Source organism: Tenrec ecaudatus, chromosome 10, assembly GCF_050624435.1.
Source record: "Tenrec ecaudatus isolate mTenEca1 chromosome 10, mTenEca1.hap1, whole genome shotgun sequence".
In the NCBI taxonomy this organism is placed as follows: Eukaryota; Metazoa; Chordata; class Mammalia; order Afrosoricida; family Tenrecidae; genus Tenrec; species Tenrec ecaudatus.
The window spans coordinates 106,296,649-106,367,649 of record NC_134539.1 but is presented as its reverse complement, the minus strand read 5'-3'; the positions used below and the strand labels follow the sequence as shown (position 1 = coordinate 106,367,649).

General features: G+C 53.2%; 1 protein-coding gene across 1 annotated transcript; it reads right to left on the bottom strand.

Moving 5' to 3' along the window:
- Positions 1-29,705: 29,705 nt before the first annotated feature.
- WSCD1 (WSC domain containing 1) lies at positions 29,706-63,946 on the bottom strand. Its single transcript, XM_075559189.1, has 8 exons — positions 63,402-63,946; positions 58,053-58,167; positions 57,711-57,895; positions 52,146-52,267; positions 36,040-36,199; positions 35,076-35,240; positions 31,889-32,089; positions 29,706-30,230 (listed from the first exon to the last, which is right to left on the bottom strand). The coding sequence occupies exons 1-8, from the start codon at positions 63,826-63,828 to the stop codon at positions 29,878-29,880; spliced, it is 1,728 nt and encodes a 575-aa protein (XP_075415304.1). The 5' UTR covers positions 63,829-63,946; the 3' UTR covers positions 29,706-29,877.
- Between the last annotated feature and the right edge of the window lie 7,055 nt (positions 63,947-71,001).

Sequence of the window (71,001 nt, the reverse complement as noted above, 5' to 3'; positions counted from 1 at the left end):
GATTTTGTCTCAAGGACTTTGGAGAAGGACCTTGCGCTTGGTAAAGTGGAGAGGCCACGACTCTTTGGTCACAGTGTAGTTGGTGGTGGTAGTTACATAATCTGTTGTCAATTTGAGACTTATGGGGGAAAGGGTAGAGTTTACCTGTCAAGCAGGTTGCAGCCTGATGATCTTATTTGGAGGCGTTATGGAGATAAATAGCTTGCTGAAGACAGAACACAGTCTCAATCCCTGTGAGACATTTCTGACAAGAAGCCATATGAAGCTACCCTGATGCAGCCAGAGCCCTGGGAGCTGTAGAAGCCATGTGGAGATCTCTGTCAGTGCTGAGATGCTTATAACACCACTGGATCCACAAGACTTCCCACCCACTTGCCTGTGATCTTCCTGCATTCAGCGTCATTGCTTGTGTTTTGTGAGTCTGAAGAGGACTTTATAGATTGGTATCAGACTTATGAGCTAGTATGGGACTTATGGACTTGATCTGGACCGGGCTAGGGTGTTTTCTCAATATTCAATTGCTCTTGTATATGAATCTCTTTCCTGTACACAAGTGAGTGTCTATGAATTTGTTTCTCGAGTTGACCCGGACTAACACAGTGGGTATCTGACATAGCCAGACTCAGAGTTTCCTCAGAGAAGACTGGGTTCGGCTTCTTCATTTCACAAATGGGGAGACTAAGGCCTAGAACCACAAAACTGCTTAGAGAATAATGCCTGTGAACAAGGGTAAGTGCTGGCCTGCTAGCCGAAATGTGGTTTCATCAAACCCACCCAGAGACACCTCGGAAGATAGGCCTGGCGATGGCTTAGTAAAGGTCACAGCTTTGGCAACCGTATGGAGCATAGCTCTAACCACCTGCACGGGGTCTACATGCAGTGTGTGTGTGTGTGTGGGGGGTGTCTCCATGGTAACTGATGACAGCATCATTCTTAGGTATAGGGGTGTGTGGATGGACAAGGGGGTTACACAAGGTTCCATTATCTTTCAGTTCCGTGAAAATTTTGAAGTCACCTAGATTTTTATAAATACTCTCAATAAAACATATATACACTATAAAAGTGGTGTGTGTGTGTGTGTGTGTGTAAAACATGCAACAGGGGTCCTGTAAGGCAGATACCGCCTGCTCCTATTTCTCCACCACAGAAGCAGGGGGGTGAGAGAGAGGGGAATCTGAAGCCAGAGTATCCATCCTTTGTCACTGTGGCATCACTGATGAACTGTCAAGGGGCGGGAGCCCAGGGTCTCCGACTCCTAGCTCTCTGTTCTGCCACTATCTCTTGAAAAGAGATACCCAAGGGGGTGGCGGGGCCCTTGGCCACTCACCTTTCTGTCCGAGTGTCTGTCTGCCACAGCAGTGAGCCTGGAGGGAAAGGTTGGGCAGATGATGCAAATGCATAATTCAATAAAAGGTGAATAATTTCCATGGCAACCTGGTCAGCACGTGGCCTGCTTGGCTGCCTCCAAGGGCCGGGTTTACCCTAATAAAGAAACACATTCGTCAGACTACACAGGGAGCCGGGATAACGTTTTCATTGAAGGCAACCGAAGTGAAACTAGGTCGCTGATGGCAGCCTGGCTAGGGCTTGTAGGCGCCTTCTCAAACACACAGCTCGCAGGTCAAGCGCTTGCTAAGGGCTCCGTGTCTGTCCCTACGGGCTTGGGAAAAGGTCTGTCCTTTCTGGCAAGGGAGGGACATGAAGCTCAGTCCTCAAGCACCCTGGAATCCGGGACAAAGAGCAGGCAGACTCCTGAATTATCCCATCAGCCACAAAGGAGGTACATGCACTCGCTTACACCATTCCTTCAGAGGGTGAGAAAAGAGATGGGCCGATCCAGAAGTTCCAGGACTCTGTCTCTCCGAACTTTGCCAAAGTTGACCTAGCTAGGAAGGGACAAAGCCTGGACTCCGGGCCAAGTGAGGTGTGCCCTTGCCAACACGTGACCTGGGAGCCGAACTCCAGAAAGAAGACTCAAACTTCTCTTCTCCCCCATCCCCATTGCCTGGCAAGGGGAGTCAACTTCAAAAGACAGTTTTAAAAAAATAGTTTTATCGGCCTATATTTCACACCCATCACAGTTCAGTAGGTCAATCAAACGAATGAGTTGCACAATCATCTCCACAACCAACCTCAGAACATTTTCTTCCTTCTTAACTCCATTGTCGTGAGCCCCCCAACCCTCCCTGCCAGACCCCTCAAGAGACCATCCACACAGGCGCTGTCTCCATAGCGCCACCTGCCTTGGATTTCATTTCTGGAAATCAATAGGCGACAAAACAGAGAACAAACCAAACAAAAACCTCTGAGCTTGCACGGTGGCAAGAGTTACAGTGAGTCAGAATGGGTTTCCCGGCCGGGAGTGTGGTTTCCATGTGACTGGGCTCTTTAGCCCGCACACCTGCCCTATGCGGACGGCCCCCCTGCCCAAGCGGGCAGGAAGGGCCTGTGGGGGGACAGGTGTTTCCTCTGAGGTCCCACAGCTGGCGCGCTGTGGTTGCGGACTCAAGCACAGCCTTTCTTTCCTCTCCGTAGGTTCTCAGACATATTTGGCCTCGGCCCCCTTTCTCAGAAACAAACAAACAAAAGCCAACTCGGTGTCACCCAGCGCTGAAAACCTCTTTGCCATAGCCTACAATCCAGAATGAAGTATAGGCATCTGCTTTTGCCGGAACCCTGGTGGTGCCGTAGGTTCAAAACTAGCAGCTGCTCCTCGGGAGAAAGACGGGGCTTTCTACTCCCGTTCAAGAACTACAGTCTTGGAATCTCACTGGGGCAGCTTCACTCATGTCTACACATGGAGCGTGGCTCTGAGCTTTAGATGTTTTGATCTGCGCTTGCAGCACCTCCTGGATTTTTCCAGCATCCCTAGGGGATAGTCCAACCCACCCCCCACTTTGGGACTCAATGCCCTAGCCCTTCCTCTGGCAGCTGAGGAAATGAAGGGATCAGGGGTAGGAGGAGGGGAGTCTCCTCCCCTGAAAGGAGCTCACCCCAGCCTAACGGTCTCTTCCTCCAACTCAGCTCCGTCTGCCAACAGCAAATAGCATCATTTCAGGCCGCGGGAGAACGGCGGCTTTCGGGAACCTTTGTCACATCACTGTAAATCTCACCGTTCCCTTCTGCCCTGGCCAAGACGTCCCTTTAAATTGCATGACTCGGGCACCCCGCCCCCACCCGCAGCCTGGGCGTGCCTGCTTGACTTGGCCATCAAGCACAGCCTGGTCTGATTGGGGGCCTTCGGAGTCACTCAGAACAGCTGCGTCTCTCATCTTTCTTCGTGGGTCAGCTCACCAGCCTGGGGTAATAACCACAGGGAACGTAATCCCTACTGGCACCGACTGAATGCCGACTCCTTTGGGCCTGGCACTCAGCGCGTCTCCTGACGCCTGTGATTTTACTGAAAGATGAGGCTTCTGATGTTAGCATTCGTGCAGTATGGTGCAACACCGTGAGTTATTGCAGGTGGCTCTTATCACCGTGGCCCTGTTATCGTTCATTTTTCCGGGTGGGCCTGGGTAAGGAGGTGAGGGAAGATACTGTGAGTGATTCATAACGTGGTTAATTGTGCTGGCCATCCTGCTGGATAGAAAAATCAGCCATCTCAGATGCAGAAAGCGGGAGGGGAGGGCATGGGTGTGATGGTGGTGGGACTTCCCTACCAGCAAGAGTGGAGTGCCTCCTCTGTACCCTGGACATTGGACCTCTGATACCGGAGAAGTCAGTGACACCAGAGAAGTGGCACAGGAGCAGCAGCAGAATCAGGAGCCAGAGCAATGAACTTCCTAACCCAGAGAGCAAGTAAAGCTAATGTTCTTGGGCAGGAGACTGGCTTGTGGAGTGGGGTGCCCCTGGGAATATAACTGGGGGAGCTGGGCCTGCTGAACCTTGAAGCCAGAGCCAAGTGCCTTAATTCAGAGGCTTAGGGCGGAGTAGCATGCCCTGTGGGCACTTATTAGCAGCGCCAGAGGAGCTAGCCAAGCAGTGTTTCCTGAGCTGGGCAGAAGCCAGGCCAAGAGGCTGACTGACTAACTGGTCCTGAAAATGTCCTACCTGGATTGTCTCCTGTGAATGTCCCTAATACAAGTCATCCTTGTGAGCATGTCTGCACGTTCTGTGTGGCCATTGCAATGAATTAGCAAACCCAGCCATAGAAGTTGAGAGCCACAGGAAGGACAAGTGGCATCAGAATTGGGTCAGAAGGGGTAGAGGACGGAGGCATGTCTGACCTCTGCCTTTTGACAGGAAGTCTTGGGAACCAGGTGAGGTCAGATGTGACCCTGGTGTCATTTTTTTCCATATAGGCAGAGAGGCTATAGGTATAAAGGGGAGGAGTCAGAAAAGTTTAATGACAGATCTGGTAAGCTAACTTACCCATGATCAGAGAGTTCATAAGGACTGCCCGGTACAGTTGCTCTGGTCGTGTATTGCACATGAGAATCGCACCCAAGAGAACCACACTTTCATTGTAGACAAACACTAACTTACCTGAGAGCTTGTGTTAGTCCGGGTATGCTAGAGAAACACATTCATAGACACTCATATGTGTATGAAAAAGAGGTTTATCTACAAGAGCAATTGAACATTGAGAACACATCCCAGCCCAGTCCAGATCAAGTCCATAAGTCTAATATTAGCCCATATGTCCGATACCAATCTATAAAGTCCTCTTTTGACTCACAAAATACATGCAATGATGCTAAATGTAGGAAGATCACAGGCCAGTGGGTTGGAAGTCTTGCAGATCCATGTCAGTACTGGCAGGGGTCTCCACATGGTTCCTTCAGCTCCAAAACCCTGACCATCTCAGGGTAGCTTCATGTGGCTTCTCCTCAGAAATATCTCCCAGTGACTGAGCCTTGTCATTAGAGAGCTTACAAGGGAGTGAGCCGACAGATGAGTCTCTCACCTCCAAGGAGGAAATCCAGGAATCCCCAGAATCCTTAGGGGAAGACCATGCCCACACAGAGGCCTCATTGCCTATATCCTGACTGACAGCCTAGACACCACCCCTTCACTCTTAATCCCCTCAAGTCCCAAATTGACACCAGTTTATATAACTACCACACAGTTACAATGTGCTCTCTCCCATACCAATGTCCATTCTCTTCATGCCCACTGTCCCTGGGAGTCGTTTGCTAAAGAGTCACCTGTCTGATGGCACTTCAACTTCAGGTAGACCTACATCCCAAACCAGACCCGACCCTCTGTCTGGCTCAGGCAGCAGTTCTCCAGAGATGAGTTGGCTCTGAGGACACATTTGGCACGGTCTGCGAGCAGCTTGGAGAAACAGTTCAAGACTTGGCTGCGCATCAAAAGGCTGGTGGGTCCAATTCACTTAGCAATCCTCGGAAGAAAGGCCTGGGGATCTACTTCTGAATGACCACCACCAGTGAAAGTCGTTTGGAGCACATGTCTGGGCTCCCAGACTAAAAAGAAATGGGGGCAGGGATAAAAAGAACTGCTTTTGCTACATTAGGCTCTGCACTACATGCTTCACGTAAATATCTCCAAAATGGCTCTAGAAGCGAGATGGGCAATGTGAGCTGATGTGAGCTCAAGTGGCTGAACCGGGACTCGAACCTAAGGCATAAACTGGAATGGAAGCTCATGCTCCCGACACCCTGCTGCCTTCAGAGCCTGGAGGGTCCCAGCTCATAGATGCTTTGGTCGCTGATGTTAGCAGGTGGAATTTGGCATAAGATAGCATGTGACGTTTAAATGAAGATGGGTTCTCTGAGCTTGGGCAGAACTCACAGCCTTCCCAGAAGGCACCTGAGGACACAGAAGAGGAGGGAACGTCCCTCCCACGTCCGTGAAATGGGAGCAACCTGTCTGCCTCATTCAGCCGTTATGAGAATTAAACAGTCTACTCAAAGAAGGGCAGACTAGCTCATCCCACTGAATCCTACGGACGAGCAAGCTTGGGAGAAACGAAGGCAGCACAGCACTTTCACGTTAAATCACAAGGCACACGGGCATGGGCCAGGCTCAAGCTGGCTCAGCTCACCTGGTTTGGGTGTCTTATGGCCTGGGAGGAGGAGATGAAGCTTGACTTCAAGGCCAGTCAGTACAGAGAAGTCAGCCTCCCCCACCCCCCCTCTTTGATGGTGTTAACAATGAGAGCTTCATCTTCTAATCACATTACCTCACCCCAGGGGGTGTTTCCCGGGCCATTATCACATGGTGTGGTTGGCTGGATCTCCATTTGTCACGGCAAACATCAGGCATATGGTAATGGTCCTGTAAAACATGCCCTGTTGGGTCTTAATGTCTATTTAATGACACCTGCTATGAAGGATCCCATAACTGAACTCATAATGGGAGATGAGGGGATATTAGCTTTTGGAGAAGAAGAGTTCTCTGAATGACAGGCTGCCTCTCCCTGGGAGGCCAGCACCATGGGAAGCGGGGTGGGGGTGGCTGAGATGGAAGCTCAGGGTTTAATGGAGGCAGCACATTGAAGAGATGGGCTGGCTCAAAGTGCTCCCTATCCTCAAAGGAAGAGGGTGAGGGCCAGAGGGACAGAAATGGTGTCCCCGGGGAGCCATGGGCTCTCCAACTTGACTTGCATTTCATTTACTGGCCACTGATCTATGTTCAGAAATGAATCCCAGCCGTTGACTTGTCTCCTTGGGTTGGGGAAGAGGAACTGGAGCTTGCCAGGGAGTAGGACCTAACAAGGGAGATGGATGGGTGTCTCAGCTTCCCTCCCTCTCAGCGTCCCTTCCTCCATCGATCTTTTTGGATCACTTGACCCCCAACTTGGTGAGGGGATGGGCAGAGTGGCCCCGGGAGACAAGAAAATGTTGGAAAAGAAAATAGAGCTTCCAAGAAGTGGCTACAAAATCATAGAAACCTTACACAAACAAAAATGACAAAAATGTGAAGCTATTGTTTCTCCAAGAAGCCTCTATCTAGGTCTGTACACTTCGGAAGCGGTGTTTCCCTAGTCCTTCCTGGAAGGGTCTTAATTTAATTTACTCTGTAAATCACACTACGTCAAGATGCCAGTGGGAGTCTCCTGGCGAGACTCAAATCACGTTTCCTGGATTTGGGAAACAAACATCAGGCTGAAGGGTCAAGGTCAGGGCTGTATGGCGGCTGGAGTAAACCTCCCCAAACGCACTCTTTTAGGACACCCTTGCTACCCTTGAAGAGCGAGCAGATTCGTTGTCATGAGGGGGGAAATATCTTGGTGCAATTTTTCTAGCCTTTTTGTCACCGTTGTAGTTTCCAGTTTTCTTAAAGCTTCGGAATGAAGTCTCGTGATGGTTCCCTGTCTCTTGAGAAAATCTATCATAGTTATACCTGTGGAGTCCCCCCAACAGTTGCTGTACCCTTCAGAGCTGACCTCTCTGCCTTGAATTTCACGGGCCCAGCAGGTCCCTTTGGAAGCCATTGTTTTGATTGGATTTTTTTGGAAGGCGGTCTTACAAAAGGACTGACAGTGTATTACTGAGAGTTCTTGACTGCAGTTATCGGTTGATTGTAGAGCCATGTTGAAACATATTTTGTGCAGACTGACTGTGTGTATGTGAACTAGAACCCTAGTACCAATATGTTTGACTTACCCTCATAGTTCATTACTCACCTCATAAAGAATCTGAAAGTAAATGGAATTGAGTTCATTCAGGTGCCCACTTAGAAGTCAAGATCATCCCAGTTTCCTGCTACCTCAACACAAGCATGTGGTTTAATCCCTGTGTTCTCCCGATGGCCGGCTACTTCACGTCTGCTTTGGACACACACATGAAAAGCCTTAAGGAGCATCTTTTTATTCATGAATGGATACCTCCCCAGGATGTCTATATACTTCTCATTGTCCAGAACTGGACCAAAAGTCCTTCTTAGCTGCAAGGGAGTCTAAGACAGAGACGATTTTAGCAGGGTGCATTACTACTCCAGCAACATCCACATCATCTTAAGGCAAAAGAAATGGATCGTGGATATGAAGTAGGCAGCCAGCTATGCTTGCCCTCATATGTATTAACTTATTTAACTTTCATGGCAATCCTACAATGGTATTATTATCATTTTATGGATGAGCGCATTGAGGGACAGAGAAGTGAAGCGCTTTCTAAATGATGACATAGCAGATGGGGGAGCTTGTACTGGTGTGTCTGACACAGTTAACTCTGTGTCCCCTATGAGTCACCACCCAGAATGCATGGAATATTGTCACTGAACTCAACTGGCACAATGGCCACAATGACGAACTCGAACACATTGGCGAGCTGAAGATGAGGCGGGGGCTGGCAGGGTTTCACTCTGTTGTACATCAGGTTGTCATGGGCGGGCGCCAACTCACCAGCGCCTATGCTAAACACCTCTCCTATGAGGCCACACCCTGAGGGCAAGACCATGTGTTTACTGTTTAACTTATTTACTGTGTCCTATCGCCTTGGTGATAGCAGCCTTGGTGTCCTAGCGGGTTACGAGTTGGGCTGCTAACTGGAAGGGCAGCAGTTCAAAACCATCAGCCGCTCTGCAGGAGAATGATGAGGCTCTCTATTTCCGTCAAGAGTTACAGCCTCAGAAACCCACAGGGGCAGTTCTACAGGTCCTCTACGGACACTATGAGGCAGAATTGACTCGATGATGGTGTTTGGTTTGCTTCATCACCTGACATAGTATTATGAATGGATGGGCTGGTTGGATGCTGCCTTGACAACCTGTACTTGTTGCTTGTCTTGCAAACTCAACAAGAGTTGGACTAAGAGGTCAGAAAGAGTCTCTACCCTGGCACACGAGTCCTTGTGCTCAAAGCCAGGACTTGGTAGAATGTCCAAGTTGTAGAGACTGCCAGCCCAGCCAGGCTTGGCTGAGCACACCAGGACTTAACAAGATGTGAATTGTTTCAAGGAGTGTTTTTTAACAAGTTGCAAATGTATCTCACTGAGTCCCATTGCTGTATATAATTGATGTAGCTGATGAAAAGCAATCATGATCCCGTGAATCATTTCTGTCTGTTTACAAGTGCTTTCCACTCCCCATCTTCCAGAAGGATGCACAAAGCACCCTTTAAAACAAAGTGTAGTTGATAGTGACATATGGGAAGACTGCCTGGCATTCAACTCCCTCTCTGGCACACATGATGGGTGCCAAGCGGGGAGGGGGGAACAAACTGGCAATTACCATTTTTAAAAAAATTCAGATGATTACTTATAAGTATAAACAAGGGCATTTTCGAGAAAGATTATTTTTATCTCTACTTGGTTACTTTATGATAAGAAATATGACAGGCACCTTGGGATACAATTATCTGCTTACACGTCCATCTCTCTCACTCAAAGAGATAGAATCTGCCTCATTATGATGTATCTCATGGCCATTGAATAGTTCTGACTCACAAGGACCCTATAGGACAGAGTAGACCCACTCCATGGGGTTTCTAAGGCTGTGATCCCTACGGAAGCAGGCTGCTCCCATCTTTCCCCTCATGGCCACTCATTTACTAGCTCAATTGCCCTTGCTAAAGCTTTGCACAGCTCATCATTTCTTGAGTGTATGAATGAATGAACAAGATGAATCTACTTTGGGGAAGGAATCCTGGAAAACCCTGACATGGAAGTCATCTTTGTCTATAACGATAATTGAGCTTGTCTAATAATAGCCCACATGATATTTGAACTTGAGGGAGTGAGTAGAGAACCTGAACCGGTGAGGCTGTATTAGTCAGCTGCCTTGATGCTGCATAACAAATTCAGCGGCTTCGAACAGTAAGCTATTATTTTTGTAATCATGAGTCTGCATGCTGTTTGCTTACTGCTGAACTTGGCTGGTGGGTCTGTGTCTGGCAGAAGGTCAGCTAGAGTGGCCCCCGACTGCACTGTAGATTCAAGTCTATCCTGTATGAATTTTCTCTGGGTTTACCTTGATGCGGAAGCATCTAAGGAGCACATGATCTCCCGGCGGATCCATGGACCACTAGAGGGCAAGCTCAATTGTCCAAGAATGTTTCAAGCTTTTAACCAATTCAGACCCTAATACCTCATTGGCCCGAACAAACCACCCGTTACACCCCAAAGTCAAGGAGGTCATGGGAAGGATTAGTGTTGTTGTTTGGTGCTGTTGAGTCTGTTCCTACTTATTGCAGCCCTATGTACAATTGAACAAGACACCACTTGGTCCTGTGCCATCCTGTGCCCATTGCTGCAGCTACTGTGCCAATCCATCTTGCCGAGCGCCTTCCTCTTTTTGCTGCCCTTTCACTTCACCAAGCATGAGGTCCTTCTCCAGGGACTGGTCTCTCCTGACAACATGTCCAAAGTAGGTGAGACAATGTCAGACCATCCTTGCCTTTAAGGAGCATTCTGGCTGTACTTCTTCCAAGACAGAGCTATCTGTTTGTTCTTTTGGCAGTCCGTGGTATTCTCATTATTCTTCACCAATGCCATAGTTCAAATGCATCTATTTTTCTTTGGTTTATTCAATGTCCCACTTTCACATGCATATGAAGCAGTTGAAAAGACCATGGTTTGGATCAGGTGTACCTTTGCCCTCAAAGTAATATCCTTGCTTTTCAACACTTTAAAGAGATCTCGTGCAGCAGATTTGCCAATGCAATGCATCATTTGATCTCCTGACTTCCATGAGCATTGACTGTGGAGCCTTGCAAAATGCAATCCTTGCCAACTCCAATCATCTCTCCATTTATCATGATGTCACCTATCTATTGGTCCAGTTGCGAAGAAAGGGTCTGTAAGCAAATGTCTACTAGGAAACAGTGAAGAGGCGAAACTTAAATCTACAAAGGAAGCCACAGGAGGAAGAAGTGTTGCAACAGCTGAGTGAGACCATAAACAGGGAGAAGACACAGAATAAACCGAGATTGGGCTCCTCAGGCCACACCGATAGCTGAGGCTAACAAGGCAATACAGAGCGGGATACCGTCAATAACTCAGGACGGGGACCAGCCAGGGTGATATCAACTCAGTGGAGGGTGGAGAGTGGAGGTGAGGCTGGAGATGGAGTTCCATCACGTGGCCAATGATTTGATCAATTTATGACTATGTAATGAAGCCCTGATAAAAGTTCTGGACATTGAGGTTTGGTTTAGCTTCCCTGGGCAACACTATGCTGTAAGCTGTCAAGCACCCATGGGCCAGAGGAGTGATGTGTCCGTGAGGACAACAGATGGTTTGCCTTTGGGACCCTCCCAGATGCTGCCCTTGGCATCTCTCTTGCTTGCTTGTCCTGAGTTGTATCCTTTTACTGGGATGAAATCACAGTCATCTCATCTCGCACTTTCTTGAATTCTGTGAGTTGTTCTAGAGAATGATTGAAACAGAAGCATCACTGGGAACCCTGGATTTTGTAGTCAGTTGGCCAGAAGTGAGGGTGGCTCTGGAACCCCCAAACCTGTGGCTGGCATCTGAAGTGAGGGCAAAGGCTGATACCTTTAACTTGTGAGGTTTGGTACAACTCCAGTGTTAAGTGTCAGTAGTCGCTGCACCATGGATTCCACTTCCGGCATCATGGATTCTACTTCCTGCATCCCTTCTGGATCTCTGTTTCCCACTCCCTCTCCCTCTCCTTCTCTATTACTTCTTGGTACCTCTTATCTGGTCCCTGGTTTTTAAGGAGGGGACTGTAAAGACGTATTTGGCAGTAAATGGCCCGAATGTCTTCTGGAGTCTCATGCTAACATCGCCTGCAGTGAAGTAGACGGGAGTGGCCGGTGACCTCATCTGGGACCCGTGGCTTCATTTAAACAGCAACCCTCCTGCCCCAGAAATAAGTGCAGACACAAACTCAAGCCAATACTGGCCTCTTCCTCATTTCTACCTCCTTTCTGAGCTGTTGCTTGGTACCTACATCATATGAGGACTACAGAGTCCGCATGCAAAGTCTAGAAGGTAGGGAGTGTGCTCCATTCGTTGCACCAGATTAATATTTTGGGTCCGTGCAGAGGGGAGGGAACTAGCCTTGATGTAAAAGATGCAAAACATGCAACTCCCAAGTCACAAGCACTGCTCATTGGCCTTTCTGCTCCGTCTCTCAGCAGCAGGCCCAGGAGAGTAGTGGTTACGGATTGGGCTTTTTGCTCCTGTAAAGAGCCACAGTCTCAGAAACCTACGTAGGCAGTTCTGCCTTGCCAAGCAGGGTCGCCATGAGTCATAACGGACTCAATGGCAGTGGGAGAGAGCTCCATCTCTCAACACCTGCACACACTCCACAGAAGGCGCTCCCCTGGTGGAGCAGGAATGGACTTATTTCCACGCCATTGTTCCCTAGAGCAGCCATCGCCTCTGCTCCCAGTCCCGTCTCCTTCAAGGTTTAGCTCAAATGCCACTTCTTCCAGGAAATGTTCCCCCCTTTCTTGTCAAGACATGGACACTTCGCCTCTGAACTCTGTAGCCCTCTGTTTGTATATCTTCTGGAGAATTTCATATCATGTGTCTGGTATCTCTTTTGGAGCCCTGGTGGCATTATGCTTCCAATCCACGAGGTGGGTGGTTCAAACCCATCGGACGCTCCACGAGAGAAAGATGAAGGTATCTGGTTTGGTAACGCTCGACGGTCTCAGAAACACTCTTGTACAGAGTCACGATGAGTCAGCATAGACCCCATGGCAGTGGGTTCTGGTCTTTTAAATCTTGTATCCCAGTTGGTTCTGCCTGGTACTGATATACATCCTCGCCCAATAGCCAGTGTGTTGCCATGGAAAGGCTCTTTCAAGTTTTGCTTTACCATCCTAATATTTAGCTAACAATGTGGATATGGTAAAGCTCTGACAAGCAAACCCATTGCCATCAAGTTCATTGTGATTCATAAAAACCCTTAGAGGACAACGTAGAACACCCCCTGTGAGTTTCTGAGACTGTAACGCTTTACGGGACTAGAAAGCCTTGTCTTTCTCCCACAGAGTGGCCACTGGGTTCAGACGGCTGACTCTGCCATTAACAGCTTACCGTGTAACCCACTAAGTCACTAGGGCACCTTGAATATAGCAATTATAAACTCATTGCCATCGAGTCAGTTAGGACTCATGGCCCCCCTGAGTGTCAGAATAGAACTGTGTTCCTTAAAGTTCCCATGACCCCAATCCGTAGGAGATCACCAGGCCTTTCCTCCTAGGCACCCCTAGGGACATTCAAACCACCAGCCTTTCGGTTAGCAGCTGCGTGAAAGCCACTTTGTGCCATCCCAAGGACCTCCTCTAGGAATGGCGGAGGATTCCACCTATTGGGGTGAGGGAGGTGGCCTAGGAGGACATGCGCTATGTTCTTAAGAACTCCTAACCCAAGCTGGCAGTGTTGGAAAAGAGAAGAGTCAAATCGGTGTTTTTTGTTGTATTGAATTCATCTCCTTTTTGCAGAATTATTTTGCCGTCTCGCTCATTGGCCCGATTACATTTATGGAGATGAATTACACGCGAGAACCCACCTGTGTGGATTTCTGTGTGTTATCTCTGTAATTAGCGGCCATCGAGTTATCTCTGTAATTAGCGGCCATCGTCGAAGAGGGCGGCTTGTTGGATGTTTCCATCCAGAAACAAACCAAACCAAAAATGCATTATGAGCCATAAAAAACAACAAGCAATGATAACTTCATTTTTATTGGTCATTTAAAAACATTCCCTGATAATTCTTCCAATACTTAATAGGCATCGGCTTGATTCCTTCAAAATGTGCCCATAGACTTGTTGCAGAAACAGGTAGGTGTTTTGCCTCACTACCATCGTACAACTGACTGAACGGCTTCCAAAGGCTAGCGGGTGTGGAGTTTGTCCAGGGCATGCCACCATGCAGAGTGTGTCATTAGCAGGTCAGTCCTGAGAGCCCGGCAGGGTCGGGTCCAGTACTAGGAACTGCGTGGTCTTCGTGCCAAGGGAGGGATAGGAAGGGAGTAGTTTACATGACTGAGAGGGCCCATCCTCTGGTTTGCCTTTAGATTCAAAGAGAATGAGTCCTTGCGACCAGTACCTCCTGAGGAAATGGCCACAGCTGACTTCCTAGGGCTTCGCTCGGGGGAGGGAGAATCTAACTCCATACTAGCCCAAGACTGATTCCTATGAGGCAGAGGTCCGACCACCTCCACTTCTTTAGCCTATCCCGATACCAGCGGTCCCGCCCACATTGGTTGGCACAGCTAGACAGGACTCATGATCGTGAGCTTTATGATGACAGTTAACAGGTTACAAGTCAGGATCAGAAAACATTAAGGATACAGCTCTTTTGTTCGTGACTTCTCTTCTTTGGCAGGTGCACTTCCTTCTAGTCCTTGGTCTCTCAGCCATGAGGTCCTTTGGCCTCTGCCCTGCTTGGCGGGTCCACAAAGCTCCTCCTTCTGCAATCCAGCCCCTGCCTGAAGACGCTCACCTTTCCTTGTTTCTCTGTTTCTTGCTGCAGGCAATTCTGTGCATAGGGATCCCAGACGTACCTTGCTCTTGTGGCTCTTCTATAGAAGTACTCAGAGTCTGAGGGTTGTGTGTGTGTGTGTGTGTGTGCCACTGCACACCACTGACTGTGTGTGACTTGAGTATGTGTGACTATGTGAATATGTCATTGATTGTGCGTGACTGGGTGTGTGGGTCACTGAATGTCTATTGTGTAGGTGTTTGTGACTGTGTATGTCACTGGTTGTGTGTCATTAAGGATGTGTGTCATTGAATGCCTGTTGCGTGTGTGCCTATTGCCACAGAGTGTCTGCGTGTTCCCTGGTCTTCAGAATTCTCACTGTGTGAGTCAAGTGGGGAGAAGGCAGACAGACGGGGAGTGCTCCGAGGCTTGCCTTCTGCTTCTAGGACTTAGACAAGGCTGAGAGGCAGTCAACAGGCTGGACCCTGCTCTGAGTCTGGACTGGCCAAGCCCTGTGGTCCTTCCTGAGCTCTGCCTGCCTGCTTCTCCCCATCACAGGTGAATCCTCCCACACTGCACACCTACAGTTCCCACAGGGCAGCCCGCACAGCTGCCTCAGACCCGCTTCCCTTCTGCCCCGAGACTGACCATGGCCTTGTCCCCACCTGCCCTGTTTCTTGTTTCTCAAATTCCATCTTGGTTCCTTCTGCCCTCCAAATATTTCCTGCCAGCACTGCTTGTTGGTGTGAAGTCCCCGCTGTTGCCACCACCACCACTTGCCCGCTTGCTGTGGACTCATTTTGACTCATGGTGACCCCAGGTGTGGCAGTTACATAATCTGTTGTCAACTTGAAACTACTGAGAGTGAAGGGGTGGAGTCTAGCCTGTCAATCAGGTCGCAGCTTGATGATGTCATTTGGAGGCGCTAAGGAGCTAAATACCTTGCTGGAGGTCGGACACTCCCTCCCCGCGAGACATTCCTGTTGACAAGCCACGTGGAGCTATGCTGATGGCAGCCAGAGCCTGGGAGCTGGAAGAGCCACATGGAGACCCACGCCAATGAAAAGATGCTTCCACGGCCTCTGGATCCACAAGACTTTCCACCCACTGGCCTGTGATCTTCCTGAACTCAGCATCATTGCGTGTGTTGCGTGAGTCTGAAGAGGAGATTAAAGACTGGTATCAGACATATGAGCTATTATCGGGCTTATGGACTTGATCTGGACTGGGCTGGGATGTTTCCTTAATATACAATTACTCTGATAAATAAAGTTCTCTGGTACACACATATGAGTGTCTATGAATTTGTTTCTCTAGTCAACCCAGACGAATACACCAGGTGAAATTGCATAAGGAACACATTCGACCAATCTCATCACCCTCTGTGGCTGATTTCTCTGCAGCAGATCAGCAGGCCTTCCTTCGGAGACCCCTTGGATGGACTCAGAGGAAACAGAGGTTCAGAGAGGCCATGCATGTGGAAATGACAGCGACTGGGATTTGAACCATTTATTGCCAAAGATAGTAGATCGAGGTCCCCAAGGCGGTGTATACAGGGAAACTGAGGCACTGTGGGACCAATAGCACAGCAAGATGGAGGCAGATGGATCTGAAGTCTGAGTGCGCTTTCTAAGACTCAGCTAGCTTTGTGACCTTCTGGGGACAAATTCTACCACCATTCTGAGGTCTGATTTCAATGGTGGCAATCTCACAGGAAGGAGGCATGAGTGGTCAGCTTCCGTAAGGAGCTACCGCCACGGAACCCCATGAAGCAAGTCTAGTCTGCTCGGTGCCGAGAGGTCACCGGGAGTCGGAATTGGCTCCGCATCAGGGGTGTTTATGTCACTGGGAGAGTGGGAGGACTCCGTGGGAGATTTGTATTGGGGAGGGGGGGCGTTCTGGCATGCTGCTCACTAAACATTGTCCTGTGGAGCTCGCCGTCCCGGGGCTCTGACTGGTGTCGAACTGCCCGCCGGTGGATTTCATGAAGCAGCTCTCTTGGGCTTTCTCCCATGGTTTCCAACCACACGCCTTTTGATGAGTGGCAGCATGCCTAACCAGGCAGTGAGTATTCACCAGAGACTGGCGATGCCTTCAGAAGAATCCACATCTGGCGCTTCCTCATCTCTCCCCACCGCCCTTCCTCAATCCTTCGGGCCAGTTGTACTCTGACCAGGCTGGGTGGGTTTTTAAACATCCTCTCCTCACCCCACAAACCAAACTCACTGCCATTGAGTCGATACTGACTCACGGTGATCCTGTAGGGCAGGGAGAACTGCCCCTGTTGGTTTCTGAGATTGTAACTCTTAATGGGAGTAGTTTTCCTCCCTTGGAGTGGCTGGTGATTTTGAACTTCAGACTATGCAGTGAGCAGTCCAATACCCAGAGCTCCTTGGGAGGGTTTTATAGTCAGAGGAAAAACAAAGCATCTCCTCTATTCCCCTTCCCTCCCCCGCCCACTTCTCCTAAGAGAATAAAATAGGCATCATATATCTTTTTCTTCCAGGACCTTTGAAAGTTTAGCTATAAATGGTAAAACACATCAATGAATTTCTCCATGAATATTTATTGAAATAGCACTTTTAATACAGAGTCATTTGAAAAGCGAACCTCTGAGGAAAATGCGTTTGGGTGTAGCCATTGATCTTAAAATATTTACTACGAATATGCTCATCTTAGAAATATTCCATACTGCTTTTTTTATGATTATTATTTGTTCTGGATGAAATCGCAGGGATGCGGCTGAGACGGAATTTATAAGGTGCTCGGCATTGGCAAGAGATTCTTCGAGGCTTCGCTCTGAGTGCTTTCTTTCCAGTCCCGGAGTGTTGGTTTCTGGCCCCTTTTTAAGAGATGCCATCAGCGCAAGCTCCCAGCCCCTGGTGGGCAGGTAGGCGTTTGGGTCCACCCAGAGGTGCCTCTGAAAGAAGGGCTGGCAACCTGCCCCTGGAGAGTCATGGCCATGAAAACTCAGTTGCACACAGGGCCCCGTGAGTGGAGACTGGCCACACAGCAACCTCTTCCTTAAATGATATACCTGCGAACAGGGGAGCTCTGTAGACAGAGAACCCGAGACTCGTGGAGGGCTTGAGTTAGAAGAACCGTTGGTCGGGGGTGGGGTGGGGTGTCTGTGAAGTGGGTCCCCGGGTTGTGGGGGCTCTGCAGAATGGAACAGACTGCTGCGCCATCCCACGGTTGCTTGGGGATCCGACCGTGGGGATTCTCAGGGCTCCCATTGACTCTTAGACATAGGTTGCCTGCCCTTTCTCTCCCAGCCTCTTCTGAAAACGCACTTGAAAACATCCCAGCATCCCAGCACCACGCAACCCCGATTGGGCAGACAGGTAGCAAGGTTTGCACATGGCTTACCCTGGGCAGGCATCGAACCTGACACTGCCACCCGGAAGGTCAGAGAGCTAACCCCTGGACCACCAAGGATCCAGTGACCCTCCCTCATTGATGTGGAAGAAAGAGCTTTATATCACGAAGTGATCATATATCAGAAAAAACATCCCAGCCCAGTCCAACTCAAGTCCATAAGCCTGATACTAGCCCACAAGTCCCTCTTCACACCCAGGCAGCCACATGCCATGAGGCTGACTGCAGGAAGACCACCAGCTGCGGGGTGCAAAGTCTTGTATGGTGATGGACGCGTCTCCGAGGCTCGATCACGTCTCCACTTGGTATTAACAGGAAGGTGAAGGCAGCGACAGACGGGGAGGTTCCCGGGACCCTCTTTTTAAAAAAATCATTTTATTAGGGGCTCACACAACTCTTATCACAATCCACACATACATCAGTTGTGTAAAGCACATTTGTACATTCATTGCCCTCATCATTCCCAAAACATTTGCTCTCCACTTCCCAGGACCCTCATTATGAGGAAGTCACGCCCACAAGGAGACACCATCAAGCTGTGACCTGATTGACAGGCTAGACTCCACCTCTATACTTCAAGCTGACACAGAATTATGTAACTACCACACTCCCGAAGGGAGCTGAGTGGTGATTGGACTCAATGCTCTCGTTTATACATCCCTCTGACAGTGGATTGGTGAAAAGTGAAAAGAGCAGTAATTGTGGACATCTGTAAAGATGCAGGGATAGGGACATTTCATAGTTCTTGTGGGAATATGCGGAGCCTTGGTGGTATAGTGAGCTACTCGTGGCTCTGCAAGCTGCAAGGTCAGCAGTTTGAAACCACCAGCTACTTCTCAGGAGAAAGATGAGGCAAGCTGAGGCTTTCTACTCCTGTGAAGAGTTATGGCCTCGGAAACCCCCAGGGATACTTCTTTCCTGTCCTATAGGGGCAGTATGAGCCGGAATCAGCTCAATGGCAGTGAAATCTGGTGGGAATGTAAATTGCTGCAGACTTTTACAGAGCACGTAACCCACAGTGCTGAAGCCAGAGCTACCCAGGACCTTGGAGTCTGCGAGTTTGCTTTTGAGCATCTCTTTTGAGTAGATTCAGAGTCGTGGGTTCTGAGGCTGTGGATCCTCACAGGAGCAGAAAGGCTCCTCTTTCTCCATTGGATCTGCTGGTGGTTTAGAACTGTTGACCTTGAGATTAGTAGTCCAGTTCATAACCCACGACACTGCCACCAGGGTTCTCTGGGCATCGGCCCTAGAGAACTGAAATCAGTAGTGTAGAGTCCAGCTGTGCTTTGGGTGAAGCAGTTGTAGCTGCCCAACTAGACAGCCCGGAGAGTCTTCGCTAGGGAAGTGAGTGGGTGAATTGTTCCCTGATTCGGCAGCTGGGTGGTCTCTAAGCTGTTGGATTGCCATTTAATGATGACCTGCACCCCACCCCCCTCTCCGGTAGATGGACATTTATTTGCATGTATGAATATCTTCAGTGTATCATAAGCAAACACAAAATAGAAAGATGAAGATGATAGACTAAAAGTAGAAGTTTGTACTTTGTATTCTCTGGTATCATGAGGTATATATCACCCATTTTGGAGACCACGGCTAGACAATGCTATGCTACAATGTCTAAAGGAATGAATAATATTCAGTGTTGAATGGGGAGATAAAACAGGAAGGGAAGATGTGTGTGTGTTGTATATTGTATGCTCGTATTTTTGCAAAAATCAAGTGATGACCCTCCATATCTTTCTGTGCGTATGTTTTTATACGTTCTTTGTGTCTGGAGAACAGCTCCTGCTACCGGCTCCAGAGAAAGACAGGGGCTTTCTACTCCCTAGAGTCAGTTAGGAACTCCACAGGGGCAGTTCTACCCGGTCTTATAGGCTCGCGATGAGTCAGAGTGGACTGGGTGGCAGTGAGTGAGTGACTGCTATTGGTTAAGGGCCCTGGGGGCGCTGCAGGGGAGTGTTGGATTGCTAACCACAGCACTGGCCATTCAAACTCACCAGCTGCTTTGCAGGAGACCCAGGAAGCTGCCCTCTCCCAGAAGGTCACCGTGAGTTGGAATCGACTGCATGGCAGTGGGTGGGGCATCACTATTCACCCCGATGCCAGGGCCTATGAGGAAAGTATAGTAAATGGAGAATCGAGCAGTGTATTTTTAAAACAGGAAAAAAAACACTAAGGGAAAATATTCATGATATAATGTTAAATGAAGAAGAAAGCAGAATTCTAAGTATTACATTAGTACATTTGGGTAAGAAAGGAAATTAGCATATGAAAAAGGACTCGGAAGCAAGGCAGACAAATTAAAGCTTTGATTTGATTAGGTGCACAATTTCCCTCTTAATTTTGGCTGTCATTTTAATATTAATTTTAACAACGTGAGGGGGCTTCAAGAAGGTTGTGGGGAAGTGGAATGAAAATATAATGGGATTTTCTTCAGGCATTTTTTTGAAGCCCCCTTGTATTATTAACATTTACTAGTCACAGGGAAATAGGGTTCCTGTTCTTACACATAAGACACACATGTTTAACATGCCTTTACCCCAAGAGGAGCGCTGGTGGGATAGTGGTTATGTGTTGGGCTGCTAATCGAAAGGTCAGTGGTTTGAAACCACTGACCACCCTGAGGGAGAAAGACAGAGCTTTCTACTCTTGTAAAGAATTAGAGTCTCAGAAACTCACAGGGGTGGTTCTCACCTGTCCTGCTAGGAGTCAGCATCAACTGAGGTGGCAGAGAGTTTGCTTTGGTCTTCTTAAGTGCTCCCAGGAATACACTGGTCTTCTTTGCATTGAGGTGCCTGGCTTGGGGGGGTGGGGGTGGTTGGGTGGGGAAAGGTCCAATCAGAATAGTGCCTTCCAAGAGGACCTGTTGGGCCAGTTAAATCCTAGGAATGTGGATCCGCTGGCTGAGAAGGTTATGGTGACTGTTATTCGGGGCTACCACATGGTCATCTTGGCACAGGGTGACCATGGGAGCTTATTAGCACGTTTCCATGGCTGTGGCCTTTTGGAAGTCGTTGCCACGTTTTTCTTCCCAAGTGTCTCTGGATAGGCTCAAATCGCCAGCCTGTACATTAGTACCTGACTGCGTCACTGTTTGTACCATCCAGAGACTCCTTGAGTCAAGCAAGAGATGTCAAACGGGTTGTCTATGAGGCAACGTGGTAGAGTCACCCCCAGAACAGAACACAGCTGTCCCCAGGAGTAGAAAGCCTTGTCTTTCTCCCAAAGAGCAGCTGGCGGTTTCAAACTGCTGACCTTGTGGTTAGCAGCCCAACTGTCTAACCACTACACTGCCAGGGCTCCTCACTCAGAACGCGGCTCCTTAAAGGAGTAAAACAGATGAGTGTCTCTGGCTTCCTTGCACCCAGTCACCAGTCGAAAGCATTGTGCTTACAGCATCCACCAGCCAGTGCAGCTCTTGGGTCTGAAGGATTTCCATCATCTTGTTCATCAAACGTCCTCTTCCCGACCCTGTGTCTGGGCCTGACCCTGAGCAGCGACCACTAGCCAGAGAGCGACTGACGAGGATGGGAAGAGGGTCTTTCTCAGGACTGGGCAGCCACGCTTGGAATGAATTCTGCTCTGTATGAAGGGAGCAGGGGGCGAACCCCAGGCCTCCTTGATCAGAACGTGGTGGTGCCCAAGCTGGCCCCACTGCCCTTGGCTACTGGGCCGTTTGAGGGATAAATTGAATTATAATCCTAACATCCTTTGTACAACTGGAAATGTGTCATGGTAATTAAATGCTAATAAGGCAAGGGGAGATTAAATGGATAGTTTCCTTAAAGATTACACTCCACCACCCAAGGTCAGGTGGAAATTGTAAGTAATGTAGTGGTGTAGTCGGATCACTCCGGTTGAATAAATGTCAGGACGAAAGCGAGGAGTCGTTCCGTTTTCTATATTTGAACATCTCATTAGAGCCGGTGTCATTCAGAGACGTATTGGGTGGCAGAGAGGTGACATTTCAGGTCTTTCGTGGCAAGCCAAGCCCTTAATTATCTGATGGAGGTTAATGTGGCCATGGAGTGGGGGACGCCTGGGCAGAGCAGGGACTAATGGGTGATGTTGAGAGCAGGTTTCACGGGAGACAGGGAGGCCTCGTGGCTTGGGTGGGCCCATAAAGTGGGTCATCCCATTAGGAGGTCTGGCCAGAGTTGTCCCGTCTTGTCAGTGTCCTGCTGGGCTGAATTTGGAGCGCCAGGACCCTTAGTTAGTTGCTAACTGAAAGGTTGAAGTTTGAGTCACTTCAGGAGAAAATCCTGGAAATCCACGTGCAAGCTATCAGCTCTGAAAGCCCAGCTCTACTCTAACGCACATGGGATCGCCAAGGGTCGGGTAAGGGAGACCTGGTGGCTCAGTGGTTACAAGTTGGGCTGCGATCCACAAGGTCTGAAGTTCAAAACCACTAGCCTCTCCCAGGAAGAAATACGGGGCTTCCTACTCCCGTAAATAGTTAGAGTCTCAGAAACTCCCAGAACCCATTGCAGCCGGTCCTATAAGCTCAATAGAGGTCAGCACTGACTCGATGGCAGTGAGTGAGTGAAAAGTCCAGTGGTTCTGACAGAAACTGGTACTGATACTGGCACAGGGGTACTGATACTGGCACAGGGTGGGCAGGAAGGAAATGATCTGTGCCCAGGATGACTACTCTGCTTTCTTGGGCTTCCTCCCAACCACACCCTAAGTGCCTTCCAAAATGGGAGTAGATTCTCTCTCCCGCATGGGGTAGCTCTGACTCCGGGAGGGAGAAGTAGTCAAGTGAGTTGATGCCAGAGCTCACTGGTACTTTTCAGGAGGGTTGGCATGGGACTCGGAGCAAGATGCCTTTCAACAGCTCCTGCGCGCACCTGTGCTGGTGAACACAGACACACAGGTGGGCCCAGGGCCCCCAAAGACACTTGCCCATCAGGATCTTGGAGAACAAAGCCCTTCAGCTGCTTGGGCCAATGGTGGCTCGGGCCTGCTATCGAATGGTCCAGCTCCTTTGAAAGGGCTGCTTCTGTGGTGGCAGATTAGCAGTGGCCTTAATGAAGCTGCTTCTAAAGGAGCTGGATGTGCACACGGGCTTCGGCCACTTCTTGATGAGTCCCACAGAAGCAGGAGAGGGACAATCAAGCGACTGACGTGGAAAGAGCCCGCATTCTGAGCAACGTAGGTCCGCCCCTCATCCTCGCCACATGACCTCCTAGGAGACCCTTCCTCTCTGCCCATCCCTTTTCTTGCTGGTCAAATAAGGGGGTTGACATTTGGCCAACTCGAGAGCAGAAACCCACCTTTCCTCTCCCCAGATGGAAAGAATGCTGTGTGCGCATGTGTAATGACATCTTGGGAAGCCAGCGACTTGCGAGAACAAGATGGAGCATTGTTCCCTGTCGCTCGCCACAGCTTCGAGGCACGGAGCTGTCACTGCAGACGCCGGAGAGGGTTCATGCGCTCAACACATGCTGACACTTGCAGCGTCAACTAGAGCGGTATTTATTTGTAATGTCAAGAAGCGTCTCTCTTTTTTTAATTATCAGTAACTGTCGGTTTTCTAGGATGGATCGGCTCACAGTTCCCATGGCAGAGATTGGATTTTTGCAGTGTTTGTGTGGAAGTACTTTCTGGAAGTCCTGGACCCGCATCCATGTTCAGTCACTAAAGGGACTACTGTGGAAGGGTAGACTTACATAGATGCCCTGGGATCCCTGGCTTGCTCTACATCTTGTACAAAGCTCTGTCCTGACAGGTAAGAGAGGGACATTCCCTTGAAGATAAAGAACACATACCCTATCTCCTCCTGTGTCTCACATGTATGATGTACTTGCTGCTATTATACTTGCTAAGAACTTGTTGTTCTTAGGTGCTGTTGAGCCAGTTCTGACTCATAGCAATCCTATGTACATGAAAACATACAACGTGCAGAACACTTGACCAAACGCACCGCCATCCAGTTGAGTCCAATACATAGGACAGGGTAGAATTGCCTTGTGCATTTCTCGGGATGTAACTTTTTACAAAAGGAGAAAGCCCAGCGTGGTAGTTCCATCATCTGTTGTCAAGTTAAGACTTAAGAGTGAAGGGGTGGAGTTTAGCCTGTCAATCAGGTCACAGCTTGATGACCTCATTTGGAGGCTCTAAGGAGATCAATAGCTTGCTGGAGGGAGGTGGGACACAATCTCACTCCCTGTGAGACATTCCTGTGGACAAGACACATGGAGCTGTCCTGGAGCCTGGGAGCTGAAGAAGCCACATGGAGACCCCTGTCAGCGCTGAGATCCTTCCACTGTCACCGGATCCATAAGACTTTCCACCCACTGGTCTGTGATCTTCCTGCATTCAGCATCATTGTATGTTTCATGTGTCTGAAGAGGAATTTATAGATTGGTATTGGACATATGGGCTAATATTGGACTCAATGGACTTGATCTGGACTGGGCTGGAGTGTTTTCTTAATATACAATTATTCTTTGATATAAAGTTCTCTGTTACACACATATGAGTCTCTATAAATTTGTTTCTCTGTTCTACCCAGACTAACACACCTAGTCTTTCTCTCACGCAGGACTATAGAGGGAAGGATAGATGAGAACCTTGAGTACCACGGCTCCACCTCTCTTCTAATGGTAGCAATTCCACTCTGTCCCAAACCTGCATGAACCACTCAGCAAAACCAAAGCTGTGTGGTTAATCATACCTACCCTCTTTACTGTCTCTAGTGGGTTAAATTATGTCCACCTGGAACCTCAGAATGTGACATTATCTCAAATAAAAGTCTGCAGATATAATGAAGGAAGAAATTTGGGATGTTATCTTGGATTAGGTAGGGTCCTAAATCGAATCACTGATGTCCTTATAAAAGACATAAAAGGAGAGTGAGAGACACACAGAAGGGAACCAGTGAAGATGAGGGTAGAACTTGGAGCAATGTGTCTACAAGCAAAGGAATACTGGAAAGCACCAGGATCCAGGAGAGAGAAAGATGGAATGGATTCTCTCTCTAAACCTCCAGAAAGAACCAACCCGTGGTTCTGGGATGAAAAGGAATACGTTCCTGTTTTAAGGTTCAAAGTTCACGATGATTTCTTATGGTAGCCCTAGGAAATTTATATACTTACTCCTCACATCACCCAACATTTCACCATTATGACCTGAGTATGTTCCACACTAAAAGTATGCATCTGGAAGGAACCAACACTGAGGTATGAAAGGAGAGCAGCCCTGGCTATGATGGTTCAGGCTATGTGTCCACGTAGCTGGGTCATAGTTCTCAATGGCTGGGCCGTTCTGTCACGATATAATCACCCTCCATTTTCGTGTCAGTGTGGTTATCCTCCCCCTTTCGCATACGGCTCATTTTCCCAAAATGGCCTGGTCTTTGGAAACTAACCATACCATGTGGATACGTGAGGAATGGGTGGACACTGGTCACCAATTGCTACTCAGACATGCCCTGGAAGGGGATCTCACCTCTAATTGAAGTATCACACCAAAGTATTCTTTCATCGTCCCCACGAGAGTTCTGGGGAAGTCAAAGTGCATCATACTTTGCACTCGTTGTACGTGGCTGCCGCAGTCCTCTTCCCCGTCAGGTGGTGTGTTGGTTACATAATCTTGTGTCAACTTGTTAAATAGGTTATAGGGGTGGAGTCTAGCCTGTCAACCAGGTTGCAGCTTGACAATCTCATTTTAGAGACGCTGTGGAAATGAGTAACTCCCTGGAGGCCAGTGACATGCTCTCTCTGCTCCGTCTTCCTCCTGACAAGACACATGGAGACACACTGATGGAGCCAGGGCCCTGGGGCTGGAGGAGCCACGTGGAGACCCACGCCAGCGCTGAGATCCTCCCACCACCACTGCGTCCACAAGACTTTTCACCCACTGGCCTGTGATCTTCCTGCAATCGGCGTCATTGCATGAGTTGTGTGAGTCTGAAGAGGAATTTACAGATTGGTATCGGACATGTGGGCTAATATCAGACTTATGGACCGGGCTGGGATGTTTCCTTCATGTACAAATGCTCTTTGCTATAAAGTTCTCTATTACACACATGAGTGTCTGGCTGGATTTATTTCTCTAGTCTACCTGGACTAACGCAGGTGGAGAAAACTATCCCCACATCAAAGGGTTGATTAAGGATTCAATGAGACAACGGATGGCTTGGGCTCGCATCCAGAAAGGCATCTTGTCTAAGGATGTCTGCGTGACCTCCCCATGTTGTCTTAAAAATGCCATTTGTCCTACCTGACTGAACACAACTTCCCTTTGAACAGTTCACACCTAGCTGTGTGCCTGGAAGTGGCAACTTCCCAGTTCTGCCAGGAAAGGCACAGCGGCTCATGCTGGCCTGAGAGTCGAGTTTTATCAGCAGCGGCCATTGACACAGAGAATGTCAGAGCCCCCACCCCACCCCACCGGGGGCCTTCCAAGCCATTTACACAATGCTCTGGGTGGCAAGCAACAGAAAACCCAACTCAAACTAGTTTAAACCAGAAGGGGGATTTATTGGCTCCTGTAACCAAAAAGATGCCGAGATAGGAGCCAGCTGTGAGAAAGATACGATCCTGTCACGAAATGATGCCGCCAAGGGGGCTGTTGCTTTCTGCTGCTTGACTTCAACAGCATCGTTTCAAGCTGAGAGTGGCTCCTCGTCATGGGCCAACATCAAGACCCTCGTTCACATCTAGCAAGGGGATTAAAGCGAGCCTCTTTGCCCAGCATGCTCTGCGCAGGCTCAGATCACATGTTTGGGCTGGAACCAATCACTATTCTGGGGAGATGGAATGTGCTCACTGGCTGAGACGGAGCCAGGTGTTCCAATCTTGACTTTGCCCCCTAGATGATATAAATCCTCAAACAGATGATAAAGGCTGCTGGGGATGGAGATGGGGGAATGGATGCTGGGAAAGGGATCACCAGCCTCCAGTCCATCCTTCATTTAATGAGGGGAACCTGGGATGAGACAGAGGAAAGTGCTTGTCTAGGATCACAGAGTTTGGCACCACAACCCAGTCAGCCTCGGAAGGCCCTACTGTGTTCCCGCTCTGCTCCCTACCTCATTCAGTCTGACTCACCCAATACCAAGTGTTGACCCCTACGAGGTCTCACCAATCAGCTTCGCTCCACACCCAACTCAACCACTTTGGAGGCAGGCCTGCTCATACTTCTCCAAAGGGTTTCCGGTTAAAAGAAAACCAACCTGTGCTCCAGGAATTCTTGCAGGCACCAAGATCAACCTCAGCACTTCCCTGGTTGCCTCTTAGGGGACCCTAAAGATGAAGCATCTCCTGCTACTCTTCAGGGGGAAAGCATGCATCCCGGTGTGCAAACATGATCGCATATTCATGGCCTCCACATCTAATTTTAGTAGCGAGAGACTTCATTATGAGATGCTCACATAATTAAGCAGCGTCTTCCCAGGATTCGGAAGCCTGTCTATTCTTCTCTCTCTCTGACACATCACTGGAATTATCAAGTGGTTAATTTTTAAAAAGCATCTACTTGATAGTTTCCAAATTGACCCACTCGGGAGATGAAATCATGGAAACGGCGTTTTAACCCAGGTTTGTTTGACCTCCACAGCCTTGCAATTCAAGACTAAATCCACGGCCAGCCAGGCTTTTGCTGTTCGGCTCCAATTGGCTCCCAGTGCATTGGTTACACTTCTTCCCTAAATACAGATCCATCTATGCTAAAAAAAAAAAAAATAGCGTCCTCTTTGCTGAGCACTACAGATGAATCCTAAGTAGGAGGAGAAGGATCACTGGATGTGGCCTTTCTGAATTTCTGGCAAGAGTGCCTACAGAGGAAGACCTGGGATGAAGGGTACTGCAAACCAGCAACACCAGGGGGGCAGGCATTGGCATCTCCTTGGACCACCCAGCCTGGGAGCCAAGTGACTCACTCAGACCTGGATGGGTGCCAATCGCCTTCTGCTCATCTGCAGTCCTAGCGTGCACACACCACCAGGCCATGGAGTAGGTGACATTTCATCGGGAGGGAGTCGAGGGCTCCAAGTACCTGGTGGCCGTGACATATGGGTCCATCTATCCATCTCTCCCACTCCCGGGGTGGCAAGGGAAGCCCAGGAGGTCACATCCAGACTGCTGTCCTGACTGGTCCTCTAACCACACTTCCAGTCTCCATGTCTTCTGGGTCTTCTTCCCTGAAGATCCGTCAGGAGCCCAGGGAGTGAGGGCTGAAGCCAGAAGGACCAGTCTTGTGGGGAGGCTGGATTCCCCATTCTGCGTCAACACAATGTTTGCTCTTTAGAGATTCCATGGTTTTCTCCAAGATGGGGTGGCATTGTTCCCGTGCTCCCCCCTTTCCAGGCAGAGTGGGATTCCTGAGGAGGAGTGTCATCAGGGACCACCCTGACCATGGAGTTGGCCAGCACCAATGAACATCTACAAAGACCCCGGTGCTATCATTGTTAATTTTAGTGAGCCCACGGGAGGGACAAGAACAGCTTCAGCATCAGTGTGGGTCTGGGGGCATCTCAGTGGAGACCTGGAGGCCCCAGGAGGCCTGCTGCTCAAACCCACTCACTGATAGAGGGAAAGTTGGGGCAGGCTCTGCCCAACAAAGGGAAACTCCAGTGGGCTACACCTTGGCAGTGGTCCCTGGGCCAGGGTGGAGATGGTGGAGGTTCCCCCAAACCATTTATTCCTCTCCTCTCAAAGCTGCTTGGCTCAGGCTGGTGGGTCTCCTTGAGGCTGGTCCTTCCAGGTCAGGACCAAGGGCTCGGCCAAGGCTACTCCAGACTTGAAGAAGTCAGAGGGCTGAGGGGCCGCCCACCTCCCTGTCCGCTCAGAAGTCAGCAGGCCACCTGGTTTCCATGGCCTTATTTCTGTCCCTAGACAGATGCAGACCTGAGTGGCCCAAGATGGTTATTATATCATCACCCCACCTGGCTTGAGTGCTACACAGCTGGAAGGACAGAGCCCCACCTTCTTCCCTCTCCTCCTCCCACCTTACAGAAAGGAGGACACATGTGCAGCGCGGTCAAGTCCCCACCATTTCTCCAACCCAAGGATTTCCAGGCCTCCGAGCCTTAGCTGATACGGCTCTTCCTCCCTCACATTCCCTTCCCACCTCCCTCATTGGGTAATTTCTATAGATGCTTCGCACCACTGTGATGGCCTCCCTCTCAGAGCTCGAGGATCTGGAGGATGGTGGGAAAGAGGTGGGCCTCACAGAGAGACAGGGTGTGGCTAACAGACCGAGTGTTCACACAACAGTGACCGGAAATGGTGGAGTGGTCTCTGGGGGTCATGTGGATGGGTGGTATGGGGAGCACAGGGTCATCATGGGACCCCATCAGAGAGGGGCCTATTGATATGGGTGACGGGGGGAGTACAACTAGGTGCAATGATCCCTGAAGCCATGTCTCCATGGGCAGTCTCCCATGCCCACCCCCAAGACTCCTTTTGCTGTTGGGGGAGTCTATTGACTTCTGGGGTTCCCTTCAAGCCCTAGTCCCTGCCCTACTGTTTCACTGACCAATCTCCTCATCCTACTTGCGGGGCTTGGCATGAACCCCAGATGGCCTGAGAAGAAGCCCAGCAAGAAAAGCCCATTTAAGGGAATGCCCATGTAGGGCAAGTGGGAGGGGCGTGGGATATGTGTGCAAAAAGCATGTAACATACAGCCAGCCTGAGGTGGGGGTATGAGTGGGGGGACCCCTCTGCTGTGGTGCAGTCAGCCCAACTACAAAGAAGGGGAGGCAGGACTGCAGTGGACACGCTGCACACATTTATGGGTGCCAGACACAGATGGGGCCACCCAGCCCAGCAGCAGCCCCACCTCCAGCCCAAATGTCCCTGCTGCTCAGAGCCTGATGCCCACCAGCCCAGTGCCCCCCAGTCCTCCTGCAGATCTGAGGTCCCTGAGGCCTCTCTGTATTCATGTCTCTGCGGCATGGCGCTGAGTCCAAGGGTGGGTCTCAGTGTCCCAGCACAGCACCCTTTGTGCGTGGCTTAGCTGTGCCCACACGGGCATCCTGAGCACGGGAAACGCGTCCCACTGTGCCCACCCGCTCCTCTGGGTGTGAATCATATCTGCGTGTGTGGAGCTGAGAGCTGCCTTGGGTCGCGCGGGACTGGGCTGCATCCAGCGCGCCCTCCATCAGGACTGCTCGGACACTGCCCCGGGTCCCCAAGCCACCGGCTGCACGGTGGCAGGTCCTGGCGGGGGCGGGGCGGGGAGCCTATCATCTGGGCACGTACTCTCTGGGCAGCCCCGCCCAGTGGTGCTCCCGCAGGGCCTGGTCCACTGTCCGGATGTAGCCGTTAATCATGTCCTTCATCTCGGGCGTGAAGAGCTCGGGGTCGTGGGGGCGCCGGCCGCGCCGCCGGAAGCTGCCCTCCTTGTTGTTCTCCACGCACAGCAAGCGCTCCTCGCTCACCGACACGTTGAGGAAGGCCACCATCTCCCGCAGCGTGGGCACCAGGCTACCGCGCAGCTCCTCGTAGTGCACCACCAGCAGCCGCTTGCCGTACTTGAGCCAGTCCAGCACGTGCGACGACCACCAGGATGCGTAGCTGTGGACGAAGTCCGGCCACTCTGGGGGAGGGCGGGGAGGAGGCGGAGGTCAAGAGAGGGGCGCAGGCACGGCTTTATTTCCCGTTGCCCACTGCCGGGAGACAGACCCTCTGGGGGAGTGGGAGGAGAGGGTTAATGTCTGCCATTCTCTCGGAGAAGAGAAGGCACACGATGAATGCTGTGGGCTCAGAGGGGGTCTCTCCTGTCTGGTGGTCCAGACGCACCCAGATGTGACTCGGAAGAAAGGCCTGGCGATCGAGCCTTGAAACCACCTCCGTACCCCACCCCACCCCCCACCCCCAAATAAACTACGGTGGCATAAAGGGACGGTCTTTAACCTTGTTTCTACGATGAGAAAACGGAAGTTCCAGAAGAGCTATGTATATGCCCCTTGTGCAGGAGCCAGTGGCTCATAGGCAGAGGAGACACTGCAAGTCCAGGTCTGCTGGTCGGGGTGAGCTTTTTTTGAAGGGGCGTCGGCAAGGGAGACAGGAGGCGTCTGCGGGTGATGGGAAAGGGGGGCCTGGGAAGCTGGCTGGGGGCACCTAGCTGCCTCTGCTGATCCAGAACCAAGAGAAGTAGTCTGCCCAGCCTCGAGGTTTTCCCTTGGCCGCCTCTCCCTCCCCACCCAGCCGGCCTGGGCTGAGCTTTCTTTCGGAAGGATCTACTTCTGCATCAGCTGTCATGTAGTCCTCATCTCTAACGTTCCTCATCGCTGGGAAAGGAAACGGTGCTGGAGTGCCTGGGGGCCGAGACCATGACTGCTTTACCCCGGGGGTCCTCTGAGCCTTGCCAGGTGCCTGGCATACAGGAGGCCTGCTGTCCCCAAGTTTGTAGCAGCCCGACTGAAAGAAGGCTGTCTGAGTGGGGACCATGGAGGATCAGAACATGGGCGTCAGAGTCCAGGCTGAGTCACACCAGACAGGCCACCTTGGGACAAGTCAATGGCTGAGCGCTCCCTGCCTCTACTTTGTCAGCTGGAAAGTGGCAGTGATGGCAAGTCCCCAGCAGGACACGAGGAAGAAACAAACACTAACTGGCACCAGCTGCCTCCTGGTGACCCCGAGTGGGACGGCCAAGAACGGGGTGCCACAGGTTCTTCAGTAGCTGGCTCTCTGGGAAATAAATCACCACTCTTTCTTTCTTCGGAGACGCCCCTGGGTTGCCATCAACCTCCCGCCTTTAGGTTAGTTACCGGCTGAGCACCTTCCCCATGTGCACTACCCAGGGGCCCCACTGCAGCATTTTAAGCAGGTGCGAACACCTAGGGTGCTGGCCATGGACTGGGGACCCATGTAACCCCCCTGACTCAGAAGTTCCCACGAGAGCTAGGTTATTGACCCACGGAGATGACTGTCTGATTCTGTGAATGAGGACCCAGGGGCCTGCAGGTAGCTGGGGGTTAAAACACAGGTCCACCCAGATATAAAGCTCTTGTGCTTCCTGCAGGGACAGGAAGGAGCTGTAGAACCTGGGCAGGTGGAGAGGGGTGGGGAGGAGGTGAGCTGCCCTGCCAGAGCAGCTGAGTGGATCTCAGTCTACTTTCCAGCAGTGACCCAAGTTCTGTGAGCCCAGGAAGGGCCAGAGTGAGTCAGTGTCAGAAGGCACTGGATTGGTCCTGGATCGCCATAGGATCCCCCCACCCCACTGCAATGATGAGACACCGCTCCCTCCCTTACCTTTGCTCTTCCAGTTGCGGTCAGCTGCGTAGCCCAAGTGCCCGGCACATTTCCTATTGAACTCGGCCACCAGGGACCTGTAGGGGTTCCGGATGAGCAGGATGGCCGAGTCAAACATCTCGATCTCCCTCCTGCCGCTCTCGTGGGTCTTCACGCAGATGGTGCGCCGGCTCCGCCAGTGGTCCTTCTCGCCCTTGAACCCTGCCCGTGAGAAACAGAGAGGGCCCTCTGAAGGAAGGTGCCCATGGGTGGGTCCCTGCTCCCAGGGCAGCGGATGAGTCTGAGCGCTAACCAGCACCCTGAGGGAGAGCCACTAGCAGGGGTTTATGATGGGATCATGGAGGGAGGGCTCCGCAGGAGTGACCCCTGCCCAAGAGGAAGCAAGAGCAGAGGGCATTCCAGAGTGCGTGTTCCCAGTAAAAGGAGATGAGGCGCCTCCTATAGACCTCTGGAAGCCAGGAACAGAGAGCTTAACCATGCTCCCTGTACAGACGCTCGAGAGGTGGATGCTGGGGTCATTTCCACAGGCATCATGTCCCATGAGCCTCAAAAATAACCACAGCTATAGACAGAGCTAGATGAAGAGACTGAAGGTCAGGGTGGGCATGTGGCTTGCCATGGTAGCACCATGGTGACAGTACCACGCTCTGTCTGCATGGCTTTATATAACTCTCCTACCCACTTCCCCACAGTGGGCTTGAGAGCCCCACCATCAGGCTCGGGGCTAGAGCCCCACCATCTGGTCTACGTCATGGTACCAGAGCAGGGTCTCACCTCGCATGGGACTATGAAGCAGTTCTCCACTTTAGGCCCCAGAACTGGTCTGGCTAGGGTCTCAGTTGCTTCTGTGGAACTCAGGGCCCAGTTTCTACGAATAGAGCCTTTCCTGTTCCCTTCCTGGGCCCCTTGTGCAGTACCAAGGACTCAGAACCCAAATGACCACTGGCTGTAAAGGCCGGCTCCATTGATGCATCCATCTATCCATCCAGTCACCCACCCACCCATCCTTCCATCCACCAACCAACCCATCCATCCATCCACCCACCCACCCACCCATCCATTTATCCATCCATCCACCCACCCATCCACCTACCCATCCAGTCACCAACCAACCCATCCATCCACTCACCCACCTACCATAAATAACCCATCTATTCCTCCAACTACCCCACCAACCAATCCATCCATCCATCCATGCATCCAGAGTCCTACATTTACCAATAAAGATTATTCTGTGAGAATTCTGTCAGAGAAGCTCTGGTGGCTCAATGCTGAGTATCTGGCTGCTCGCCAGAAGGGCAGATCAGGCCTGGCAAGCTGATCTATATAGGTTACAGCCTTGGAAACCCTATGGGGAACTTCTACTCTGTCTTTGAGGGACACTATGAGTCAGAATTGAGTTGAGCAGTACACAACGACAGTTCCAGGTCAAATTTTATGTTAGAGATTAAGGGACAAGAGTTAGGCCATGCATTTAAGGGTCTTGTACTGTATTACGGGAACCACTGTATAGAGAGCCAAGTCCAATGCAGAATGCAGGGGAGGATGGACTTAAGGGGTGCAGTGGTATGTCGTTGGAGGCTTCTGGGAAAGATGCCCACAGTCACACACCACAGAGCCCATGCCAGGCATGCATCTTCCCATGCTCCTCTAGAGACACGGTCCACAATGTTTCCGAGCTCATCTCGGGCCCCTGAAACAGAGTGAGTTCTAGCCTTCACTTCCTTCATGAATGAAGCTACTGTGAGCAAGGAGGGATTCTTTGGAGACTGGAACATGCAGGTCTTCTGGATCTGGAAGTACAAGTTCACTCACTAAAATGCATGAAAACGTGTGTAACATACTCGTCTCTGCCACAGGGCAACAACCTCTGCTGGATGCAATCTGTCAGCCAGCTGGGAGATTCCAGAATACGAAGAGTTAAACCTTATGGTCTCGATAATCTTGAAATCAGGTCTTTGACAAACCTGAGATATGGATGCCCGTTCCAATGGCAGCCATTGGCCATGGGGCTCAGACCCCATTCGCCCGCTAGATTGGTTCTGCAGTTGTCTTGTGATTTGTGTGTGTGTGTGTGTGTGTGTGTGTGATCATACTGTCAGTGTGCTGAGGCCACCGGTCCCCTAAAGCTCAAAGATGTGTTGGACATCTTGAAGGCCTGTGAGGCAATATCACCCCATTTCTGGCACCCAGGTTTCCAAACCATTTGGGCCAATAAACAATATGTAGACCCAAATGACCATCTGCTTAAATAATGGCCTTCCAGTTGAACAAGGCGGCTTGGGAGTGAGTCCCAGAGGACTAGGCTAGAGTGGCCGTGGGCTCTGGCCACTTCTTCCTTGCCGACAGGTGTCTATAACACCCCAGCCTCTCCCGGGAGATGGGGCTGGCTTACAAGAACAACTAGACTGTTTCCCAAGTGTACCAGGACTGCCGCGGGGGGAGGGGGGTCCAGAGCCCACTGCTGGGTGCCGACAATGGTCTCCAATTTCCTCCAGGAGATGACTGATGTACTATTCTGTCCTCCACCCACCGCGAGTTCGGAAACCCTGAGAAACGGTTTTAAATGTCAGCTGTGAACATCGAGAAATCTCCTTCTGTCAACTTGGTAGATGTCACTTGGTCTGTCTGAGGTCTTTAGTTCTTAAACACTACAGACTGGAGCCGCTGAAGTTCATTTACATCACGAGGTCCTTATTTCTCGGATTGGGGGGGGGGATTAGAAACCTTAACACTCTGGAAGTGTTGTAGACCTACACACACACAGACACACACACACACACACACACGCGCCATGTTGACGCCTCACCCCTTGCTCCTTACTGAGGGTTTTGAAAAGTATGAGCCCTTTCAGAAATGTGTATGGAGAGGGAAATCCCCGCTGCTAGCTCTACCCCCCAGACGCAAACAGAGGGTTCTCTCCCGCAGTTCTGCTCCAAGCACGGTCCCTGGTCTGCTGCACCTGCATCCCCTGCGAGCTGCACGTGGCAGCCAAGCCCTCATCCCCCTTCCCCTCCAGGACGTGTGAAACCGGCACTTCGGGGGTCCAGCCTAGAGTCTGCTCACCCAGCCTTCGGGGTGGTTCCTATGCACACAGCAGAGTGTGGACAGCTGGGGGGCGGGGTGGGGTGCTGGGCGGGGCCACAGGACGCTGCTTCCCCACCTGGCCCCGACAGCGGGGCCTTACCTTTGTTGTACAGCGTCCCGTCAAAGTAATAGCTGCCCGTGTAGAAGCCGGTGGCGTGCTCGATGAGGTGGCGCGCCCACGTGTTCCCGGCTCCGGGGAAGCTGGACAAGGCCACGAACACTTTGGATTTGCTCGGCAGAAACTTCCGGTCTGTGCACCGAGTATCTGAAAGCCCACCAGTGGTCTCAGAGTTACTCAGGGAGCCCCCAGCAGAGGAACTCCGAGGTCAAGACTCCCAATGAACAGGTGGAGCAACAGAGGCCCGGGGAGGGGAAGGAGCTGTCCCCTGCCAGCCAGGCGGCACACGCTTGTGGCCAGAGAGAAAAATCTCAGCGCCAAGGCTGCGCCCTGGGCACCAGTAGAGGTGAGAGTCAGGTCCTGTGGCCCCTCAACCCCAGTTCTGTCCTTATGACCATACACCCAGGGCCCCTCAGTCACAGGGGAGGAGGGCTACACACCCGGCTACCTCCAACCACTAGCCAGGCCTGGATGCTTTCTAAGAACATGACCTCTGGGCGTCTCTCAAACCCACTGCCATGGTGTCCATCCTGACTCGTCGCCACCCTGCAGGCCAGCGCAGAACTGCTCCCCAGGATTGCCTAGACTGCCAATCTTTGCAAGAGCAGAGAGCCTCATCTTTCTCCCTCGGGGCAGCTGGTGGGTTTGAACTTCTGGCCTTGCCGTTAGCAGCGCAAAGCAGGGGTGATAAAAGGAGCTCATGAGATCATAGGCAAAGTCCTAATACACTTGGGGCTGTGTCTAGTCATAGCAGGGGCTTCAACAAAGCTGCTCTCCCACCCCACCCCTTCTCTCATTAATTCCTGGGCTTAGCAGGGACAGACCAGAAGTCTGCCTCAGTCAGCAGCCTACACACCCTGCCAGGACCCACAGGCCCATATCCTGAAAGCTCCTCCCCACCCCACAGGCCAAAGGTCCCAAGGGGTGGTGGCAGCAGGGAACTCACCTTGCACAGGCGTCTGGTAGACCTGGCCGTAGGGCCCCTGTCTCTGGGCCTCGGCCTCCTGGACACACAGGGAGCCATCCACTCCATCCCGCAGGTCGAACTGGGGCGTGGGGTAAGCACAGTAACACTCCCAGCCCCTGAGGATGGCCAAGGGGAACTCCTGGGAGAACAAGGGAGAGAAAGAAGAGAACTCCCTTGATGAATGTGTGAGCCAGGCCTTTCCCAGCTCAGGTACTAGACGATCACCACAGGATATACTGTGACAGGTGGCACCAGGGACGAGCGTCCAGCCTCCCTTCACTTCCTCTCTGCTCTCACCCGGGAGAGACAAAGGGTCCCCAGCCGGACTTCTACCCTCCAGAGTTCACAGCTGGTCTGGCTGTCAGGCACATACATGGTCACAACCTAAGTGCCAACAAACCCGCGACAAAGCTATGCCACTGGTATTTCCAGTACCTCAGGTCCGCTCTGCTGGTGAACAGGTTTCAGCGAGTTTCCAGACTGAGGCAGACCTAGAAGAAAGGCCTGGCAATCTAGTTCTGAAAACCAGCCCACAGAAGTCCAATGGCCCACAGCAGAACACTGTTGGACCCAGTGCCCACGAGTTTGCAAGGCCCTCCAAAGGCACCGCGGCCATGGATTGGGAAGCCGGGGCAGCTCTGGGCAATGTGTTGTTGGGTCACCGTGAGCTGGAGCTGACTTGACAGCCACTAACAACAACAACAACAACAAAGCCATCATATCCACCAGGCACACTGGCTCTGAGACACTGTAACCGAGGCGTCTTCAGCTTCCTTACCTTCATGGGCCATAAAAACATTTTTTTTTTTAAAGAAGAGACACAAACAAAAAAGGGAAACTCACTGCCGTGGAGTGGATGCCACCTCACAGGGACTCTATCTACTATGAGTTGCCGGGACTGTAGCTCTTGACAGGAGTAGAAAGCCTCCCGCGGAGTGGCCGGTGTGTTCTAACGGCTGCCCTCAGTTAGCAGGGTAACGTGTAACCACCACACCACCAAGGCTCCTGGCATAGCACCCTCAAATTTTCACCCACCCATGGATCCTGCCGGTCTTTTGGTGGTGGGCACCAGTCCAGTGGTTCTGGGAGAAAGTACCTGGCAGTCTGATACCATCAACAAACTCAAACCCCAAACCTCAAACCCATGGCTGCCGAGTCAGTCCCAACTCATAGCCCTCTGACAGGGCAGAAAACTGCCCCACTGGGTGACCAAGATGGTCCATCTTCGTGTGGGCAGACAGCCTCGTTGTTATCCCAGGAAGTGACTGGCTGGTGCGTTTGAACTTCCAACCTTGTGGTTAGCAAACTCGCTTGTCACCCATCAGGGTTCTGTTCTTGTAAAGCTCACAGCCTAGAAAACTCCATACAGCAGTTGCAGGCTGTCATCTGGGGTCACTTGGAATGGATTCTGTAGCCCCAGCAGCAGCAGCAGCAGCAGCAGCAGCAGCAGCAGCAGCAGCAGCAGCAGCAGCAGCATCAGCAGCAGCAGCAGCAATAGCCCAAGCAGCTTCACTGGTCCATTTTGGGGTGGAGAGAGGGGCAGGGTGTGTGACGCACGTACTCGCACTCAAGCATGGGGGAGAAATGCAGGGGGAGGCGACAATGTCTCACGGCTCAGAGATTCACTGCACAAAACCTACTGTATTTTTTTTTTTTTGCCTCCAGCGATCTCATAAATAAATAAATAAAAGGCGATCAATAGCGTTTTTCTGAGCGTGGCTTGGCAAAGTGGAGGCTCTTGACACTGAAAAGACAATAGACACCGCATCTCAGCCCAGGGAGGGCGGGCACGGAGCTGGAGGGGTGCTCTGAGGCGGCAGAGGGGGGATGAGGACTGGCTGCTGGAGGCTCCCTGCCCCAGCTGGTTGCTCCTACATATAGAGGCTGGTGCGCCCTCCCCCAGTGCCAGCGGGATCCCTCCCCCCCAAACACACACACACACACACACACACACACACACACACACACTCTCTCTCTCTCTCTCGCTGCAATATCTGCTTCTAGAACCCAGAGCACCCTTTTGCATTGGAAGTACTCTTACATTCTACGGGGGACCATAAGCCAATCATCTCCTCTTTGGGGTCCTTGGTTTCTCTAGCTGTTAAATGGGCAGGTTCCTCGAGTCTGTCTGCCTGGAAGAATCAGGGGGTCTCAGTTTTCTCCGGTCCCTCCCACTAGTTTCCCCTGCCCTCTTCCCCACAGCCCAGAGCGTCAGTGAGACTAGGATATTTCTACAGAACCGGAAACCCCAATTTCTTCAAGGATGGAGGATGGGGTATGGAGGTATCTGTGGGCTCGGTGTCCAGTGGAAACAGAGCACAAGCACAGGGTGGCAAGAGAAAGTTATCATCCGGTCAAATGCCAGCACCACACTTGAACCGCCGGGTCGCCCTGGGCAAGTCCTTACGCCTGTCTGAGCCTCAGTTTCCTCATCTGGTGTTAGGTACCTCTGAGTCAGTTTCGACTCACAGAGACCCTGCTCACCACAGAGCAAAGCATTGCCCGGTCCCGCACCACTCCCACAACGGTTCTTATGGCCGAGCCCCTTGGTGCAGCCACAGTGTCCACCCAGCTCGTGGAAGGTCTTCTTTGATCCCGCTGGCCCTCTACTTTACCAAGCCTGAGGGCCTCCTCCGGAGACTGGGCTCCCCTGACAGCATGTCCGAATTACACGAGACGATGCTCATCATCCTCGCTTCTAAGGAGCACCCTGGCTGCGCTTCTTCGGAGACAGTTCTGCTGGTTCTCTTGGCGGTCCTTGGTCCTTCCGACATTCTTCACTAGCACTATAATTCAAATCATCTGAGAGGTGGGATTCTATTGTCTGCCCCTTGGAGATTTGGGAGGAGGAAGGAAGAAGGCCGAGGCCAGCCATGAAAGGACACGCTCATCGATTCTTTCCCTTAGTTCATTGTATTGGAAGCCCGACCAAGGACATTCCTTTGACCCCAATGGTTCCCTAAAATCTTTCACCTTGGCCATCGTCAAGGCCTAAAACTCGGACCAAGCAAAGGGCTGATGCCCCTCCCCCAAGGACCATTGGTGTCCTCCTCTTGACCAATTCGCTCCAGAGAAGCTGTGCTGTGAGGGGTCAGTAGGCTGCAGTGAGCTACCGGGGCTGCAGTCCTGGCTCTGGCCTCGCTCTCAGTCACAGCTCCAAGTGACTGTCAGAGCTGCAGGAGCGGGTCCCCTAGGGCCCCCCTCACAGATGCCATCAGACTAGGGAGGACCCGGACAAAAGGCTGTGGAGACTAATCAGCCTTTTCAACCAGATTCCAGCCCCCACAGACCCTCAGGCCATTGCTCAGCAGGGAACCAAATTTGAGACTTGACCCTGGATCGGTACCTGGATCGAGTCCCCCTGCTGATGTGAGCCAGTGAAAACCCATCGTGAGAATTGCAACCCCCAGTCTTGCTATCACCCTCCGTCCTCTCCACTGGGCCCTCTCCTCCAACTCCCCCCAGGTCATTGCTGCTCTCCCTGCATTCCCAGCACTCTGTCCATACCCACGGTTCCTTGAACCTCTGGGTCTGTGCACCCGTCATTCCCTCTGCCTGGAATGCTTTTCCAAGCAAATATCCTTAAGGTTCTCCCTTAAGAGTCTCAAGTCCACTCCTGGGTCAAGTCTTCCCTGGCCACCCCATGTCCCAGCTCCATCTCCTCCACCATCACTGCCTTCAACCATCCACGATACCCCGCTGCTGAGCTTTGAAACCATTCTTAATTGAAGTGCAATTTGAGAGGACATGCTCAGATCTGCAGTGGCCCACGCAATCAGTGCTGACGAATGTCCAGCAAGACGCATGGCAATGCCCCTCGAGCCCCAGAAAGTCTCGCCATGACCCTCCCCTTACCCTCTCCCTCCCCCCAGGGCAGCAACACTCTGATCCCCATCAGCCCAGATGAGTCTGGAATTTGTGTAGATGGAATCACACAGGATCTATGTTTTTGCAGCTGACTTCTTCCACTGGAGTCTTGTTAGCCTAGTGGGTTACAACATGGGCTTCCAACCACAAGGTCGGCAGTTCACAACCACAAGCTGCTCCTGTAAAGATTTAGTCTTGAAAACCCACAGGGGCCGTTCGACTCTGTCCTTTAGGGTTGCGATTCGTGGGAACAGACGATGGCAGGGAGTTTCCCCTGACCTAGGAGCATGAGAAGCACTGTGGGTTAGGCCGGCAGTTCAAACCCACCAGCCACTCCTCGGGAGAAAGATGCGGGTGGCTACTCTCTTAAAGGTTTACTGTCTTGGAAACCCAAAGAAGCAGTTCCACTCTCTCCTCCTTCGGGATTCACAGGGTTCACTATGTATCAAAATAACTCAATGGCAGTGCGTTTCGTTTCTGTTTTTCCCTTCTACTCAGATAAAAGACCCTTGTGAAGGCCACGCGCGCTTATATAGCAGTGTTGTCCCTGTGGTGGCTGACATGTTCCCTCCCATGGGCAGACCACAGATACTGGCCCACTCACCTGCGGGTGGATACCTGGGCCTTATTCAAGGTTGAGATCTTATGAGTCAAGCCACTATGATCGTGCTTATTTAAAACTTTTAGTCTTTCCATCTCGATGAGATGAGGTCCTACCATCCTGGTTTCAATTTTCTCCCCGGCACGTTGACCACTCCACGCACTCCATACTTATTTTATCTGTTGTGGTCTGCCTATCCCCTAGCATGTAAGCTGTGTGTTCTGCTCATGCCTGTATCCTGGTGGCTGAGAACAATATCCAGCACACAGCAGATGCTCAATAAATGTTTGATGGTGAGTCAAGGAAGATATACATCAGCAGACAAATGAATGCGCATACGTCCGTTGCAGAACCTGATGCCCCCAGCGCTGTTGGGCACAGACTTGGGTATGACGCTTGGGTTGGCCATCTGGTGGAGTACACCCTGAGCAAAAGGCAAGAGAGGAAAGCTATTGCAAGCCAAACTCCCATCCCCAGGAACCCTGGGATGGGCGGGGGGTGAGAGGGGGCCTCAGCTGTGTCACAGTTCCTGGCTGGTGTCACCAGCAGGATTCACTGGCTCTGTCTCCCTCTTCAGCTGTAACATTGCTGTGACATCCATGGCTCACAATCTCATACCCCTGGGCAGGAGGCACGAGGTTGCCCCCCGCCGGTGACCCGACACTTTGGGGTTTCCTGGAGTGGACTAAACTGTCAGGTTTCCGGGTGTTTGCAGAGCGGTGGGAGAACTGCGGACAGTAATGTGGTTTTATTTACCACATAACCGCTTCGGCAACATCACTGGATTCTGAAAACACAGAACAATTTTCAGCCCCTTGGGGATGTCTAGGACATGATTTCCATAAAAATTAAATATTGATGAATCTTATCCCTTTGCCAACTCACCCGCTCTCTACCGCCCCCACTCTCCCAAGCTTCTGGGAGAAAGCAAGCAGAAGCGATGGAGGGGACAAGATCAGAGAAAGCTGGGACACAGATGTGGGCTGGTTTCAATCTCAGATGAGGGTCAGGGAGGGGTGTGGGCTCAGCCTACTGCTGAGGACAGAGGGGCTCTGCAGGGGCTGGGCAAAGGCTCACCCGGGATCAGGGCAGGGTGGGTTCTGTATCTTCATCCTGCGTCCACGCTGAGCCTGGGTGTCCAGGGTTGGGGCTCAGGTAATGATAAGGGAAAGCTTAGCCTGTGCTCAGGGAAAGATGGACACTGCATGGTGATCCCGTGTCCAGCCTGAGTCTGGCTGTCCAAGGTCAAGGCTCAGGCAGGGCCTAGGTGTGGGTTCAGTCTGTACCTCGGGCTGGGGCCAGGGCTGGGCCTGGGGCCTGGGCACACAGTCAGCGGTCTAACGTCAAATCCGCAGAGGCAGGGCCCTGAGAGAGGTGGGATCCACCTGCAACGGCTTGGCTTGTAGCTAGGGCCAGAGGAGAGACATTCCAACAGGCAAGGGGCACGGCCGCTCCAGCACACTGATCCATCTGAGCCTCATCGACTCGCTTGTAATCCCTCCTGGAGCACCTTTCTTGGGATCTCCAGACATACCTAGAAGTAGAGATGTCAGAGTTGACAGAAAGGGAAACTGAAGCCCCCAAGTGAGTCCAATAGCTCCACGTCTTCGGGATCCATGGGATCGGAAGTCATCCTCCTACAAGTCCAGTCCAGGGATCTACCACCCCATCCCACTCGACTCCTTGGCGGCAAACTCACGGATGCAATGGGTTCTCAGTGACATCTGGGAAGACAGGGTGGGGCTTCCCGATGAGCTTTCACTGTGGAGCCAGGTCTGAACATTCAAGACACCACAGGGGAAGGAGGTGCCCATGAAGGTGGCTGCAGGGGTGGGGCAAAGGGCCAGACTTTCACATTCGGGCAAATCTCACGCCAAGTGAATGACACCGTGACCCAGAGCTGTGTTCCCTCCAACGACCAGGACCCAGGTCTCCTGCATGTTGTTGTTCGGTGCTGAGTCAGTTCCTAGGTTACAACAGAAGCGGGCGCTGCCTGGTCCTGCACCCTCCGCACAGCTGCTGTTAGGCCAAAGCCACGGTGTCAAGTCATCTCTTTCTTGATTTGATTTCACCACGCATGACGTCCTTCTCCGGGGACTCCCCTCTCCTGTTAACATGGCAAAAGCACACGGCACGAAGTCTTGCCATCTTCACCCTGCATCTGGGGAGCATCTTGGCTGTACCTCTTCCCAAGCAGATGTCTCTGTTCTTCTGACAGTCCATGGTACTCTCGCTATTCGTTGCCAGCACATCGTCCAAATGCATTCACTGTCCAGCGGTCTTCCTTAGTCGTAATTGAAAACACCATGACTTGTGTCGCGTGCACCGTAGTCCTGAGTGACATCCTCGCTCGTCAACCCTTTAAAGGGTCTTGTGCAGCAGAATGGCCCAATGCAATACATCCCGTTGATGTCCCGACGCTGCTCCCATGAGCCTTGATGAGATCCGGGATGACTCCCATCTTTTCTCCACGGATCACCATATTGTCTGCTGGGCAGGCCGTGAGGATTGAGGCTTTCTTTGCCATGATGGTCCTCCCTACTGAAGGGATCAGCCGTTGATGCTCATCAGCCAGTGCTCCAAGTGCTCCGGACTGTCAGGAAGAAAGGATGCGTTTTCTGTAGACTGAAAGCTGTTTGTCTCCAAACACGGTCCTGCATTCTTCAGACACTCCAGCTCATAGACGAGCTGCTTAGCAAACACCTGGAATAACCTCACAAACTCGCTGCCATCGAGTTGACGCCGGCCCATGGGAACCCCCCAGGAAAGCCTAGGTCTGCCCTGAGTTCCCAAGAGTGTCGTTCTACATGCGAGCAGACAGCTCCTTCTTGGCTGAGGAGCGGCTGGTGGTTTCCGACATCTGCCCACGGGATCGCAGCCCAAGGCGTCACCACGACACCACCACAGATTGAGTAAGTGTAGGGAAAGGACACAGGCTCCCGAATGGAAGGAGAGAAGTCCACCATGGAACCGCCTGAAACCCCAGGTTCTTATTCCAACCTTGGACACAGGTGAAACAGTTTGCCCCAAGCAGCCCACTCATCCCCTCAAGACAGACAGCCTCTGCCGGGATAGAGAGCGGTGTCCTGCACAGCAGTTGGCCAGCCGCACACACACGTGCCTAGGTGACTTTCTATTTCACAGGTGGAGTCCGGTTAGAGATATCCCTAAATGAGCAAAGGCCCTAAGAAGACAGGCCAAGGGGGAACCAGCCAGGGGGGTAAGATCCTGCATGCACAGCGCAGACACCCAGAAGAGGCTCAAATTAGAATCCTTTCTCCTCCATCCTCTGCCCCTCCATTGTCACGAGAACTAACAGATTCTGAGAGAACAAACCTCGGCTCACACAGCGCACGAACTGGTGAAGCTTCACATATTAGTAACCTATCTGCAGCTGGTGGTAGATTTCACTCATCAAGCCCCATAATGTGAGAAGGCATGCGCCCCCAAGGGTCTGTCTGCTCCTGCGCAAATATCGGGCTTCAAAATGAATCACCCCAGATCCGAGTTGGTAGCACTGCAAAAGTGCTGCCAGCTGCTAGCTCTGCTCCCTTTCTCACCTCCCGACAGCTCCACGCAGGAGGGGAGAGGTCCCAGGAGGCTTCTGAGAAGGAGCAGGTGCCCTTCCATCTCCAGTAGCATCGCAGACAAGGAGTGAGGACCGTCTCGCCAGGTTTTAAAAGTGCATTGCCCTGGCCAGGTCCCCTTTCGATGGTACAGAGTCAGATCATTAAAACGCTGTCAGCGCCCCAAAGGTTATATCCCTGTTATACTAGACTCTCGGAGCTCCCCAAATTCATTTAAATGAATCAGCCCCAAACTGTGGAGGTTACCCTCCCTCAAAATAAAACCTGGGCCACAAATAAAGCTCAGAGCATGATCAGAAGTAAGGGTGCTTCAGGGAGGGCCCCCCTACCCCCACCCCCTCTTTCCCCACCTCTCACATCTGCTGCTTCCACAGCCCAGCCAACTTTCACAGAAACCAGGGTGAGGGCCTTCCTCACGCCCAGATTTAGCATGGCCCCCTAATCATCAATGGCTGTGTTATAGACGTCTGCATGGCTGGAGCATCGTTTAACCCCTTCCCTGCCACCGGGCACTTCAACTTGCTCGTCAGCCAAAGGAGAATGGGCGAGAGGTGTTCGCTGCTGAACTGACTGCCCAGTCTCCAAGCCACTGGCCTTCAGCGAGGAAGGGCTTGGCTATCCTGAGCAGGGCAGCAGTGCCAGGCAGCCACTCTCGATGTGCCTGGACACTGTAGGGACGCTGGTCAGATGACCAGACCTCCACAGAGAAGGGGAGATGTGCCTTTTCAGCCTCGACCAAGAAAGAGCTGGAAGCGGCGACAAGCATTCACCAGGATTACAGCCCAGGATTGCCTGACTTGCATTTCCTAACCCCACAGCCAGGTCTTTCTTATCTCCAGAAGAGGCCCACAGAGGATCTCCGCCCCCATCCCCTTCTACATACCCGTTGCCAGGTCTTTCTGCACCATGCCCCATCATCCTGCTGGAGGCTCCAAGGTCCCCTCTCTGTGGGCTCCGAATGTTCTTCTGTGGATTCTGGCCCTGTGGAATCTCTTAGATCCACTGTCTCCTTTATCAACCTCTCCTCTCCCTGCTCCCCAGGAGCCTACCCACAGCCACCGAGCTGAGGAGCCACCGGACACACCCCTCCCTCCCTGCTGTACCATCAATAGCTCCCACTTCTCTCTCCTGGCTACGGAGATGACGACGACCTCTAGAGACCCTGCAGGACACCGCAGAACTGCCCCTGTGGGCTTCCAAGACCTTAACTCTTTAGGGAAGGAGAAAACCTCCTCTTTCTCCCACAGAGCAGCGGCTGCTGGTTTCAAACTGCTGACCTTGTGGTTAGCAGCCCAATGCAGAACCATTATGGCACCTAGGCTCCTCAGCACCTGTGTACTCCCTAAAAAAGACCCCACAAATAGTCTGAACTTTGAGCCAGGCATTCAAAGCCCTCCGCAATCGGTCCCGACCTTCACTCCTTCTGTACTTCCCTGGTCTCAGGCATCAGAAATTTTCAGTGCCTGCTGGTTGCCTGAGTGCTGGCCAGGCTCTCCTGGCTCCCGAATGTCCTCGCTTCACCCACCCACCGTGTCAGCACAGGGGTTGGGCCAGATCCCACTCCATGTGTTCTGCCAACACCCGATTTCTACTTTCATGCTGGAAATAATGACTTGGCTCCTCACAGCTGCAGGATGGAGACAATGGGACTTGAGGGCATGCCTACCCAGCCAGCCCCTTCCAACAATCCAGGGGAGACCGCAACAGGACAGATGCTGCTGCCCACACAGGGCCCTTCAGAACGGTTCTGATCCCAGCCATGCACAGCAGTCCGGCCAAGGCCCAAGCAGGGAACCTGTCCTCAAACACGCCACAGTGCTCAAGCCGCCGGGCACTGGCAGGCATCTTTCGGGAGGTCCTCTGTGCAGAAAGGGCAAGCACGCTGGGCATGTGCCCAGTAAGTCTGTAGAAAGACAGATGGTAGCAAAGTGTGGGGCTTGAGATCTTGACATTCTGGGTCTGTCACTCCAGGGCAGGACAGCACGGGCTCAGCGGTAGGATTTCCACCTTCCCTGTGGGAGATCCACATACCCTTCATGCACAGTGAAGGCACAGGGATGGCAGTGAGGCTGGGCAGCTTTCAGTGGAGCTGCTGGACTGAGAGACTAGGAAGAAAGGTCTGGTGGTTGGCTTGTAAAACCCAGAGGCTGAAACCCTATAGTGACCACTGCGGTCTATCTGCATCTGCTCATGGGCATGGCACAAGGTCCACGGGACATGGGGTGCCCATAAGCTGGGGCCGGCTCGAGGGCAGTTCGCAACAACAATGACCGCCGCAGGGCATAATTTCCTGGGTATCAAGATGCTGACCTGGAGCCCTGGGGTGCTGCAGCTTACACGTTAGGGTGCCAACTGGATGAGTGACCATCTCAGAAACCCACAGGGCCAGGTCTACCCTGTCCCACAGGGTCGCTGTGAGTGAGCAGTGACTCAGGACAGTGTTTTGGGAGTTTTAGTGACCAAGATAGAGTGCCACGGGGACATCAACCCACTCTGCTGCTTCCAAGCTCTTCTCTCTGCCAAACCCTCCCCCACCCCCAAACACTCCTCCAGAAAGTGCCCTTCCTCGGAGAGGACCAACCCTGGCACATCCCTGAAACCCAAACCAAACTCACTGCCACTGAGTTGAATCCAGCTCCTAGCAACCCCATAGGTCAGGGTAGACCTGCCCCTGCGGGCTTCCAAGACCTGTAACTCCTTATGGGAGCAGAAAGCCTTGTCTTCCTCCCAAGAAGGAACTGGTGGTTTTGAACTATTGATGTTGCACTTAGCAGTCCAATACGTAACCAGTATGCCACTAGGGCTCTGTGGCATCTCCCTCGTTAGGTGCCAAGTTGGTGCTGACTCATAGCCACCCTGGGTACAAGAGAATGAAGCACTGCCCGGTCCTGCAGCAGCCTCACAATTGTTCTGTTTGCGCCCACTGCCGCAGCCATGGTGTCAACACATCCCATCGAGGGCCTCCTCTTCCTCGCTGCCCCTCTACTCTACTGAGCATGGTGTCCTTCTCCAGGGACTGGTCTCTCCTGATGGCATGTCCCCTGTATGTGCGATGATGTCTCACCGCTGCTATCTTTGCTTCTAAGGAGCATCCTGGCTGTCCTTCTTGCAGGACAGGTTAGTAAGGTGTGCCTGACCCAGGCCCTGGTATTTCCATCACCTCATATGCACAGGACATCTGGACGCTGCGGAGAGAAGGCCAAAGAGGAAGCGATGCACTTGCGTGATGGAGCTGGCGATGAAGACGGAGCGTACCGAGGACTGCCGGAAGAAGACGCAAATCTGTCCTGGCATCACCCTGGTGGGGTGTAAATCGCCCCCCCCTTTACCACATTGATCAAAAGGACAAAGACACACCATTCTTAGATGTAGCATTTCCTTGATTTGTTTGGGGTTTTTTTGAACCTCACAGAGCCACTCATGCAAAACAGCGCACGCCAGGTATCCCTGTGCCCTGGTCTATTGAAGGAAAAGATGGGAAGCCGAGAGCCTAACCGTACGGGGTCTTCGGTTAAGCTGGTGAGACAGACGCACACCACACCAGCGGCCACGGCACCAGCTTGGCCTGGAAACAACACCACGTCTGTCAGAGTCAAGCTGTGCTACACGGGGGCTCCAGGGGCGACTTTTCGGGGAGGGGATCACCAGACCTTTCTTCTGAGGCATCTCTGGATGGCCTTACCCCTTCAGCCTTTCCAATTAGCTGCCTAGTTCGTTCACCATCTGCCTCCCCTCCAGGGGCACTCAGTAAATGATCAAATATCGACACAATAGACTCTTCTACAGCCATCAGGAAGAATGAGAAAGCTTGTTTTGCTCTGCTGTGAAAGTCTTTACGGCAGACTGATTGGTGGAAAAGGTAAGGCTCAAGTTCCTCGAAAGAGCAAAACATGAAATCCCCCCCATGACCCAGCAAACCCATTCCTAGGCATGCGTGTCTACCCAGGTGGAATCAGAACACAGACTCACACAGGCGCCGCCTACCAGTGTTCCCAGCACTCTTACCCACCACGGGGAACAACTCGAGCGTCCATCAACGGGCAGACGGACAAACCACCATGGTACCTATGTCCGAAGGTCCGTTAGGCAGCCGTGGAGAGAAAGGATGTTTGGCTACGTGAGTGAAATGTGAAGCGGTATGTCAACGAAAATAAACCAGAGACCAAAGGCCAGATACTGTATGATCCCACATGTATGGAATAGGCAGAACAGGCAAGTGCAGAGAGACCAGAGTTTATTACTGGGCGCACTAGTAATGGATCATGGGTCGTGCATTAGGCTACTAACTGCCAGGTCAGCAGTTTGAACCCACCTGCAGCTCCGAGGGAGAGAGGTGAGGCTGTCTGCTCCTATAGATTTACAGGCTCGAAAACCCAGAGGTATAGTTTTACTCTGTCCTATCGGGTCCCTGTGAGTTGGCCCACATTCAATGGTGTGTGTGTGTGTGTGTGTGTGTGTGTGTGTGTTTGTGTGTGTGTGCATGCACACACTGCAGGGCTGCTGGGAGAACAGGAGCTACTGCTTAAGAGGTACCAGATGTCTGAAAAACATTTGGAAATAAATAGTGGTGAAGGTCACACAACTCAGTAAAGAGAAGTAATGACCCGGGAGCTGGACACATAACATTGTTAAAATAGTAAATTTGGGTGGCATTGTCCCTTACCACTATACAGCTATATAAAATAGCAAATTACACAAGACTTTGTGGAATTAAGTGACATAAAATAGAACTCACGGCCATCGAGTCGATGCTGACTTGTAGGCACCCGGCAGGGCAGGGTAGAACTGCCCCTGTGAGTTTCCAAGCTGTAGCTCTTTGCAGGAGTAGGAGGCCCCGGTCAGCAGCAGCTGACCTTAAGGTTAGCAGCCTGTCACGTAACCACTACACCTCCAGGCTCCTCAGATATGAAACCACCTAAAGTGTAGAATTAGACAACCATTGCCCAAGGTGCAGAACCGTCACACAGTGCCGTCTCCCTGGGGGCTGCGTGAAGGAGCAGTGACACCAAGATCATGATGTGGAAGGGTCACAGACCACCTCTCAAAGTGCCCAGGAGAAGCCAAGGCCATCAAGAGGCCTCCCAGGCAGGAAACTGGGCAACTGAGACCAGGCAAGGGACAGGGGGTGGGGGACAGGGAGGAAGTTCCAGCCTTGCACACCCCTGGCTACTGTAAGAGGCTGGCTCGTGTGCTCGCCGAACTTGTGGGTCCTAACCTGTGGGCATAATCCTATTTGGGAAGAGGGCTTCTCTTGGTTACGCGAATGTGACCACTTCAGAGACAGAGAGGAGCGGAGGAAGGCAGAGCGGCACTGAGGACGATGGGGGACAGATGACGAGAAAGCCCATCTCCGCTGGCTGGTCAAAGCCATCCACCGATGCCTTATCTGTGACCGCAGAGCGCAAGGCCACCTCGTTATGCTGCTGCATGGGAACATATGACTGTCAGAAACGAGAGGCACAGCAACAGGGTGGCGGGGGTACCGACTGCTCCCCTTCTTCATGTTGCTTCTCCCCCTGTGTCTCTCGCCTCTGGGCCGAACCACCTCTGAGAGGCCACAGCATGAACCGTGTGCTGGAGGGATGCCGGAGCTTCAAAGCCAGCTGCTCTGGGCCTGCGGGTGGGCGCTGTCACCCCCGGGCACCTCCAGAACCTCTGGTGGCAAGCAGGGATCTACTGGGAGGATCAGAGCAGCTAACGGCAGGAAGAGGCTCTCACAGTGCTCAGAACACCGGCGGGCACCTCCATACTGCCTTTGCCAGGCCTGACCCACAGCTTTCTTTTGATCCTGATGGGAGGGGGGTCTTTGCAGAGAGCTACCTGGAGCAGCAGGTGCAGGGAGTGGCGAATGGGGTGGGGTAGAACCCAAGCAGGGCAGCTTATTTCCTAGCGGCCACCGGCTGAGCATGGACCCCATCTGCCTAGCCCTCTCCTCTGTCCCTGCCCGGGGTCGGGGAGTGGTGGGAGCAGGGGTCTGCAGGCCAGATGGTCTGAGAGTCAACAAGGCTGCTGTGCAGCCCCCTGCCTGCAGTGGGCCCCACCAGCCCTGCCACCCAAGGCTTCCTGGGCAGGTGGCTCTGGAAGGGTGGGGGTGCAGGAGAGCTACTTCAAAGGGGGAGACCCTGGTAGGAGAGAAAAACACATGGAGCGGGTGGAAAGGGGGTGGGGCAGTTGGCTTGGCTTCCTGCCCCACCCTCAACCCTTCAAAGGGAAGCACGTGACCAGTGGACTGCAATTCTTCCCCTCATTCACATTCAAAAGTCAAACCAAGAAGGCAAAAAATGGCGTGTGGAAGTCCCGGCCCTGTACTAGTGTTTGGGAAGGAGCGTCACCCTCAATACCAAAGCTCCCGCCTCTCCTCAACCCTGTTCTCTTCTGCTGCCAAGTTCCACAGCTCTGTGGAGGATGAGGCAGCCCCCAGCCCCAGCCACGGCCACCTAGGGGCAGCCAAGACCCCACGGCACTTGGGACACAGCATGCTGGGCCTCCTCAGCTCACGTCACACATGCCAGCGCCTGCCTCCCGCAAGCCCTTGACTCGCCTTGCCCACCCTGGAGCAGGCTCAGACCACAGCGCAGTGTGGGGTGGGGGTGGGGCACTATAAAATGGGTGGTGATGTCAGAGGTCCCCTCACGGCACGAGGGACAGACAAGTCACCAGGAGCATCCGCCCTGGCTCATACCTCTGAGGCAAAGGCCAGGGAGTACCACCCCGTCTCCCCAGCCTTTCCACCAGTGATGACACCAGCCGACGCTCCCTCGGCCCCGCCACTGTCCCGCTCTTTGTGACCATTCATTGCAGCGGCCACACAAAACTCCCTTCGGAGCTAAGTCACACCCACAGACCACCAACACACATGATGCGGCTTCTTAGGGAAATGACAGGTTGCCATGCAGGATCAGGAAGGACCAGGACACAGTTCTTCAATTCAGGGAGCCTCTTATCAGCGGTGGCCCTGTGCCCCCACAGACACTAGGGCTGACCTCTGCCCTGCTCAGGTAACCATTACAAAATCCATCAACCCGGCCAATAAATGCCCCCGGCCATCCCGTTCCACCAGGAAGCTTGCCCACAGGCACTCAGTCTTGTAGGTGGTTGGCACAGCCGCTGGAGCCACCTGGTCCTGTGGGATGGGAAGCCATCCTGTGCCTGCCACCTTACACCCGTCTACTGTCCGCTGACACCGGTTTCTGCTGGTTCTCATCATCTCGTGCCATCTCCGGTACCGTTGCTCCCAGGTACGCTTTCTCTCCGTCTTCTCTGTCTAAGAGGTCCTCAGTGCAGGGACCCTGAGTCCAAAGGACACCCTCTACTCCCATCTCTTTTTGGTGGTAGTGAGCCCCCCCACTCCCACATTCTGCCTAATGGGGTGACAAAACTGGCCAACTCCCTTGTTGGGTCCCAAACACCTTGTTTACATAGCCCTGCCCCATCAGGGTGCCATGCACCTTACGTTTGTCCTTAGCAAGCTCACCAATTCCCCCCACCCCGTGGACCACAAATGCCTTACTTGCATAGTTCCACCTAATCCTTTGGTGGGAGTTACACAACCATTGCAAAAAAAAAAAAAAGCACAATATAAAAACAATCCACTGCACCGCAGGGCCCCGGTCAGCCCCTTCCCAGAGCCCCACTCCACGAAGCCCCTCCAGGACCTCATGCACAGCGCAGTCCCCCTCGTCACCTTCGCACGTGTGCGTGCACACACACACACAGTGCAACGAGCAGAAATCCATCCGCTCTGCCCCAAGACCCGAGCCAGCATCTTCTCCCTTCTAAAGGGAGCCAAGTCACCATCGGCGATTCATGCCAGTTTTGCAACTTCCTTGAAAACTCCCCACCCAGCCTCAAGACCCCACTGCCAGCTGCAGGCTCGCCCCCAGCAGTCACTGACTGTCTCGTGTGCGGCCAAACCCTCTGGGCTGGGCAACGGGAACGTGCTGCCCGCCTGGGCACCTGCTCCTTCCCCTGGGGTCACTGCCTATGTGAGAAGGCTTCAGAAAGGGGTCTGTAACGGTCACCGCTCTTACTTTCTGGGAACAGAAGCCCGCACACGTGTCCGCCGTCACGTTGGCCTGTATCAGGGGGTCGGGGAAGGCGTGTGATGCATTCTCTGGCAGCCGGAAGCACCCTCGGTATGTGGCGCTCCTTCCTGCAGGAGAGGAAACGGGGGTCTGGTGAGAAATGGTGCCAACCTCTATCATGAGGACAACCAGGGGCTGCCGCCCTGGAAATGGGGTTCAGCAATGGGGTTCAATGGGGAAAAGTGTTCTGATGTGAGAAGGGCAGGGTTTTCCCATTGAATGGTGCCCTCCCCCCCCCCCAACAAAAACACACAACTTGCTGGAGACCTGCCCCTTCTACTTGTGAAGGTGGCCCTGCTTAGGGAAGCAGTCTGTCCTCTTTGAGGATGCGACCCCCTTAGTGAAGTTGTTCTGGAGCAGGGTGGGTCCTGGTCCAAATCCCTTCTGCCCGGGACTTGTCAAAGGGGCGGACAGACAGAGAAAGGAACCACACACTGGGCAGGAGCCACGTGAAACTGCTACAACCCGCAGAGCGCTGCTGAGGAGTGCCGGAAACCACGAGGAGGGCATGGCACGGGCCATGACATGGATTTCCAGCCTCCGGGACTGTGCTGCGATATATTTCTACTCTTCAAAGCCCCTCACTTGCATTTGGCAGCTCTAGGAAATGAAGACAGAAAGCGACCTCAGATCACAACGTTGGTCACCCAGAGTCACCAAGGGACCATTTGGCCACGAACTGTTGAGTTCAAATCTTACTTCTCTCTAGGGACAATGTTCATCCACCCATCTATCCCCCTACCTCTCCTTTCATCCCTACCTCTACCTATCTCCCTTCCACCCTATTCTTCCTGTCTCTATTCTTCCACCCATCCTTCTGTCTACTCCTTCCACCATCTCTCCATGTATCCACCCATCCATCCATTCATCCATCCACCCACCCACCCATCCATCCATCCATTCATCCATCCATCCATCCATCCACCCATCCATCCATTCATCCATCCACCCATCCACCATCCATCCATTCATCTATCCACCCACCTACCCACTCACCCACCATCCATCCATCCACCCACCTATCCACTCACCCACCCATCCATCCAACCATCCTTCCTGCCTCCTTCCCATACATATGAATATAGTGCATTGACTACACACCAGATTCTGCACATCGGGAGTGTTCTGGAAATTCCTATGCCCTCTTAGAGCACACACATTAAGAGAAAAGTAAATTTGGCCACCTGAGCTCCTTTCAGCCCTCATTGCTGTACGTTCAGAATCACACCACTGGCATTGCTTCTTGGTAAGATGCATCTCTCTCTGATCTTGAATTCCCACCAAAATTCAAGGAATGTCCCTCAAGCTCATCTTGTAAATAATGCCCCCTGCCAACTTGCTCTCCAGACCTTCTGGTGGGCAAGTCCTGCTCTGGGTGTGGCTTCCTCATTGTGAACCAGCCTTCTGGAATGTCTCCACACCCACTGCTTATATCTATGTCTTATGGGGAAATGTGTGTCAGGGTTTCTGTAGGTAGCATATCAAAGTCCATGAGCTTCTCCATGCCCCAACGTGCCAAGCCGGACCAAATCCTGGATTGACAAGGCCATTGGCCGCAGCCGCAGTGATCTTGGCTTCAGCACAAAGACCCGCTATAGCGTATAGGAAGGGCCGTCTCCCCCGAGTACATTAATGCCCTGCTTCTCAGTGTAAAGCCTGGAGTGGTCACTAGTGTTGGTCTTAGAAACTGTGTTCTGTCATATGATTGGGCTCCCAAAGAACAAAACATCTAGATGTCCTGGACTACTCTGCTCCTCAACTGGTCCCATGGGGGTGGAATAGATCTTGGGGTGGCAGGCTCAGGGACCAAGGGAGGGACAGGCAGACAAGACACAGGGAGAGTAGGGTGGTCAACAACTCAGGCAGTTCCAGACCTCAGGGAGTTCAGCAAGGGGTCACTGGGATCCCCAGTCCCCTCCACCCCGTCCCCAGCCCCAACTCTGACAAACAGCCTGTTACTCAAGGGTATTGCTGTCAGCTACCCTCAAGCCCACCCTAGATGCATGGCACAACAGAACAAAAGGCTGCCCCATCCTTGCCACCCCTGTGACTGGTTGTGGATCAGACCGTTGTAATCCGTTGGGTTTTCATTGGTTGATTTCCAGAGACAGATCTTGGGCATTTCTTACTAGTCCCTCCCACTCTGGAAACTCACCTTGAACCCTGTGTGGCGGCAAGATGCAAGCCTACACCAACAACCTGGCTCTCCCACGTGGTGGGCGAGCCTTCTACCATGGAAGCCCCAGGGATCACGAATGCTCACGGGGCCTACTGCACCGGCAGGCTGCCTGAGGTCATGCTGGAGAAGGCCCTGCAGAAACTGGGGCACGTTCAAAATGGGGGTGCAGCTGGAGGTGCTAGCCTCTAGGCTGCGAGAATGTGACGAACTGGGAACAGGCTGTCACCCAGTGCAGTCTGCTCCGCTGACCCCCTCTCCCACACTCCCCAGGTGTGAGCCCATGGGGTCCATTGTGGGCAGAAAGACTCCTCCAAGGTGGAGACATGAGTCCACTGCTCAGGCCATCTCCTGTGCCTACTGGGGTGTAGAAATAAATAAATAAATAGATAGATAGATAGATAGATAAATGAATGAATGAATGAATGAATGAATGAATAAATAAGTAACACGGGTCTCATTCCCTTCATTTTCCTGGCGACTCAGTTACAATTTAAGCTGTGGGTGGGGTGGGATAGCGATCCCCTGATCTCCTCTTGAGTCCCGCCAGCTCCCTGCCTTGGAAAACAAAACACAACTCACTGCCATGAGCGGAGGCCAACTCACAGTGACCCTCTAGGATAGAGCAGAACTGCCCCTCTGATTCCCCAGAATCTAACTCCTTATGGGAGTAGAAAGTCCCTGTCTTCCTCCCAAAGAGCGGCTATGCTTTTAAACCGATGACTTTGCATATCGCAGCCTGACAGGTACACACTACAAAGGAGGTGGGGAAGTCAAGGCCAACCTCTCAGACGTCCATGGCCTGCCTCCCGCATATTGTCAATATCAACCTTGACACCGAGTCCAGCCAACTCAAAATCTGGGGCTGGCTTGAGTGCTGGCATCGTCTCTCCTTTAACCCATGGACCCACTGAAGATGGACACAATGGGCCATCTCCAGAAACCAGTGAGGAAGCAGGCAGGACCGGATGGCAGGACACACACGGTTGTGTCCCTTCTGGAGGAAGGGCAGAGGCCAGAGGTGGCAATGCTGTGTGAACCCAGGAAACGAAATGACCTCAGAAGCTGACATAGAGTCACATGGGCCACACGATGGCCACTTGGTTGGGTAGCAGGGTGGCCTCAAGGTAGCTGTCTATTAAGAAAGCTTTGTGACCAGGGCAGGGCCAACCTCAGAGTAGATATCCATGAAGGACGAGCTCATTCATTCATCTACAAATTCAAGAGTCGGCATCTCTGCCCCAATCCCTTTCCTCCCTCTGTTCCCCTGGCTCCCAGAGAGCCTGTCGGATGCCAGACGCACCTCAGCAGCCTCATCTCCTCTTCACACCAGTTGGCCAGAGCGGCCCACTGAATCCCTCTCCCTGTTTCTCTGATCTCAGTGGTACACGGTGGCCAATGTGGCCTTCAGGCTCGCCTATGCGTCTCTAGCCAACTCAACATGTTGCTAAGAGGTCCCTCTCAGGAACCTGTGTGCAAAACCACCTGTCGCCAGACTCTACACCTCCTCCTTGAGCGCTGCTTCCTTCTGAGACCAATCCCCGGGCTCTGCTAGAGTCTTGGTCCTGCAGCATGGCCTGGATCAGTTGTGTCCGAGTCAAGGGGGCCCTGCCTCTCCCCTCAGCCACTCCCCTCTCCCCAGGGCTCTCAGCCCACTCTTGACTCCTTCTCCCCCTGCCCCTCTCCGTCATAAAATGGGTGGCCTGAATAGTAGCACATGCTGACAAATGCATCGTCTCCTAAGGGAGCTTCTCGGACTTCCAGTCAGTGGCTCTGAGGCTCACCGCCCTGTGTCTAGTTGGGCACTTCCGTTATAATCTTTCCTAGATTGGTAGCCCTCTTAGCTGAAATTCTTGGTGGGGGTTGTAGAGAAGCTATCGGTCTTGCTGTTGGCTGCCTCGATGTGGGCTCCCTCTGAGGGCCTAGATCTCAAGAGAGACTTTGCATTTGTCTCTGCTCGTTGCCTCCCAGGTGTCCTGGAGTCACCTTATATGGTGGAGCATCTAGGAGCAGGCAGATGGTATGCATTTGAACCCCCAACTCCATGCCCATGCAAACCAGTGGGTACAAAGTCGGAGCGAGATTTGATTTTTTCCTCCCCTTAAGCCTCGGTCCAAACAGAGTAGGCTTCTTTCTACTGCCCGAAACGGCTGGGTGGTGGGTGCACGTGCATACTTTTGTAATCAGAATGTTCTCGGATGTCCACCTCAGGGAAATAGAATCCGGCTTTATGCAGTTTTATATCAAAGTCTGTACCCAGAGCAGGCCCGCCCCGCGGCCTCCCTTCCTGTCCTGCTGGGAATGAAAACCTACATCTGATGGCAACACGTGGAGCCACTTCCCCTCTATCGAGCCCCACAATAAGCCCATCGTTACTCTCACCGTCAGGGTTCTTGGTCCCCTCTTTACTTCTGGGCCCAGAGGTTTTTACCTTCCTCCAAGGTCAACTCGGCGTTTAAAGGAGGTTTGCTAGACTGTGTGCAGCGCTCTGGAAGTGTTTTGTAGCGTAGGGACATTCCAGATTAGCTGGTGTACCAGAAAACTATGTCTGCCTCTGCCAACCACAGGGACCAGGAACTCAGAGAGGGGGCGTTGGGGTACCTGGTCTTTGCCAATTGCCACGGTGTACATATCCCCACCGTAGCGGAATTCAAGGTCTGGACTTTGGGTCTCCTACCAGGTTTTCTCCTTCGGGGTGTTAAAGATTAAATTGTGTCCCCCACCCCCTCTAAAACAATGGAATCCTAGTCCCTGTATCCGTGGGGGAAATCCGATTTGGAGATGGGGTCTCCTTGCGCCATGCTGTGGCCATGCGCCCCCTACAGGCATAACAGAAGCCAGAACTCCCTGGTTCTGCGCCATCCGCACCACCTTTGTGCTGTTTGAGCCTGCTCTGCCAAGTCTTCTTGCAGGGACTTCCTTTCGGGGTATGTGCTGACCCCTCTACCTTAGCTTCACCTGGGGTCATCACTCCATCGCCCCTGGGAAGAAATGCATTCTAAATGGAATCACCTCTGAGTTATCAGCGTTGCCTAGACAGACAGACAGACACACACACACACACACACACACACACACACACACACACACACACACACACACACACACACACGAGAATCCCAGGAACGGAGGAGCCCCGAGACTACCTACAAGGAAGGTCTCAACCTGGCCGAGCTGGATTCAGACCTGGAGTCTCCAGACAGTGAGAAAGTCATTTCAGCTTTCCTTCACAAACACAGACCCCACAGGTGGGGCTCCTCGGTTCCTGGAAGATGGGGAAGAAGAGTGGGAGGGTGGGTCGGGGACGACAGGCAGGCACGGGCGGGCACACTCACGCTTCCTGGAGCCTGGCTGCAGCTCCTGCACACGGTACACGGAGAGCCGGTCGACGCCCCCGCACATGGAGCCCTTCTCCGCCTTGCACTCCTGGTTACACTCCTCCAGGCCGACGCTCACCGCCGGGAGCCGGTTCCCGCAGTAGCACTCTGCTCCGGCCTCCAAGCCCGCATAGGAGTAGGACCTGCCGGGAGAGGGGCCTGAGGTGGGTCTGGAGCCTGGCCACAGCTGGCTGGCCAGCAACCACAGCCAGCTGGTGAGCCCAACCTCTCCATGTGTCCCCTTGGCCTGGGCCAGGTCTCTGATCCAGGGCCAGTGACACAGCCCGTGCGTGCCCTTACCGCTCGGCGCAGGCCTCCTGGCAGTGTGCCACAGTCATCTTCCTCAAGTCGTAGAACACGGCCCCCTTCAGAGTCCTCTCCTGGCCGTCGTCACTGAAGCACCCGAGGTACGTGCCTGCAGGAGGGCACAGCGGAGACTCAGAGGGAAGGACTTCATCCGGGGCCTGCCCTCAGGGTGAGCTAGAGGGGCTGCAGCCCTTCCTGGACAAGGCACCTCCAAGAGGGGAGAGCTGCTGCCCAACCTCCCACTGGGTGCCAGGGGGCAAGTATCCACGGGGACACTATATCTGGCTGTCTCCCTTTCTTGGTGAACAGCCCCTGTCTACCGGGACATCACAGCAAGGCCCATGGAGTCAGCCAGTCTATCCCCTCCTCCCACCACCCAGAGCGACCCAGTCAAAACGCTGTTGATTTGTCTCCTCTGGATTCCAGCCCCGCTCTCTGTCCCACCAGGCCTCCTGCCTGCACAAACACCCTGATGATGGGCACCGGGCTGTGTGGCCTCACTGCAGGCCAGAGGGAAGGGTGGCATGATGGCAGGAATAATCATCTTTTTTTTTCTTCTTTTAATCATTTTATTAGGGGCTTATACAACTCTTATCACAAACCATACATACATCAATTGTGTAAAGCACGTTTGTCCATTCATTGCCCTCATCATTCTCAAAACATTTGCTCTCTATCTAAGCCCTTGGCATCAGCTCCTCATTTTTCCCTTCCCTCCCTACTCCCCCTCCCTCATGAATAATAATTTATAAATTATTATTTTGTCATATCTTGCCCTGTCCAATGTCTGTCTTCGCCCACTTTTCTGTTGTCCGTCCCCTAGGGAGGAGGTCACATGTAGATCCTTGTAATCGGTTCCCCCTTTCCAACCCACCCTTCCTTTGCCCTCCCAGTATCGCCACTCACACCACTGGTCCTGAAGGGATCATCCACCCTGGATTCCCTGAGTTTCCAGTTCCCATCGATACCAGTGTCCATCCTCTAGTCTAGCCAGACTTACAAGGTAGAATTGGGATGATAGTGGGGCAGGAGGGGGGGAGCAGAAGGAAGCATTTAGGAACTAGAGGAAAGTTGTATGTTTCATTGTTGCTACATCGCACCCCAACTGGCTCGTCTCTTCCCTGAGATCCTTCTGTAAGGGGATCTCCAGTGACCTATAATGGGCTTTGGGTCTCCACTCTGCACTACCCCCCTCATTCACTATGATAAGATTTTTTGTTCTGATGATGCCTGATACCTGATCCCTTTGACACCTTGTGATCGCACAGGCTGGTGTACTTCTTCCATATGGGGTTTTGTTGCTTCTGAGCTAGATGGCCGCTTGTTTACCTTCAAGGCTTTAAGATCTCAGATGCTATATCTTTTGATAGCCGGGCACCATCAGCATTCTTCGCCACATTTGCTTATGCACCCATTTGTTTTCAGCGAATGATCATCTTTTTGAAGAAAGGTGTTTCAAATGAGAAGAGCTGCTTCTAGGCAAATCTCATCCGGGGAGGAGTGAGTCCCCGCAAGCTGGCAGCAGGCTGCGCCACAGTCTAGTCTGGGTGTCTGGGTGGCAAGCCATCGGACCAGCTGACTTTGGATCCTTCGTCCATCTCTGCCACTTCCCAGACACCCCTGGAAGGAGAATCTGGGTGACCCGACTCCACAGAGTTACAGAAGGTCTGACCCAACCACATTAGCATCAGGTGGGATCTGTGGTGGCCTTGCTTCCCCCACCGCTCGGGGAAGATGATGTCCCCCAGAGCGGCTCGGCAAGGCTCGGAGAATCCATACTCAGGCACAGGGCAAACGCATGCCAGTGTCTAAATGTCGCGTGCGCTGTGGTGTTTGGACAGAGAGAGTGGCACACTGGGAATCTGCAAACAGGCGATCCCACAATCCCCAAGCTGTGAGCACACCCCCACAGGAGCCGCGCCAAGATCTGGATTGGCACCTGTGATAAAGATGTCGCACATCTCCTGAGGACGTCTGCCTCTGCTCCTGGGAGCCTCTAAAATGTCACCTGTGGTGTGCGTGCCCCACAGCCCCCAGGAAATGAGGCTGTCTGCGGAGTCACCTGCTCAGAGCCTCCCCACAGCCTGCCAGTCAGCGCCCAGGCAGCTCCTCCACAAGGAACACAATCCTGGCTCCCCTTCTGAACACTCCTATTCCTGGAAAGCTCTTGGCCCTGATGCACCACCTGCGGAGGGCTTTGGGGGTGGGGGACTGCCCAACTTTTATCTTCTGGGGTGAGGTTTTCCTGTCTGTGAACCCCACAAGCAGTTGTGCATCTGGCCTCAGCAGCCACTTCTGTGTCCAATGCCTCCATTTCCCCCATTGTCAAGGGGATCCAGCCCGTCCCCCCCCCCCCGTGCTTCTTCACTGGCCTTGAAGCTCCCCACGCCCCACCCCAAGCCCACACTGGTCTCTCATTCCTCTGAGTCTTACAGCTCTTGTCCCCGGGGTTATAAAGAAAGCAATGCCCTTGTCATCCACGGCTCTCTAACGAACCGAGGTTGGTCAACATCTTCAAACGTGGGACCTGTCTCCCAGCAACATGACTTAAGGTTGCTTGAGGATGGGGGCCCTGTGTTTACCCCAGTGGCAAACTGTCGATGCCAATGCAGGCTTGTCAACAGTGTGTCCCAGCTTCTAAAGCCACACTGCAAGCTCTGAGGGTTCAAGGTCAAAGCAGAGTGGAACTCTGCCTCAGCAGGGTGCTTTCCTTCCTATTGTTGGGAAAACATGCACGAAGAACGCGGTGGTTGTCAAGTCAACCTTTTCCAGGGGGTGAACTTGGCCGTCCGTATCAGTTCCATTGGATCTGATTGGATCACCACGCCTTTCTTCTGAGGACCCCTTGGGGGGGACTCTCATTTTGGCTAGTGTGCACCCTTTACACCACTCAGGGCCCCGGGGCAGGATCAGAGAACCCAAGGGGCTTAGCCCAACGCCAACCAAAAACACTGTCGAATCACTTCCTTGAAACTTAAACTTCATCATGGATAAACCCCGCGGTCCCCTATAGGGCCCCAGGGTAGCACACTCGGATCAGTGAGTCAGCAGCAAGTGGCGGCTAGCCAAAAGGTAAAAGGTTCAAATCCACCCAGATGGTGTCTCAGAAGAAAAGCCTGGAAATGGGTTAGCAGGAGTATCAGCTTCTGGGGAGTGTTGGGAGCACGGTTCCGCTCCGACAGGCCAGGGTCTCCGGAATCGGTTGGCTCAGTGGCATCCGTCTTGCTTGGGTCTCAGGATTGAATTAAATGAGGCTGGTGTAGTGCAACGCAGAACAATGCTTGGCACATCCCGGAGGTTCAAGTCAATGACAGCGATTGCTATTCTGATCCCCCACTCTCACCAAGGAGATGATGGAGCAGTATTTGCTAAAGGATACACACATGCACGCACATGGCCACGGCACACACACACACGGACAAGAGAAGACAACATGCCTTTAAAGCAGCGAAAAAAGGCCAGGTGATTCTGAAAGGAAGGAGAAGCTTCCCCAGGGCCAGCTGGTCATTGGATGGAGCTGACCTGCCAGGAGAAGATGCCAACTACTCACCGACCCCGGCGCAGTCTACAAAAAGGGCCTGAGCCACCCATCCAGATGGTCTCTCCGCCCCTTGAGTGCGCCCCTCCTCTTTCTCTCTGCCCCGGGAAAATAACAAATGGGTTTTTCTAAGTCCCTGACGGAGGCGAGCCGGTGCAAAGAAAGAACGCGTGTGGGATTTGCTGGGAGGGTTTATTACTTTCGGCTGAAACGGAGGCGCCGTGTTGTGGTGTGCAACTCCACATCTGTTCATTTGCACATCAAAGTGGACATGCCGTGCTGCCATTCACGATGGCTTTGGAGACAGTGGGATGTCTCTGGAAATTACTGTCCATAAAAAACAAACTGGCTATGGAGAAGTTACTATTTTTCCCCTAGTAAACTTACTGACATTTTATCCCATTATGGATGTTGTCCAAGGTATAATGAAATGCGCGATGATGGATGGAGCCTCCTGCAGCTCCCGCCGCCTCGGTGCAGCCCCTTTCCGGAGGAAGCGTGGCGGGCTGCCCGGCCGCAAAGAGGCGCTGGCTTTGTCTGCGGTCTGCAGCTGTCCCTGGGGCTGGCTCCCCACCTGGGAGAGGCTGGCCTGGCTCTGCTGGCCCCACAGGGCTGCAGCAGGGAAAGGGGGTTCCAGGGGGGCTCAGGCCTTTACCTGCTTTTGTCAGGGCCTCCAGTTCGGCGACCCTACAGCCCCTACCAGGTTTGGTTTCCACATTTAGAGGGGAGAACACATTCTCCCTTAAATCTGGAGGTGGGGTGAGTACTTGCTGAATAATTTATTGGGGAGGGGAGGGCAGTGATTGGTCAGAATTGCCAGTGGTGAGCGCTGGGGTGGGATCCTGGGTACCCCCTGCTGGGTTAACCAGGTCTTAACCCTTTACTTGCACCTTTTATTACAGAGCCCTATTGCATAGTGGCTACGCCTTGGGCTGCTAACTCCAAGGTCAGCAGTTCAAAACCGCCACTCACACCGATGGAGGACGACAGGGAGTTACAGTCCCAGAAGCCCACAGGGGCAGTTCTACCTACAGAATCACTCGGAGTCAGCCTCGACTCCATGACAGTGACGTCTGGATTTCTCTCCTTGACTGCCTCCCTGGCAGTGGGGCACACATTGCGCAAGGTCAGTCGTTGGAAGGCATCAGCTGCTCCACAGGGGACACCCGAGGCGTCCTGCTCCAGAGCAGAGCTAGTCTTGGAAACGCACAGTTCGACCTTGTCCTACAGGGTCTCCGTGAGCTGGGATCAACCAGATGGCACTGAGTTTGTTTGTTTATGTATGTCCCACCCCAGGGGCCCTGGAACCAAATCTATTCCCTGTGAGGTTTGAATGCTTGTTTCAGGAGTCATCCAGGGCCCTTTATTAGACTTTTCCGTGCCTGTTTCTTCTTCTCTAAAGCTGGGATCCGATCGTCAGCGTGCACCTCACAGGTACATGGCAAATTGGCCTTTATGAATTAACAACAGCCACCTGCATGCCCACTTCAGAGGGACCTGGAGAACGAAGCGCCTGTCTCCGCTCACGCGAGGAGGAGGCTGTGCTGGGATTCCAGCCCAGCTGGATCTGAACCCCGAGAGAGAGCTCTGGGTGACCTGCTGGCACATCTGTCTGGAGTCACAAGGGAACCCAGCTGAGCATGAAAGAGACCACACATCCTCCCAGTCTCCCCTGAACAGGAGGGAGGGAGGGAGCCCCGGGCCTGCAGGACCAACTACTCTGGCTGACAGTAGGGTCAGAGTGGGGGTGGGGGCACCATGCCTGTGACCCCTGGTCTGGCCAGGCACCAGGGCAGAGCACCTACCTTGACTGTGAGCAGCTGGCCTGGGGACTTCGGGGCCCGGCGCAGAAGGGCCCTGGGTGTCACCCATGAAGTGGTGGAACCAGCGTCTTCGCAGCTGCCGCAGCTCTGAGTTGCGGCTCCGGAGCCAGCGGGGTTCAGGCCGGGGCCGGGCCAGGGGGCTGCGCTGCATGTCCACACCCAGCAGCAGGTCTGGGCTGACTCGAGGCTGGTGCGAGGCTCTGCTATCCAGCAGGTCCATGCCCAGTGCCACCTCAGCCACGGGCAAGGTCTGCAGTGGGACGGGCGCCCGGGGCCCTTGTGGAAGGGCCACTCGGGCCCGCTGCAGCAGCAGCAGGCTGCCGGTCATCAGGTAGGCGGCCGTGAGGAAGAAGAGCAGGAACTGTGTTCGGCGGAGAAACTTCTGGAGTCGGAAGAAAGGTTTGGCCATGCCCCTGGGTGGCAAGGCTCCCGGCTGGAGCCTGGGGACGGCTCCTAGCACCCAGGTGGGAGGGAGGCCAGCGCCCCCAGAGGCATCATTCCTACGTCCTGGCACTTGGCTCCCAGCTGTGCGCTCCTTCCCGTTCCCAGGTGTTCAAAGGGCCTCATCATTTCGCTCCAGCCCCAACGCGTCTTGCAGCTGCACTGTCGGCCCCAGGGTCACGGCGCTGGCCATGTGGAACGCCACCAGCCTTGATCTCCTGGCGCGGGAAATCTGGAAAGAGAGGGCAGCGTGCACTCAGAAGCCACCGGGAGGGTCTACCGCACCAGTGCCGCAGGGTCAGGTCACCCATCATCCCTGAGCTTCAGGTCCCCGGGCTGCTAGGGCACAGGGTCAAGAGCTGGGTTCAAATCTCTGGCTCGGCCACACTGGGTAAGTTCTTAACCTTGCAGCTCCTCTGCTCCTCCCGCTGAGCAGTGGGGAATACCACTGCGCCCTCAAAGTGCAGTGAGCATCTCATGTGTGAGGTCCGGCTGCCACGGAGCCGATTTCCAACCTGGGGGAACCGGGGAACACCCCCTACCATGTATGTCAGACTAGTTATGTGTTCCATAGGAATTTCAATGGCTGATTTTTGGGGGGAAGTAGATCACCAGGCCTTTCTTCTCACGTACTTCTGGGTAGATTCGCAGCCCTGGCCTTTCGGCCAGGAGCAGAGCATATGACGCCATGGCATTGCACAGGGCACACCGTCCTCCTAGCAATGAGGCAGAAGAAGTAGAAGAAGATGTGAACCCTTTTTTCACGACCCCTTTGAGTCTGCCTGCTCCTGTGCCCCAGGCACCGAGCTAAGCATTTTACACATCGGCGAATTGTGTTCTCGCACCCACGCAGCAAGGTACAGGATGTCACATCCCCAGACAGCAATAAGCCAAGGGCGAAGGAGGAACTTCCCAAATGTGGCACAGCCCACGGACTGTGGAGTCAAGGTCAGAGCCCACGCCCTCAACCCCAGGGCCCAGCCTCTACCAAGACGCCACTGCCATGAAGGCAGCTCGACTGGGTTCGGTTCCCCACCAACGTCCCTTGAGCACAGCCATCAGCCCGTCTATCCGTGGAGACGTGCCTGTTGCACCCCGAGGGACTCAGAAGAAAGGCCTGGTGATCCAGGCTGGCGATGAGCCAACGGTAAGCCCTGCGGATCACCAGACTCAGGGCTGCACCTGATCACAATGGTGGTGCAGGGTCAGGCGGTGTTCCGCTCCACTGTGCGGGGTTACCATCCGTTAGGGAGCACACTCCTTGGCAGCTAAGCAGCCCAGGGCGTGAGGATGCAGCAGGCGCTCCATCGGCTTCCACCTGGGTCTTGACCCTAGAGGGGGAAGGCGCTTTGCGCAGCCTTCCTGAGCCTCCTTTGCGCATCCAGCCAGCGACAAAGGGGCAGGAGAGAGCCAGGCTGTGCACCTGCACACAGCCCATGGTGAGGAGGTGGCTGTCCCTCCACCCCCAGGCACTCTCCACCTGGCTTCCAGTTCCCATGAGCCTCCCCTCTAAAGCGTGCAGCGGGGTTGGCAGAGGGTCCCGCAGCTGCCGGAGATGGGCCGCTGAGTGAGAGGCACAAGGGCAGGCTTGTCCCCAGAAGAAAGGCTCCTTGGAGCGTGACTAAGCCGCGGCTTGTAACCAATGTGGCCCGGGACCCCCGCCAGGCCCCGGAGCTGCTCAATGGCTGCTCTGTGTGCTGGGAAGAGCCTCTGGGTGTGAGAGGAAAGGCAATGTTTGAGGTCTGACTGCCTGGCACCGCTGGCCCCGCGGACATGGGGGTGCTCGGGGCACAGGCCCAAAGGGGCTCGGAGCAGCGTGGCCCTTTCAGATAAAGCACAGAGGTCACCAGGTCCCGAGACCAGTGGAGGCATGGTCACTGTTCCCGCAGGCTGGGCGGGTGGGTGTGGCAGCCATGGGCTCAGGAACCCAATGGGCTGTGACGAGTTGAAGGAAACTGGGTGGAGAAGCCGCATCTCCAGAGCTTTCAGGCTTCTCTCTGGGCTGGTGTGGGCCTCCCCCAATTTGTCAAGACCACAGAGAACATGCCCAGAAATCCTCCCAGATCTCCCTGCCTGCAGCCTGGGTCACCCAAGAGGCTGTTCGGTGATCCTCCTAACATGAAAAACCTGATCAGGGCGCTCCCCAGCTCAAAGTCCTCAATAGCTTGGTAGCAACTCCAATATCCTTAAGGTGATGCTTAAGGCCTCTTCATGATCCGGCTCTGCCAGCCTCATCTCTTACCAAGCCCTTTCCCCAAGCTTCCCCATTTCTTTATCTCTCTCTCTCTCTCTCTCTCTCTCTCTCTCTCTCTCTCTCTCTCTCTCTCTCTCTCTCTCACTCTCTCTCTCTCCAGTCATGCCTCAGGGACTACAGTCCATGTGTCTTTGCATACATGGGTGTCACCTCCTCCAGGAAGCTTTCCCTGACTACCTACCGACCCCACCCCACCCCCACTCCACATACACACTGGCTCACATCTGTGCAGACCCACCAGCCATATGAAGACTTGCCGCTTCCAAAGCCCTTGGGTACAGTTCCTCTCAGTTCTGTGGGCCACTGGGAGGTGGAATGAGCTCGCCAGCAGTGGGCTGACTTTAGGCTTGGGGTTTCCCCCCAGCCCACGCAGATCTCTACCAAGACACTTGATCTGGGACAATGATAATGGTCCTTACTTGTCCATCCTCCCTACCGGCCTGGGAGGGACTCAGCCAGGAGGCCAGATACTATTCACTTTTGAAATTTGGGTCTTCTATATGAGCTGGGCGCAGTGTCGAGCCCAGTGATTTCTCTCCCCAGGTTCAAAAATTGAATAAGAAGACGGGCCGCATCGGTGGGCAAATCCTAAGAGCGGAAACTGGTTCCTAGGGGGCCCGAAGGTGGGGAAGCCTCCATGTCCTTCCTCCCGAGCTGACAGGGTTCACCTGGGAAGGTGGCAAAAGTGCAGCCATGCTGGACCACGGGCACCCCCTCCCCCACTGTCTGGAGATGCAACTTAGCGGAGCAGACTGAGGGTTCTCGGTCACATGAACGCTAACGAGAGCATCCGCGCTGCTGATGCTACCCTTCTCCACCGGGCTTTCAAGAGGTTCTGGTGAGGAGACTGTGGTTCTGTCCGTGAAGAGCCTGATGAAAATCAGAGTGCAGGGAGGGGGTCCAAAGACCACTTCCGGTGTGCTGGAGCTGAGGGGTGGGAAGTGGACCAATGGCTTTGAGTTGGGAAGGCTGGGGGCAGGGTGAAGTCCACAGACATTTTATACACGGAGTTGGAAACATAATGCAAACATTGGGAGTGGGATGGAGGTGGCGGGGGTGGGGCTGGTGGGAGGGTTGTCAAGGCTAGTCCATGAATATTCCATCAGTTACAGCCAGGTCCTCAAGGTCTTCTTCCCAGGTCCTATGCTGAGGTGCCGGCCCTGGTCTGTGGAGGGGTCAGTGGGCACAGAGGCAGGGAGATTGCCTCTTTGAGGCCAGCATTCCTCCTCGCTCTAGCAGGACACCCCCGTGGGCTGGGGGTTGGGGTGGGGATCTCCATGCCCAAAGCCCCAGGAATCTGGCTGTCCCTACAAGCCACCACCAATGTCAAATTCACACCAATTGTAATTGCCTCCCCTCTTTCTCCTCCCCACCCTCCAGGTTAGCAAGCCACACCTGGTTTATCTCAATGTCTCCATATCTACCAGGGGAGCCATGGCCCAGGCTATTGAGCCCAGGAACCCAGAGGTGGCTTGGGTGGGCTGGGCTACCATGGGGCAACTCATCTGTACCACAGCTCACACACCAGCCACAAGGGGTGTCACGCAGCAGGGCCAGTCAACGCTGGGCTGGGGACATCTAGCCACTGTCTGGCTGCCCAGTGCCTCCATGGGAGCAGAGCTACTTTGGGCCAATCATGGCCTGTAGCGGGGCCTCCCTTTGGTGGTCTGCCTAATGGGAGTAAATCAGCCTGGGCTGCAGGACTCAAAGGCCGGATGGATGAACTCTCTGCTGCTACAGGTGGTGGCAGGCGCCGGCTCAGAACAGAAATGAGACAGACAAGCAAATGCTGGAGGACAGGCCAACCCCAGCTATGCTGCTGCTGAGATCAGTCACAAGGAGCCGGGCCCCCTCCTCTTGGCCCCCAGATCCTGAGGTGGGCCCAATATGCCATTCCTGCCTGAAGCCAACCTCCACCGGAAGCCTGTGGGTAGCAGAGGCTTCATTTCTAACCGCCATCATTGAGGAAGCGCTTGCTGGGCTGAGAGGTGGGTGAATCGCACTGGGCGTGCATCACCTCATGAACTCAATACAGCCCACCCAGGCTGAGGCCCTTCATGTCCCCAGTGAAGAGCTGGGGGCAGTGGGGACGCTGGGAGCTGGGCCTGCACTCACCCCAGAGCCACTTGGTTTCACCACAGGCCCCCTGCCTCCGTGCTTTGCTCCTGTCCAGCCTGGCTTCACAGGCAGTGAGATTTATTTTTGAAAGGAGTTTAGCATGCTTCTGTCAGCACCTTTCTGAAAGCCCGCCAGGCCTGAGCTCCTTGGGATGCTGCTGCACAGGGCCTGCCTGGAGCCAAACCTTTCAGACATCACCATGGGGATGGGGATGGCGGGGGGAGGGGGGAGCTGGGAGGGGGAGAGGTCTCCTGGGGCACAGGCAGGCAGACAGGCAGGTGGTGGCCTCAGGGCCTGCCCTCCTCTGGATGTCTGGGAAATTTCCTCCCAGGCTTGCATCCCTGCGGCACCGCCATCCTGGAGCCTTTGAAGGCACTTCATGGGAAGCTGGTAGACCCCACGCTGGCTGAGAAAATGAGGGACCAGGGCTGAGTGAGGAATTTCTGCCTGGACAAGGGTGGGTGCTCACTGCTCTGCATAGTGGCCTCCGTCCGAGAGAACGGGTGGCCAGGGGAAGGTGGGCCTCGAGCTGCCTCGTAGGAATGAAAGGTGGGTAGACAATAGGCTCAGGGGCTTCTGGGAAGTGGCAGGAGTCAGACCAGAGCTCAACACAGGTGGGAACTGAGAAATTCTGCATCTTGTTTACAGACTGGCCAGAGAGTGGCAGCTGAAGGGAGCATGGTTCCAGACACCCTAGGTATGCCTGGCTCACCATGGCCACTGCAGCACAGGCGGCAAGTCTCCAGGGACTCAGAGCCGAGTGCTTTCAGCACAGCCCTCGGGACAAAGGCATGAAGGGCCCCTGTCTGCTGCTTTCCAGACTAGGAGGAGGTGGCACTTGAGACCAAGGGGCTGTCAGCCTCAAAAGCTTGCTGATCTCCCGCCAAGGAGTGCCTGCCTCAGACTACCCTCTCTTGGCTACCCACCTCTTTCCATCCCTTTGCCTCTGCTTACGCTCAGCACCTGTCACCTGCACCCCATCCCCCTCTCCGGGAGTCTGTCCCCTCCTAACAGCCCCAGAGAGTGAGCTTTTGATCACAAAGAACTAATAACATGACAGCCAGCAATGCTTCAGGGGCTGGGATGTGTGTGTGCAGTGCTGGGGTAACCAAGTTCAAGCTCCTTAACCTGGCCTTCAATGGCACTCCTTGCTCCAGCCCCAGGGGGACTTCACCAGTCACATCTCTCCATATTGCTTCCAAAGCTCCGGTTTCCAAGCAGAGGACCCCCTGGCCAGCTTGAAGTACTTGACACCCTTTGGGCATGCTCTCCTGTCAGCAGGTATGACTATGCCACCTTTCATGGCTCAGAAATGTTCCCTGCTACCTCTTCCAGGAAGCCCTCCTGACTGCTAGAGCTGTGCCCTCCCCCAGTATGGGGATGAGGCTGCTCCCCATGCAGCAGTACCTGTGGCTCTGCCTGGGGTTAGGGCTGCCTGCTGAGGGGTCTGCTTTTCAAAGACTGCCAGGGCCTCTGCCCACTTCGGGGAGTCAGGAAAGATCCCCAGAAATTCTCCACCCAGAAGCTCTGCTCCAATGCTCACGGACATGGTGCCTTAACCCCGGACCCTCACATGTCTGAGTCATGAAGGATGAAAAAGGGAGCAGGCAGCCCATTAAACACAGAGCCGCTCATGGGTTGTCTGGGTAGGAACAAGGTCTGGGAATGCGAATGGGGCGTGATCCCCGCCTTTAAGGAGACATCTCTCATGAACTTCAGAACTTAGAGCTTCAGAGGAAAAGTCCCTCTCCCCACTCCACCGCAGCCCCTAAACGTTGCTGGGAAAAGTACAAAACGTAACGGTAAAGTCAAAACACCATACAAGGCAAGGGCAAATGAGCAAAACAAAACAAATCTCCAGTCAACGTGCTGCGTTCGGAGTGATCCTGTTCCTCTACCACATTCAAGAGCGCAAGCCCCCTTCAGACACTAGCAAGTGTGCTGGAGAAAAGGAGCAACCGAGTGATCCTCCCACCCACCTCCAAAGTCAAAGTCATCATCATCATTCTGCATCCTACAACTGCGGAAACTGACCTACATGCAGGGCCAGTACCTTGGTCAAAGACCAATAGCTATTGCTAGACTTAAGTTGCCTGACTCCAAGTATAGAGCTTCATCTCTTTCACACCAAGGGACCAAGCTCCTTCCCCATGTCAGGCTGGGAGCTTTGGGCAGGGGGAGAAGGACAGACTCCCACTTTGTGGGCCAGCGGGTCCCCTTTCTAGCTGGCTGACCCGGAGCCCTCACCACTCTGCACACAGCCTCTTCTAGGGTATCTCCGGGCTACCTTGTCTCAACGCACTGCTGTGAAGTTGATTCCAACTCAGAGTGACCTTACAGGACAGAGGAAGACTGCCCTCACGGGTGTCCAAGGCTGGCCAAGGCAAGCCTCTCCCGTGGAGTGGTTGCTGGGCTTGAACTGCTAACCTTGCGGGTAGCAGTCCAGTGTATCACCCACGATGCCACCACCTTGACTACAGAGGCACCTTTTGTTCACTTGTTTGCATGTGTCTCCCACGCAGTGGTGCACCCATCTGAGTTGTCTAGTTTAGGGTCTGGCACTGCCACCTTCTCTATTCCGGTAGGTTCTGAGAGGGCTGCATAGACCTCTTAAGGGTTTCTGAGACCATAAATCTTGTCTGAAGCAGCCAGCCTCATCTTTCTCCTGCAGAGTGGTAGATAGGTTTGAACTGCCGACCCTGTGGTTAGCAGCCCACTGTGCATGACCCAGTATGTCATGGAGGCTCCTTCTGACACAGAAATGGGTTC

What these genes read in the sequence shown, in the direction of transcription:
- WSCD1 (XM_075559189.1), bottom strand. Translation starts at nt 63,828, where the DNA reads ATGGCCAAACCTTTCTTCCGACTCCAGAAGTTTCTCCGCCGAACACAG. An exon ending in CGGGACGCTGTACAACAAAG is followed by an intron (nt 32,090 to 35,075) that starts GTAAGGCCCCGC and finishes TCTCACGGGCAG; the next exon opens with GGTTCAAGGGCGAGAAGGAC. An exon ending in CCGCAACTGGAAGAGCAAAG is followed by an intron (nt 30,231 to 31,888) that starts GTAAGGGAGGGA and finishes GCCCTCCCCCAG; the next exon opens with AGTGGCCGGACTTCGTCCAC.